Source organism: Eschscholzia californica, unplaced genomic scaffold (assembly GCF_041429995.1).
Source record: "Eschscholzia californica isolate CP2 unplaced genomic scaffold, dmEscCali1.0.p SCAF_2, whole genome shotgun sequence".
NCBI classification, from domain to species: Eukaryota; Viridiplantae; Streptophyta; class Magnoliopsida; order Ranunculales; family Papaveraceae; genus Eschscholzia; species Eschscholzia californica.
This window is the reverse complement of record NW_028238309.1, coordinates 38,521,608-38,592,813: the sequence shown is the minus strand read 5'-3', so window position 1 is coordinate 38,592,813 and position 71,206 is coordinate 38,521,608. Positions and strand designations below refer to the sequence as shown.

At 37.7% G+C, this 71,206-nt stretch overlaps 6 protein-coding genes across 8 annotated transcripts; 4 read left to right on the top strand and 2 right to left on the bottom strand.

Annotated features, from left to right (window-relative positions):
- Window positions 1-13,444: 13,444 nt before the first annotated feature.
- LOC147557759 (Major facilitator superfamily protein) lies at window positions 13,445-17,768 on the top strand. Its single transcript, XM_086659355.1, has 4 exons — window positions 13,445-13,943; window positions 14,085-14,302; window positions 14,885-15,447; window positions 16,733-17,768. Exons 1-4 carry the CDS (start codon window positions 13,814-13,816, stop codon window positions 17,625-17,627), a joined length of 1,806 nt encoding a protein of 601 aa, XP_086515481.1. The 5' UTR covers window positions 13,445-13,813; the 3' UTR covers window positions 17,628-17,768.
- Window positions 17,769-19,608: 1,840 nt separating this feature from the next.
- Window positions 19,609-21,415, top strand: LOC147557758 (peroxidase 4-like). Its single transcript, XM_086659363.1, has 4 exons — window positions 19,609-19,909; window positions 20,134-20,325; window positions 20,494-20,659; window positions 20,759-21,415. The coding sequence occupies exons 1-4, from the start codon at window positions 19,643-19,645 to the stop codon at window positions 21,151-21,153; spliced, it is 1,020 nt and encodes a 339-aa protein (XP_086515489.1). The 5' UTR covers window positions 19,609-19,642; the 3' UTR covers window positions 21,154-21,415.
- A 1,815-nt stretch (window positions 21,416-23,230) lies between these two features.
- Window positions 23,231-33,563, top strand: LOC147557757 (CBL-interacting protein kinase 18-like). Of its 2 annotated transcripts, none has more exons than XM_086659361.1 (2): window positions 23,231-24,573; window positions 31,635-33,563. In XM_086659361.1, exon 2 carries the CDS (start codon window positions 31,821-31,823, stop codon window positions 33,177-33,179), a length of 1,359 nt encoding a protein of 452 aa, XP_086515487.1. In that variant the 5' UTR covers window positions 23,231-24,573; window positions 31,635-31,820; the 3' UTR covers window positions 33,180-33,563. The 2 variants fall into 2 exon arrangements, with proteins under 2 accessions (XP_086515487.1, XP_086515488.1); XM_086659362.1 differs by having other exon boundaries at window positions 24,009-25,122; window positions 31,549-33,563.
- Window positions 33,564-40,497: 6,934 nt separating this feature from the next.
- On the bottom strand, window positions 40,498-46,642 carry LOC147557756 (TLC ATP/ADP transporter). Its single transcript, XM_086659360.1, has 13 exons — window positions 46,398-46,642; window positions 46,039-46,203; window positions 45,181-45,279; window positions 44,941-45,066; window positions 44,745-44,813; window positions 44,575-44,671; window positions 44,392-44,494; window positions 43,092-43,299; window positions 42,734-42,847; window positions 42,470-42,601; window positions 41,607-41,687; window positions 41,405-41,521; window positions 40,498-41,174 (listed from the first exon to the last, which is right to left on the bottom strand). The coding sequence occupies exons 1-13, from the start codon at window positions 46,497-46,499 to the stop codon at window positions 41,037-41,039; spliced, it is 1,551 nt and encodes a 516-aa protein (XP_086515486.1). The 5' UTR covers window positions 46,500-46,642; the 3' UTR covers window positions 40,498-41,036.
- Window positions 46,643-49,164: 2,522 nt separating this feature from the next.
- LOC147557754 (non-specific lipid-transfer protein 1-like) lies at window positions 49,165-61,945 on the bottom strand. Of its 2 annotated transcripts, none has more exons than XM_086659359.1 (2): window positions 61,526-61,945; window positions 49,165-49,455 (listed from the first exon to the last, which is right to left on the bottom strand). In XM_086659359.1, exons 1-2 carry the CDS (start codon window positions 61,882-61,884, stop codon window positions 49,446-49,448), a joined length of 369 nt encoding a protein of 122 aa, XP_086515485.1. In that variant the 5' UTR covers window positions 61,885-61,945; the 3' UTR covers window positions 49,165-49,445. The 2 variants fall into 2 exon arrangements, with proteins under 2 accessions (XP_086515485.1, XP_086515484.1); XM_086659358.1 differs by lacking the exon at window positions 49,165-49,455 and adding an exon at window positions 61,152-61,415.
- LOC147557755 (uncharacterized) lies at window positions 49,868-52,189 on the top strand. Its single transcript, XM_086659357.1, has 2 exons — window positions 49,868-49,970; window positions 51,501-52,189. Exon 2 carries the CDS (start codon window positions 51,505-51,507, stop codon window positions 52,099-52,101), a length of 597 nt encoding a protein of 198 aa, XP_086515483.1. The 5' UTR covers window positions 49,868-49,970; window positions 51,501-51,504; the 3' UTR covers window positions 52,102-52,189.
- Window positions 61,946-71,206: the final 9,261 nt, after the last annotated feature.

Sequence of the window (71,206 nt, the reverse complement as noted above, 5' to 3'; positions counted from 1 at the left end):
GCAATGTCGGTTAAAGTTCAGTACAGCGGTTCATAATACCAAAGGAACTCTGGATTACATCCATTCAGATCTTTGGGGTCCCTCTCGGGTCAGCTCACATAGTGGGGATAGATACATGTTAACCTTGATAGATGATTTTTCCAGGAAAATATGGGTCTACATACTGAAACGCAAAGATGAGGCATTCATCAAGTTCAAGCAGTGGAAGACCTTAATCGAGAAGCAGGCTGGAAAATCGATCAAACGCTTGAGGACTGACAATGGCATGGAATTTTTCGGAAACGAGTTAAATAGGTTCTGTGTAGACGAAGGGATAGTGAGACATCATACGGTCAGAAAGACCCCACAGCAGAATGGGGTGGCGGAACGTATGAACATAACTCTATTGGAACGAGCTCGTTGTATGCTTTCAAATGCAGGGCTGCCGCAGGTGTTCTGGGCTGAAGCAGTGAACATGGCAGCATATCTGGTAAATATTTCACCCTATACATCTATCGAGTGTAAAACTCCTAATGAGGTGTTGTATAGTTATCCTGCTAAGTATGAGAACTTGAGGAACTTTAATGAGGTATTTTCTCCTGTTCATGTTAAACATAGCTCTATTAGAGTGATACTTGCTATGGTTGTTTTGCATGATATAGAATCGGAGCAGCTTGATGTTAAGACTGCGTTCTTACATGGAGAGTTGAAGGAACAAATCTATATGCGTCAGCCAGAGGGGTTTGAGATTCTCGGGAAAGAAGACCAGGTATGTTTGCTGAAGAAGTCTTTGTATGGACTGAAACAGTCTCCTAGGCAGTGGTATAAGCGTTTTGACACGTTAATGGTTAAAAACGGTTATGACAAAAGCAGGTATGATAGTTGTGTGTACCACAGGAAAGTATCGGATGGTTCTTATGTGTATCTACTCATGTATGTGGATGACATGCTGATAGCTTGCAAGGATATGTCAGAAATTCACATGTTAAAGGATCAGTTAAAGGGTGAGTTTGAGATGAAAGACTTGGGTGCCTCAAGGAAGATATTGGGTATTGAGATACGGAGAGACAATCTGTTGGGAAACTGTTCTTGTCTCAGAAAACGTACATCAAAAAGGTGTTGGAACGTTTTGGTATTACTGAAGCAAAACCTGTCAGTACTCCATTGACAGCAAACTTCAAGCTTTCAGGTAAACTGTCACCAACAACTGATGAGGAGACAGAGTACATGTCTCGGGTGCCTTATGAAAATGCAATAGGTAGCATTATGTATGCTATGGTGTGCACAAGGCTTGATATTTCACATGTTGTTAGTGTAGTAAGCAGATACATGGGTAGACTTGGGAGAGGTCATTAGCAGGCTGTGAAATGGATACTACGGTATCTGGAAGGAACTGTGGAGCTTGGTTAGGTTTACGACAGAAGGGCTGACACTTCTGGTTCGGTAGTTGGATTTGTAGATTCGGATTTTTCGGGGGGTCATGATAGGAAGAGGTCGCTGACGGGCTATACGTTCACAATCTGTGCGAGTGCCATTAGTTGGAGAGCAGTGCTGCAGTCAGTGGTAGCGCTGTCTACAACGGAAGAAAAGTACATGGCAGCAACAGAGGCAGTGAAGGAGGCAATATGGCTTAGTGGTTTAGTTCGAGATTTGGGTCTGAAGCAGGAGGTGACAGAGGTCTACTGCTTGACCAAAAACAAAATGTATCACGAGATAACTAAACACATTGATGACAGGTATCACTTTATCAAGGACGTGACTGAACAAGGGAAGATCACGATGAAGAAGGTTTCTACTACAGAGAATTCAGCGGATATGCTGACCAAGGCAGTTACAACTTTCAAGTTTAAGCATTGCTTAGACTTGATTGAGATTTCCAAATGTTAGCCCTACCAGGGTTGTAGTGACAATGGCTCAGAGGCGCTGAGTTATGATGGTGGCAGATCTAAGTCAAGAGGAGCATATTCAAGTCAAGGTGGAGAATTGTTAGAAGTGACTCGAATATGGATTGGTGTCGAACCCGGTTTATGACCCGCCAACCCGTACCTAATTTTGGACCCGTTAGCGGAGCTGATTGCTGAGACAGGGCTGGTATGCGAAGCAGTGCTCCGAGGCAGAGCTGGACTCTGAGACAGAGCTGGAATGTGAAGCTAGGCTTATGTCGATTATTAGTATTAGCGTATCCGTGTATAATGTCAGTTGTAGAGAGAATCGGTTGTAGAGAGTTGGTAAGGAGGGGGGATTAGGGTTTAGTGGCTATATAAACTAAACCCTAAGGAGATATCAGTAGCACAATCTCACGAATCTCTTGTGTAAACTTGTTTGCTTATCATAGTGAAAATCATCGCGCCGTTGTTGTCGTCGTGGAGTAGGTGTCACCAACCGAACCACGTAAATCTCTGTGTTTTGTTCTTTGATTGTTCTTTACAATTTCTATTGCTTCTGCTTAATTACTCGTATTGATCACATTAAACCCTGATTGGCACAACAATATGTCTCATCTCACTAGTCATATCGTCCGATCAAATAGACATTCTTATGTGTAACCCGATGTAGGATCCGGTCGAAGTTAGCCGCGAATTACTTAGTAATTCGACGATCTTAGTTGGTTCATTGCTAAACACTACAACCCCTAAATCGCCCGGACTTGATGATGTTCTTCATCAATTGTCCTATCTGGGAAATTGTTCGCATTACATCTTTGGTCGAAGGACATCTCCTTCATTTGGGTCCAATGTGAACTTCACAGCAGATTAAACTGTGAACTTGGTCTATGTGTTTGAAATCAACTCGAATAACTTTTCACATTCAAAACTTAGCCAAATTGATGTGTAAACACTTTTAGAAATAACTATCTATCTAAACAAGCATAGATTGGTCCATAACTAAGCAAAATTAGTTACGTGCAAGAGGCTCTGACGCCACTGTTGGAGATAAGTACAAGTCAAATTAGTTCGACCATGAGAAAAGTCAAGAGAAAAGTACAGACCGAATAAGTTCGACCAAGAGCAACAAAACTATTAAGAACAGTTAATCGTGGTTCCTTGAGAAAATGAATAAAAGGTAAAGACAGATTAACTATAATTGCCTACCGCACAAAATGAATAAGATTCAAAGGAGAACTCTCAAGAAGTTGAAAGTTACTCAGAATGTAAATATCTAAAAAATTGAGAATATTACAAATTGTTGTTAATGAGCTCTTAATGTCAAAATAGCTTATCTTACAAACTCAGAAGAATAAACTCTTACTGATAAAAGATCTGTGCAGAGACAAAAACCAATCTCTAGATTTTGGCATGAAGCCAAAATATCATGGAATCTAATCTCATCAAGTTTTAGAACTTGATAATTTGTCAATGGAGTAAAACCCATTCGAACAGAAATTAGTTTTCCAAATGAGAGCAATGAGAAGGATGGAAACATTAGGGTTTCCCAAAACTAGACAAAGAGATAAAAGATTCATACCAATAGACTATGAACGAGATCTTTTCAATATAATTTTGTCCATACTAACATGATAAAGTAAAAAATGACCCTCCCTAATAAAATTATAAAAGTAAAAGGTTAACAACATCATAAGTTAGTAAACACGTATGCTTTAGAAATCCTTCGATAGATTGAAGCAGGCAAGAGTTGGGATCTTCGATTCAACGAGGTAATCAACGGATGGTTGAATCCTGAAGAATGAAAAGAATCTTGAACCTCGTGATTTCAAGAAGGTAAGTGAGAGTAACAAGCTTTCTAGGTTCGGTATGAAGAGTTCATACCAGAAATTGAGAACAACATAAAGATGTTGTAAACAGTGAAGAACTGACTCAAAAAGACCACACACAAAAGGATGAAATGCCTTTTGGGCATCAAAGATCTATAAGCATAGATCAAGAGGATGATAGGATTGAAGTTAAGGAACTTGGTACGCTAAGATACTTGAACTCCGAACTTAAAAAATTCTATGAGAGAAATTCGACCCAAAACTCATGACAGAGAGCAAAGCATGACTCAGAGTCTAATAGGCATTGATGAGCAAGCACACATGAGAAAGATATTTATGCACGGAATATAAAATCTGTCATGTAGGACATGATTAGCATTAAGACATCTCGAACACTAAAGAGTAAATGAGACGTCGAGATTCCAATTCAGATTAGATAATCTGAATTGCTACTTATAAGCATCCAAAAAGGTTGTAGGATGAATAGTACAAAAGTTGAACATGTCACACATTGGAAACTTCCAGACATGGAAGGAAAGTAGGCTGCAAAGGTTTTCGAGCCGGGAGCTGTTGCAGACTCTACATAGGAAAGAATAGAATTGAAACTTAAGAAGTTTTAAGACCAGCAAAGAAACTAGAAATTACCAAAGAAATTGAAGTGACCTTCAATTGATAATTAGCAAAGTTTAAATTTGATTACATCAGTCGTCAATTAAACTGTCACCTAAGACAAGGTATAAATGAATTCATACATAAGTCTAAGGCATGAGGTATATCCAGGGAATAACCTTGACTGGTAAATAGAGTGAGTAAAGGAGTTTATGGGAGAGACTCAAATTTACAAACTCTCGTTATCGGAAGTAAATTAGTTATTTCGTCGTCGTCTAAATTTGGTTTAGTATTTAAACGACAGACCATGGATAATAAAAAATTCCAAATAGGTTTGTCAGATACGTGATCTGATGAATGAAACCTATTAAGTGAACTTGGAATATTTCATTATCATTTCCCTGGTCCAGGTCATTGCATGAACAACAATGACTTATATCCCCATGTTTTGGATTGAGGTATCGACCCCACTTACGTGGACCCCCTAGTCTTTCTCCTAAATCCTACGCAGACTTGATTGTATTTGAGTCAGGGCAGACCTTTGCGCGCCTACGACAAGCGTACCAACCCCCCCCCCCCTTCCAATTTTGGGCTTAAGTGGCAAACTTCATTCGGATTCAACCTCCATGTTGACTTGATTCGGGTTGACTCGTTGGGCTTTTTGTCTTCTCTTGACTTATTGACCCCAATCAACTGATAATCATTTTTTGAATCATCACAACCACTTTAGACTTATCAAATAGAAAGATTTATCTTCTCTTAACTAAATAAACTTAAAATTAAATAATTTAAAATCATAAGTAAACGGTAGTCAAAGTGGTTGAGAGTGTCACCACAGAATATAGTGGTCACTGGTTTGACCGAGACAGATACAATTTTCGACGTTTCATTTATAACACAATATGTCAATTGTTTTAGTGTCTATTCAAGAGTGGATCTACCCTAGGGCCAGGGTACATATTTAGCCTTCCTTCAGCTCATTAATACTTGTTCCTGTCTCAAAGGTTGGTCAAACGGTTAAGGCGGATTTCTAATTTTGTATGAATGCAAGGTCACAAGTTCGACCCTCGCAGATAACATGTTAATCGTTTTCCCTCTAGATCCATGTATAACAGAATGAACCTATATTCAAATTTTTTTGTTATTTCTCTAAAATCTTTTTCCCTCTTGAAAAGAGTTTAACTTTTACAACTACTTAGTTTTCGTGTGTTTTTCGTTTTTTTCTTCCTCAGTTGATATGAAATCATAAAAAAATTCATTATGTTTATCTGTAAGTTAGAGTTTTTATGTACCATCTAACTAAAGTGGCTTTCATAAATTTCCGGTACTTCCACTTTCTCCGTAAGTTAGGGTTTGCTAAAAAATAATGCAATTATAGTGTGTTTGGTTGCAGGCTTCCCACTAAAAATGAGATTTGGTAGGAACCAAGATTCGTTGGTCTAGTTGGCTACCAAAACTCCTAGGACTCTTGAATCCTAAGGATTTCCTAGACCCGAAATTTGTATTGGACCAAAATACCACCATACCCCCTAAGATTTGCTATGATTTTGGATTAATAAACCAAAATTTCAAACATAAAATCCACAAAAAATTATTTCCTTTTAAATTATTTTTTTCAAAAATCGTTTTTCCAGGAAAATTGATTTTTGAAAACCATTTTTTTCCCTGAAAATTGTTTTTTTCCCCCGAAAATTGTTCCTTCCTGAAAACTGATTCCCCCCAAAACCGTTTTTGGCGAAATTTCTTTTTTCCCAAAAACTATTTTTTTCTCAAAAATCGATTTTTCCCCGAAAAATCTTTTTTTTCAAGAAAACCGTTGTTTCTCGCAAACTTTTTTCCCGAAAACCATTTCTTTCTTTTGACCGAAATTTCCTGAAAGCTAATCTTTCATGAAATTGTTTTCTACAAAAACAGTTTTTTTTTAATAATAATAGTTTTTTTGATTTTTTCATGGAGATCGTTTTTTCCGGAAACCTCTTTTTAAGGAAAACACGATTTTAGTTATCGAAAAAACAGTTTTCAAAAAGTTTCGATTATCGAAAAAAACGGTTTTCGGTAAGAAAATGTTTTCGACGAAAAAATGTTATCGAGAAAAAACGATTTTCGAAAAAACAAAACAGGTTTTGGGGACAAAAGGAACAATTTTTGAAAAAATTGGAAAACGGTTCTTGAAAAAAAATTATAAAGAATTAACTTTCGAAAAAAACTATATTTGAAAAAAAAAACAATTTTGAGAAAACGAATTCGACAAAAAGATTTCTTACAAAAAACGTTTTAAAAACTCAAATAATAATAAATCTTATTGGAAAACGGTTCTCGAAAGAAAATTATGACGAATTAACTTTCAAAAAAAACGATATTTGAAAAAAAAACAATTTGCAGAAAACGAATTCGACAAAAAAAAGTTCAAAAAAACGTTTTAAAAACTCAAATAATAATAAATCTTATTTTTCTTATTAGTTACGAAACAAACAAAAAAAATTACTTGGACTCATGAGTCCGTCATCCAAACAAACTATTAGCTTCTTGCGGTAAATAAATTGAAGTTTGTGGCATACACTTTGACGTTGTAAATGCCCTAATTTTTTTTTCAGATTTTTTAAATTGAATTTTTCGCTTTATTTCGTTACCCATATAAAAAGATTATGATTACAAAATTTTGAGTTTTTTCTTTACATTGCGCAATATTATTGTAAAATTATTTATATTCATATACTAGCGAATAATCTTCAGTTAGTTCAATGGTATAATTTTGATTTTCTTTAGATGTTCGAGTTCTGGAAATGTGATATTTTCATAACTTGGCAAATATGAATAAACGATACTATAGAAGTGGTTAACCATAACAAATTAAACATGTCGTTGAAAAATCTAAAATTTGAATGACATTCGTTTATAAATTTGTCTTAAATTTTAGCTCTGCTCAATATATATCTTGGATCTGCCACAACAAAAGGGAATAGGGTCCTATCTTCCCGGAAAAAGGGATTTTAGTCCTTTTCCCTTTTGGACCCTATTACCCTCTTATAGATAAACCAAGTTCCATCCAAATCCTAAAACAATTCCGGCCCAAATTTCGAGAGAGCCGGACGTGAATAGACTACAACACAACAAAATCGGTCATTTAGTATTCTAAATCAGGAAAAAATCTTTTCACTTTCTTTCTCTCTCTTCAAAAAATTAGAAAGTTTTTTTCACTTTGTCTCTCTTCGAAAAACTGAACGTCTGAAACCCTCAAACCCTACCAAATCGATTAGCCAGCTCGCTCTCTCCACTCGAACTATTCTCCCTCTGTTCAACCGTCTCTCCTCTTCAATCGTCAGCTTAAAAGCTTCAGGTGAAAAACCCATTAACTACATTCGCTACTACAAATACAACAATGAATTATAACGGAAACAAACTGCATTATGAGCAATTCAAAATGAGTACTGTATTAAAAAAATGTTTAGTAAAATGTGTAATATTTATGATAAATAAAATGTTTTCGAGAGTACAAAATATGTTTTGTTCATGATATGCATTATAAGGTTTATGAATACCAAAGATATAATAAAAATGTGTTTTGTATCAAACGTACAATAAAATAATACTGGTAAATAAAGGGTTATTTATAAAACAAAATGAAAATTATGGAACAAAATGTGTTTTGAAATATACAAAACGTGATATGTATAGTACATAATTATCAGAAACGGTTAGTAACTCTGACATCTAAAAAATACCACTTATATAACTAAATGTGTTTTGATGTATATAATATACGTAATGTATAATAAATATGTTGATATTTTAAATCGGTAATTGGACTTAAAATCCATCAAAAATATCTTAACAGAATAATATGCGTTTTGTTAAATACAAAACAAGTTATGCTTAATAAATATGTTGAAGTTCAGAATCTATTAGTACCGAATAGTGCGGGGAAAAAGCTTAACAGAGATAACCGATGATAAATATGACGAAGAAAATGGAGATTAATGATAGATTTTAATCATTAAAAGTTAATCAAATGTAAGAATATAAAGATAAGGGTTTGGAAGATGATGAAAACGGTTTGAAAGATGGTTTTCCGTTTTAGAGAAAGAAAACACGAATCGAAATAACTTACCCGATGAAGGAAGACGATGAAAGAAGAAAGATATTTGATGAAGATGATGAAGGAAAACGATGAAGATGATTCTCAGTCGTCTTCTCTACTCAGTTGCGGTTCGTATTAGAGATGGTTTTTGTTTTAGAGAGATAAAGTGAAATAATGGAGGGTTTTCGTTTTTGATGAAGATGAGGAAGGAACAGGTTGAAGATGATGATTCCTAGTCGTCTTCTCTATTCAGTTGTGAATCGTTAAAGAGATGGTTTTCGATTGTGGAAAGGGTTTTTCGTCTTAGAGAGATAAAGTAAGAGAGGGTTTCAGTTATCTCTGATTGGAGAGATAAAATCAAAGAAAGAAAAGAAAAGAAAAGTTTTGGATTGGTTTTCAAAAGAATGGGTTATCTTATATAGAAGGTTATAAGGGGTATTATGATAAAATATAAAGCATGGAGATTTGTGTTTTCTACGGAGATGGGAACATTTGGACTAGATTTCCATTATAATTTTTATTTTGGTTTAAATACCTATGTTAATGTTAAGGATATTTAGTGTTAGGGTCAAAGAAAAGTACCGTCATTAACATTTGGGTCAAGAGTTTGTCCGTTATAGGGTCTGGGTCACAGACTAAGCATTGACCCAGTTGACTAGAGACGGTCGTTAACAACCATTAGTCTGTGATCCAAATGCTAATGCCGGTACTTTACGTTGACCCAAACACTAAATATCTCAGAAGTAAATTGTAGTACCAAAATAAAAACATATTGATCAATCTAGCAAAACTACAATGTGATTCAAATAAATAAATGTTCATCGAATACAATATGTGATAGTAGATGGAACTTAACATGCTTTATTCTGCACATAATGCGCGCCCCCAAATCGTTGAGTCTTTCCGATGCGAAAATTGTTGTACCAATGCCTCGAAATATGAGATTATTTTCCTACAAATTCTTTAGATCACTTTAACTTTGTTCTCATGGCACTCGTCTTTCATATCGTGGAACTCTCTACACTTTCCAAACTATATTTCACAAATATCACATGGACTTAATTTTCTTCATGGGGGGTTTGATACAATTGCCCTCTGGGAATCTCATCGGACGAGTTCTTACGACTATTTACTTGATACATTGAAGGGGACTATGCTCAGCAGTAGATCCATTGGAGTGACCTATGCTAACACAACTTGTCTTTCTACCGACGGTGGTTGTCGGTGTCCATGACTCTTTGTTGGAGGGTTCGTTGGTCAGGCTTCGTGTCTTTCGTATCGCTAATGATGGTGGAAGATCTAGCTTAAGACTAGGTTATGCTCTACGTTTGACAAGTTGTCAAATCAGACAAGTTCTCCATAGAAATGTGTACACCCCTGAAACCCACACATCTTCAAAACAAATCTTCCTTAAGACACCCATGTTCCAGTGAATAAAAAATAAAGTTAGTGTTAAGGTCAATGAAAAACTACCAGCATTAGCATTTGGGTCACAAACTAACGGTTTTTAACGACCGTCTGTAGTCAACTGGGTCAACAGTTAGTGTGTGACCCAGACCCTATAACGGACAAACTCTTGCCCAAATGCTAATGTCAGTACTTTTCTTTGAGCCTAACGCTAAATATCCCTTAATATTATGGTAGACTAAATGTGGGTTTAGGTGTTGTTTTTTGGACCATAAACTAAAAAATCCTATTGTATTACTCTTGGAATCCATCGTTCATTACCATATTGAATTTTTTTTTCTTTGCTATTTATTATAGTTAAAAAGTACCCTCACAATCAGTGGCGAAGCCAGAAACTTTTATGAGTGGGGGCACCTTTTTGTTATAAGTAATGAAAGAATTCCACAGTACACGATCAAGCTAGAATCGAAAAGCAAATTCTTAACAAAGTTTTATTTATAGTTTCGATATTTCATGGTAATTTTGATGTATAACAATCAATCTCTAATTTTCTCAATATGGATCAAGGATCTTTCCTTCAACTAGATTCCCAAAATATACTGAAATAAAAAACAGGAGGGGATGAAGAGATAATGGTGAAGATTAAGAAGAACGATGCTAGATGATGAAGAGGAAGTGATTGTAATGTGTGTGTCTAATATAGCCGCAAATGTCGCATAACATTAACGAGCCACGTTAGGGTCGTGGGGGCCTGCGCCCACGGGCCCCTATGTGGGCTCGCCCCTGCTCACAATTATAACTTTCAGGGTCAGCCACTACGTGGAAGGTCTAGGTTAAAAAAGTACCAGGCGGCGGAACAATACATAAATATTAGAGAGCATGGAAGCTATAAAGAAAATTTGCTGACTTAGGTGTTGTTTGTTTTTTTAACTTTTCAGATCTATAATCTGAATTTGGATCAATTTCGATTCTTATTTACTGAAATCTGAAATGATGCTTGAATTAAGTCCATGTCAGATCCGTAATCAAACTCCGCCATCACTGTAGAACAACCAACACATGACACCGCCCCCCCCCCCTCCCCCACAGAATATTTCGAGAGAGACGGAACTCTCGCCAGATCTGGCGAGGGTTTACCTTTGTCCATCTTCGGTTAGAGCAAGAAAGAGATATAGAGACTGAAAACCGTTGTATCTTCTATTGAGAGAGAAAGACAGACAGATCTTGACGGATCTTTAGTGCGAGAAAGATGGACAGAGAAGGAGAGATTGAGAGGGACCGAGAGAGGGAGAGATAACTCACGGGGAGCCTGAAAGAGGGAGAAGGACTGCGCGAGAGAGATCTTGATGGAGAGAGAGTTCTCGTCGGAGAACATGAGAGAAGAGAGACACGGACAGAGAGGTCGCTGGAGAATCTGGGAGAAGAGAGAGACGATCTGGCATGGAGAGAGGAAAGTTTAGGGTTTTGTCAAAAAAAAATTCCACACTACAACATAGGGGTATAAAGGTCAAAATTTTAATTCAGATTTTAAAAAACAAACATCCAACTTGGATAAGAGTTCAACCAATTCAGATTCAGCTAATTCAGTTCGGCAAATTCAGATTTAAACAAAAACAAAAAACAAATAACACCTTACTATAAAACTCTTAAAACCTGATTCAATCTTTATCATAGGCATCCCAGGTCCAAGGACTCGGAGGCGGCGCCACATCATCTGTCTGGACTCGGGACTCTATATGGAGTTCAGCGGGTGGATTGAGTTTGGGTAATAATTAGAATTAAGAATCTTGAAGGAGATTCTCTTACACGTGAAAAGAAAGTATTTTCACTTTCACAAGGGCCCGCTTCTGATTAATATTAGAGTTAATTCCTATATGGCCCCCTACTTTGTGACCAGCTTCCTTTATGGCCCCCTTTTTTTCGTAAATTCAAATATGGCCCCCTATTTTCATGGAAATGTCCTAACTACCCTTCCTTTAAATTTTTTTTCAAAATAAAATAAAAAAAAACAAAAATAATTCCACCTCACTTCCCTCTCCACCACTTATCTCTCTCCACCTCACCTCTCTTTCCCAATCATCTTTCTCTCTCTCCAACTCACCTTTTTCTCTCTCCACCTCTCCTCTCTCTCACCACCTCACTCTATCTCTCTCCACCTCACTCTATCTCTCTCCACCTCACTTTATCTCTCTCCACCTCACTCTATCTTCTCAAATGAAGGTCGCCGGCCGGAAAAATTTTCCGGCCGGCGACCTTCAACCTAAAAAAAAAAAATTTTTTTTTTTTTTTTTTATCTCTCATCTCCATCTCTCTCTAAAAACTCCGGCGAAGGGGGTTCCCTTCGTCGGAGTACGGGTCTGTTGAAGAACAGACCCGATCTGGTCTGTTGAAGAACAGACCCGATCTGGTCTGTTGAAGAACAGACCGATCTGGTCTGTTCTTCAACAGACCAGATAGGGTCTGTTGAAGTCTTCAACAGACCAGATCGGGTCTGTTGAAGAACAGACCAGATCGGGTCTGTTGAAGAACAGACCAGATCGGGTCTGTTCTTCAACAGACCCGTACTCCGGCGAAGGGAACCCCCTTCGCCGGAGTTTTTAGAGAGAGAGGGAGATGAGAGATAAAAAAAAAAAAAAAAAATTTTAGGTTGAAGGTCGCCGGCCGGAAAATTTTCCGGCCGGCGACCTTCATCGGAGAAGATAGAGTGAGGTGGAGAGAGATAGAGTGAGGTGGAGAGAGAGAGAGAGGAGAGGTGGAGAGAGAAAAAGGTGAGTTGGAGAGAGAGAAAGATGATTGGGAAAGAGAGGTGAGGTGGAGAGGGAAGTGAGGTGGAATTATGTTTGTTTTTTTTTATTTTATTTTGAAAAAAGATTTAAATGAAGGGTAGTTAAGACATTTCCATGAAAATAGGGGGCCATATTTGAATTTACGAAAAAAAGGGGGCCATAAAGGAAGCTGGTCACAAAGTAGGGGGCCATATAGGAATTAACTCTTAATATTATTTACAAGTCATATTTATGTCGAATGCAGGTGGGAACAATCTCTTAATTACTTTTACAATTATTAGTCCTAGCTCATTTAGTCAGAGAATAAGCTAGATCATTGCCTTTGCGAGAAATATGTGTTAAGATTTTAGCGTGAAATTGAAGAAGCAGTTTTCTGATCGACGCAGTGTGAGCCTTAATTTGCCAGTGTAATAGATCTCTTCGGTTGTTGAGATGTTTGATAATAGCCTGATATTAATCTACTTTACTTTCAACAAAAAAAAATTAGCATATTGTTCAATGAATAGTGTACTCCAATACCAAGAAGCTGTGAATTCGTGATTTTTGGAATATCATGTTTTTCTCAAGATTTAACCACTGAATTTATATGTACGAAAAATTCAACATATTTATGGCATATGATGTAATAAATTCTTCAAAAATAAAAAAAATTATCATTTATGTTGTAAACAATCTCATATATCGATGGCGAGACGAAATGTTGTGCTCTGCTTAAACACCATTCTCATACGGAGTGTGGTCCTCCTCTTGAGAGTTTAAACATCATTCCCTATTGAGGCCTTGTCCAGAAATGTCAAAACAGACAATATCACTTGTTGTCGACATCATCCAAATAAGAACTATATATACAGTGAGCTGGATACAATAGAAACTGGTGTTTTATGATTTTACTTTCTCTTGCCTATACATATACCCCAAGGTTACAACTTCATCAACTCACTTGTAATAAACAAAAAATAAGAAAGGAAACTCAATTGAAAAAAAAAAATTCTGCTTTCTTCTCTAAATACTCTCTCTCTCTCTCTCTCTCTCTCTCTCTCTCTCTCTCTCTCTCTCTCTCTCTCTCTCTCTCTCTCTCTCTCTCTCTCTCTCTCTCTCTCATACTAGTTCTCTCCTTAATCACTTCTTAGTTTGAGTTGCTCTAAGTATCTTGTATTGGAATTGGATAAAGTTCATATAATTTTATTCATATTGAAAGAGAATCAAATATACATATAATTAGATCTATTGAGTTTGATATAAATGGATCATCATAATCATCATCTTGGTAATGGGAAGAAATGCTACACACAAGACGGGTCTGTCGATCTCCAAGGGCGCCCTGTTCTCAGCTCTTCAACTGGAAAATGGAATGCTTGTGCTTTTCTTGTTGGTATCAACACCATATATTATCTCTCAATTTTTTTTACTTATCTTAATTTATACATGAAATTAATCATCATCATATCATATGGTTAGGGAAATCTCTTTTCAAAAATTAGCACTATTAATTTGAAGGATTTGATTATTGTAGGTTATGAAGCATTTGAGAGGATGGCTTTCTATGGAATAGCATCAAATTTAGTAGTTTACTTGACTACCCAACTTCATGAAGATACTGTTTCATCAGTTAGGAATGTAAATAATTGGTCTGGCTCTGTTTGGATGACACCCATCCTCGGCGCTTATATCGCCGATTCCTACCTCGGTCGGTTTTGGACTTTCACCATCTCTTCTCTCATTTATGTCATGGTAATTAACATCTCTAAATTTATATCATTATCTTAAATTTATAAACTTCTTCAAATTTTTTTTTATTTTATATTGTTAATTGAGGAGGAACCAAACAATATGCTCAATTGTAATCCAATAACTTCATAAAAGGGGTTGGTACAAGTATCTTTAATAAGCCCTCCAAGTTGGGGAAGTCTAAATGGGATCCTCCTTGGACCATTACAATATAATGAACTTGGACATAATTAATAACTTTATCAACAATAAGTGAGACCTTTTCTAATTAATTGGTTCACCCAAAACATTAAATTTCATCACCTAGCTCTTTCATTAACCTCTATCAATTTAGTAGTACAACTTTTTAGTTTTAATGGTCCTCCTATTGGATGATCTGGAATCTTAATTGATTGATACAGGCAATTCCATGCATGTGCTTGAATAAGAATGGGTAGTACTACCTAGTTACTGTTACTAGGAATATACCCTCTCTCTCTCTCTCTCTCTCTCTCTCTCTCTCTCTCTCTCTTTCTCTTGAATTTTATTTTATGACCCTACTGGCTACTACACAAATATACAGACATGATAATGGGGTTGAAACAGGGGATGGTGCTACTTACAATGGCTGTCTCTCTCAAAGCAATGAAACCAAGTTGCAGGCCAGATGGGGTATGTAGTAAAGCTACAACATCACAAGTTGCCTTCTTCTATTCAGCTTTATACATAATAGCAATTGGGGCAGGAGGAACAAAACCAAACATTTCCACATTTGGAGCTGATCAATTTGATGATTTTAATCCTCATGAGAAAAAGCTTAAAGTTTCATTCTTCAATTGGTGGATGTTTAGTTCTTTCTTGGGTGCTCTGTTTGCTACTGTTGGACTTGTTTATATTCAAGAGAACTTGGGTTGGGGTTTAGGGTATGGTCTACCTACTATTGGTCTTCTACTGTCCCTTGTCATATTTTATTTAGGGACACCAAAATATAGACATAAGTTCAGTAGGACAACCAACCCTACAAAAGACTTGGTTTCTGTTCTCGTTACTGCGTTTGCGAATCGAAAACTACAACTCCCTACCAACCCTTTAGAGCTTTATGAGCTTGAGCCACAACATTATAATATTATCACAGGCAAACGTCGGATCCTTCACACTTCTGCTTTCAGGTATATATATCTTCCTAACTATGTATGGTCCTCAATATTTAGATATATACTCTACGCGAATATATATAGTCTCGGAGTTATAGATCGATAAGATATTTGTTACTATTTTGTTTGAGTTCCTCGGTGGTGGACGTTGCTCTTCCTTCTTGGGAAGACATAAATGTTTCCATCGAGGGCCTGTGGGTCATGGTGCATGTCCCCATGGCATTCATTTTGATAAATATATTTTCCTCCTCATTGTGAGGTTTTCTTTAAAAGAAAAGAAAAAGGCGAATGACCCACCACGACCGTCACCTTAAGTTGACTTATTTTGATGAAGCACAACTATTCACACAAAACCGTACCACCAGTTGTTCTCTCTTTTTCTATAAATTATTTTGCTTAAATTCGTCTTTTGTAAAGCCAAAGTAGCACACGAAAATCTACTTTCGATAAAATTTGTTTGAATAAATATAATCTTGCAAACCTATGCATTGGGAGATGACATTCCAACAATTTGATTTGCAAAACTTCTCCTTACCACATTCTTGTTCTCTTTTAGCAACTCTTATATCCTATTTATCTCTGAAGTTTTTTTGGCACAAATGGGTCCATGGTACTTGTACCCCAAAAGCTAGGGAACTCATTGATTAGAGAAGATAATGTTTCAAATGTTATACAACCACCAAAAGGTTAGACAAGCTCTGGGCAAAAAATGATATCAACGGCCAACATATTCTCGGGATCTAATACACAAATCTAGAGAGAGTTGACGCTCAAATCCTGGTTGTTGATCTCATTTCCGGCCTAGAGTGTATTGACTTTCAATGGCCCAATCATTTTCCATCAAGTTTTCACTAACTCGGGCAGATATTAATTGTTTTTCGATAGCGAGGGAGATGCTTACTTAAATGGTAGGTTTCTTACTATTTGATAGTCAAACTTTGTGGGGCTGTGTCCTACGAAGAATCAAATGCTTCCAACAATCTTTGTCTAATTTACAACCGTTTTTATACTGCAAATTTAGGAAAGGATGAGAATACAAAACTGACCGATAAATTAGTATTTATTAACAGGAAAATAGAAAATGTTATGTCATCAACTTCAAACCAGCTGTAGTAGGACCACACTATATAAAACAAACAAAAGAAAAACATGAAACAAACTAGAGATGGGACCAAAAAAGAAAGTTGTGATGGGGTCAGGCCCCCGACGTCAATAACTTTGGTTTGTTATAAATAGTAGTTTGTGGAAGAAAAAAATATGACTCCACTCATTAACTCCACTTTGTATTCTTCTTCTCTAGGTTCTTGGACAAGGCTTCGATAAATAATACTATGGATGGTTGTGTCACACGACAACCGTGCACCGTCACTCAAGTTGAAGGAGCTAAACTAATACTAGGGATGGCCCTTATATGGTTAGTCACTCTAGTTCCTAGCACCATATGGGCCCAAATAAACACTCTGTTTGTTAAACAAGGAACAACTTTGGACAGGCACTTGGCCCATATTCAAATTCCAGCTGCATCTTTGGGAAGTTTTGTTACTTTTGCCATGCTCCTATCAGTTCCAATGTACGACCGCTACTTTGTTCCTTTGATGCGCCGCAGAACCGGTAATCCTAGAGGAATTACACTTCTTCAGAGACTAGGAACCGGTTTCGTGATCCAAGTCTTTGCCATATTTTTTGCGTATGGGGTCGAACTTAAGAGGCTACATATAATTAAAGAAAATGGAACAACAGGGGAAAAAGACATTGTTCCCATGAGCATATATTGGCTCATGCCACAATATATACTTCTAGGAATTGCAGATGTTTTTAATGCAATTGGGTTGCTTGAATTCTTTTACGATCAATCGCCAGATGACATGAGAAGTCTAGGGACCAGTTTCTTCACTAGCGGGATCGGGGTGGGTAACTTTTTGAACAGCTTCCTGGTAACAATGGTGGATAAAATAACAGGTAGGAATGAAAGGAAGAGTTGGATAGGGAAAAACTTGAATGAATCTCACTTGGATTACTATTATGGTTTCCTTTTAGTAGTGTCTGTGGTTAACTTAGGTGCTTTCTTTTGGGCGTCAAAGAAGTACAAGTACAAAAAGGAGAGTAGTGAATTAGTTGAAGGGAAAGAGGCTTCGATCGTTGAAATGGAGGGTAGTAAAGTTCTTGAAACTGTGTCTCTTGGGTTACAAGTATAAGTATTTGGTCATTTGTACAATATCTTAGTAAGTATCGATCGAATTATATCTACTTTGTAATATAAATATGGTTATATCATTAACTCTTAACTGTACTAGGAGCTTTCTATTTAATAAAATGATTGATCCTATAATATAAAAGGAGAAGTTATAAGCATCTTTTTTCGTCTAAGGAGATCGATAAAACTTCATTTGGGCTTACAAGAAGACATATAATTAAGCTTGCTGTTAGCCTCAGCTGGGCCTAAGATATGGGTTTTTTTCCTTTCGTGGTAGGAAAGTTGTATGATCCATTAACGTCTTAGTTAATCGAGAAAGCCATAAAAACAACGACATTCAAGGATAATTTCTTAAAATTAGTAATATAACACAATGCCATATCACTCTAAAATCAAGAAAAGACACCTCTATGTCTTGTGGTTCATTAGGTAGCAAGTCTTTTCACATATTTTAAGTTATATGAACCAATGAAACTCATTGTCCAAATGTATAGTATTTTCCTCTCTTTTCCTTTTAACATAATTTGATATATTTTATAGAATTTGAGAAGGATGTTTTTTTGACCTTTCCATTTGAGGAGAAAAAGGAAGAGAGTTCTTCTTAAACTAATTTGACATGAATACTACTAGATAAATAGCAAGTTAGTTAGTAGTGAGTGAAGTTTTACCGACTATACGACCATAAGTTCCTTAAATTACTTATTTTTATTTGGCGGGACTATGTACTTACATAGTTATCTAACTAACTATAACTATTATGTATTGATTTGAAATACCTTGTTTTATATTTCTACTTAGATTTATATCCGTGCTCTACTTTCAACGAGGAAATTATTTTAGATATCCATCATTTCAGTCTTTTTTTACACCGTCTATAGTTTGTATATGATTATGTGTTCAATTGGACTTCCATAACAATCGGCTTTTTAAAGCAACTTGACTTTACACCGACAATGATCTGCGCATACATCTTCATCAATACAGATCTGTTTTCCCTCCCAAAAACTGCCAGGAAAAACCTTGGGTGGTCGACAGAATGTCAATTAGTTGAAAGATCAAATCATCCCAACATATAGGGGGCATGATCTAAAAAGGGAGCCCTAGATAACTTGACACGAAAAAAAATGTAGTACAAAATGCATTTAGTTATCTTTTCCCTTTGGAGGAAATATTCACCTTACATACAAAGGAACAACTTACTTTCAAAAATTAGGATCACATCGCCCCATGTAGAGAAATTGGCTGGGAAGTTCATGGAAGAAATCGATGCGGCCAAAAATTAGGACAAATAATTGAAACTGCCAAAATCCGAAGCTACGAATCTCGTAATTGGACGAAATCTTGAATGTTGGTGTGTATTGACATTATGCACATTTTTTGTCGCTTATGCAACAATCTAGTCCACTTAGGGAGAAGTTCCATCGTTTAGGCACTCAAAACAAACTCTTAATAGTTCTTACCGTTTTTAGTTAATTTTCTATTATCTTTAGATTCTGCAATGTAATTATTAAGAAGTTGTTACTTTAAGTTTGATTTGGCTAGAAGTTTGTTAAATCGAGTTTGGATAGATTTAGGAAACCCTAATACTATATAAAGGAGATCCAGTAGTTGTTTAATTCATTCAATTTTCAATAAAATTACAACAATTTCTTTATTGTCAGTGAGTTTCGTTTTTTCTAAGTAGTAGACATAGATTTAAAGTTTCTGTGAGTTTTTTCTCTGCATCATTAACCGATTGGTAACGTGGTTGAGAGATCAATTATTTGTGTCTACTATTTTTGGCTTTCACTATCCCATCAAGTCCTATCATCTCAAATTTTAACTCAACAATATATGATATAATTTGTATTATTATTGCTGATTATTAGGTAAGCTGCTTAATCCTTTCCACTCAAGGTTGTCTTTTACTTTTTCACTTTAAAGAATTCTTCAATTCACTTAAAACTTAATCAAAATTGATAAAGGTGTGCCTAGGAATGCTCTATAAATGCATGTCTTATTAGATCTATTGACAATATGAATATTCATCATTTTTTCCTCTTCACAACTACTTCTACACCCATTAATTCTTCTTCACTTTCTTCCATGTCTATTCTCACTCTAACTCTCCTTATGCTCCTTCTTGGAAGCTGCTCTAGTGTCCAACTCTCCACAAGTTATTACTCAAAATCATGTAAAAACGTATTCTCTACTGTAAAACCCGTTGTTGCCTCCGCAATATCCCAGGAACGACGAATGGGTGCCTCTCTCCTTCGTTTGCATTTCCATGACTGCTTTGTCAATGTAATTCTACCACGTCTCGAACTTTGTTAAAAAAATATAATCTCAATTTGAAGCATATTCTCAAGTTCAGTCCAAAAACTTGTATTATATGAGTAGGCAAACAACTACTGATATGCTAAAGCTGGCTTGGTTCACATTTCTTAGTTTGTGAAACTTAGTTAATTCGAAACTTACTTCACTCTTTTACATTGTTATAGTAACACCTTATGCACTTTTCTATATAGGGATGTGATGCTTCAATACTATTGGACGACACGGCGAATTTTACAGGGGAGAAAAATGCTGCTCCTAATCAGAATTCAGTTAGAGGGTATAGTGTTATTGATCAAATAAAATCTGCAGTAGAGAAGGTATGCCCAGGAGTAGTGTCATGTGCTGATATCGTGGCCATTGCCGCCCGAGATTCTGTTGTCATCGTATGTACACGTCCATCTTTACTACTTACTATATAAGTATATATAATACATATTTCATCAACACAATTAGTGCACTACTAGCTAGGGTAGGGCACTGAAGAATACCAATCTTAGCTGTTTCATGTTTTTTTATGGAAGCTGTTTCATGTTTGATGTATTTAATTTTAGCTTGGCGGACCTAGTTGGGATGTAAGACTTGGAAGAAGGGATTCAAGGACTGCTAGCCAGGCTGCTGCCAATAACAGCATTCCCCCTCCAACTTCCAGCCTTACCAATCTCATCTCTACTTTCAAAGCTCAAGGTCTCTCTACTAAGGATATGGTTGCTTTATCTGGTATGACTCATGACACACGCATCTCTCTCTCTTCTCTCTCTCTCTCAACCTCGCTCTCTCTATTTCTAAGATTTTTGCACGGTTGGGCACGTGTAACAGGTTCACACACAATTGGACAGGCAAGATGCACAAACTTTAGGAGTCGCATTTACAACGAGACTACTAACATAAACACCTCTTTCTCTAAGAAAAAACAAAGCAACTGCCCGAAGACTGCTGGCTCAGGAGACAACAATCTAGCCCCACTAGACCTACAAACTCCTTCTTCATTTGACAACAACTATTATAAGAACCTTGTGAACAAAAAGGGCCTCCTCCACTCTGATCAACAACTCTTCAATGGTGGTTCAACTGACTCGCAAGTAAAAAGATACATTAACAACCCGGGCCTCTTTAGTGCTGACTTTGGTGCAGCCATGATCAAGATGGGAAATATCAAACCACTCACTGGCTCTAAAGGAGAGATAAGAAAAAACTGTAGGAGGACCAACTAAGATTTGCAAGCGAGAACTCGTGTTTATAGCCTCTATTAAAAAAATTGCAATTTGATTGCAGTAATTGATTAGTGAGGGAAGATATGTGGCTGAGAATGTTCCTTGTATGCATTACAATTAAGTAAGCATATATGTTTGTGTATGAATCTTACGGTAATGTTCCTTATATGCCGCCCAGAATCCACTAAGAAACATTGTTCCGTTCTCTTATAATATGAAGGCATTGAATAATTATTAATTTTGTATTCACTGATCGATAAAATTAGCAAAAGTTACTTGATTCGAAGAATGCATGTTTTAAAGCAGTTATTATTTATGTATATACATATATTTGACTTTACGATAACTAAATAAAGGTTTTTGTAAGACAAACATAACATCAATTCAGTAGGAAAAAGTTCATTACACTGATGCATGTCATGGTTGGAAGAGGAGCAGTTAGGAGGCCCAAATTAACTATTCTGTCCATTTTTCCTTGTGCTGGCTCTAGCTTGTGAGCTTTGACATTAAAATTCCTATTTACATGAAGAAAAGGGATAGGACAAAAGATAGAGCAATTTTTTTATTTGCTTCAACACATCCATAGGTGTCCAGTGGACTGAATGATGTTCTAAAGGTTACTTATGTTGAGAGAGTTTCCTTCCAGCTGAACATGTCCTGTTGAAAGTGTCATAAGTCGATATCCAACCCAGTTTGTGACCCACGAAGCTGCTTCCAGCACGAAAATTTTGGACCAACCCATTTTGCTTATTTTTGCCCTAGTCTTATTAGGGTGGTTATTAATGTAAGGGGTGCCCATGTAATTTGAAAACTCGAAAGAGAGGTGGTGAGACAGTGGGATTAGGGTTTTGAGCGAGCTATATAAACTGAAGCCCTGGAGATATCTTTGTAACTTGTTCTTTAGTCATAGTGAAAATCTTCACGGCATTGGTCGTCGTGGAGTAGGTCTCATCAATCGAACCACGTAAATCTCTTGTTTGGATTGTTTACTTTCTCTACAGCTTTTCTTGGTTACTTGTTCTTCGCCATAACTCATAACATGTTTTAACTTTTAAGCCTCGAGTTTGCGCCCCTAAGAGACCTTTCAAAGTTGTCGCCCGTTCACCCTCATCTATTGTTGTGGTGAAGGAGAGTGTTGTTTGTCCAAGAATATTGAACTTGGGTATAGATAGAGTAATTTATGTAGGCTTTAGGTCATTTAATTCGTCGGGCTTTAGGCCAGTAGTTATTCGGCAGTTACGTGTCTATCATATCATATCGATGTATCAATGCCTCTGTATTGACCATTGTAGTCAATATTAAAAAAAAAACTTTTTCACTTTCTCCTTCTCTCTCCTTCCCTCTTTTTCTCCAAACAGTTGGCCCTCCTCTCTCATCCAAAACCACCAAGATTTTAGAAAGAGAAGGTGAGATAACAAGGTGAGAGATGATCAACAATAGAGGGGGACTGATTTTTACTAGAAGAAGACATGGCGACATAGATCGGACACTAATAGTCAGATCTGGCGATGATGTTGCCATTGATGGAGTGGTAAATGCAACTACTTTTGTTTTGTCTCTCTCTCTCTCTCTCTCTCTCTCTCTCTCTCTCTCTCTCTCTCTCTCTAGATGTTAGTCGGAGCTAGATCAATGCTGGCAAGGGTTTCGAACAAGATCACCCTCGCCAAAACCAGTTATGATTCACAAAACCTTCACGTGGTGGTGATGGTGCGTTGTGGTGTGCTTGTAATCGGTGTTGTGTGGTCTCTTTTTTGTGGTATGTGGTGGTGGCGGTAGTGTTAAGTTTGTGGCCATCCAACTCAAAACCAATTGGCAATGAGTGGAGAGGACCTTGGCCTTATATTCTTGGTTACTAGAATCCCATTGTCCAATGTGAGACTATTCTCACACGCCCCCTCACGTGTAGGGTTCTTTGACCCTAACACGTGTATTTCTTCGGGCGACGTGGAGCACGTGTGGCTTTTTACCTATCACGTGTGGGCCTAGCTCTGATACCATGTTAAGTTTGTGGCCATCCAACTCAAAACCAATTGGCAATGAGTGGAGAGGACCTTGGCCTTATATTCTTGGTTACTAGAATCCCATTGTCCAATGTGGGACTATTCTCACAGGTAGTGTGCTGGTGTTCTGGTGGCGGTGGTGTACTGGTGTGTGGTGGCGGTGGCGGTGGTGTACTGGTGTTGTGGTGGCGGTGATGTACTGGTGGTGGTCGTGTACTGGTGTTGTGGTGGTGGTTGTGGTATACTGGTGATGTGGAGTGGTAACTGCAACTACTTTTGTTATTTGTAGCAAAATAAATTTTAGTCTCCATATTTTAATCTCACATCGCTAGTGATGAAGGAAAAAGTGATTGAAGTTTCGTATGAAAGAGTTGAGAGATAGATCAATCTTGTTTGGGCTATGTTTAAGAGATTTGTTTGAGTGAAATCTTAATGAGTATCTTTTATAGACAATCAAACAAAAAAATAAACATTACGCCCGAGTCCGATACCGAGATTGCCCGGAAATTAAGGCGAGTTCGGACGGACAACGAACAACCAAACTTTGTAAGTGTTTGCCCGATTTGTCCCGATGTCCCATGGAAAAATTGAGAATTTGTAGTTTCAAAGTGAGAATTGGAAACTGCAAAGAAAGTTAACTACCCATCCCGTCCGTTTCCCACCCATAGGCCCCATAGGCCCCATCTACAACAACGAAAGTTAGTTTTGACTGGCTGCTCCTCCTCTCTACCTTTTTCTTTTTTTTTTTTGCAATCTTTCTCTTTACCTACTAACTCTATTTACAACTATAACTAAACTATATGCTAAAACATTTTCAATAGGAAATTATAGTAGTGTTTGTTTGTTCTCTCACTTAGATAAAAATCTAAATTAACTAAATGAAACTTTTTGAATGTCTATGTATTTATTCGTGATCATTGATTTGTCTAAATGACTAATTATTAATGATTGTAGTTTCGATTGAATCGGACAATTTAGATTTAGCTAATGAAAATAAAAAATAAAACATACCTCAATTAAATGAATTGAATTTGTTGTATTTATTTAGAAAATAAAATGAAACATAAAGGAACTTGATTATGATTAAAGTGAGAATGGGTGAGTATTATGATGTTGCCTGTGGGGAATTGCCAGCCAGACAGCCAGCCAGACAGCAGTATTGGCTAGTCCACTTCTTCTTCTTCATCATCATCTTCTTCTCTAGATGTGAAAGTTCCCACTTCTAATTATGTTCTTCTTTTTTGTTATTTGACTTATCCCACAGGAGTCTGTGTTCAAGAATTGGAGAATTTGTTTGTAAGCAAATAATAAGAGAGACAAAGCAACTGATATGTATACTCTCAGCTGGGAAAACAGAATCTAGGGATTTCCTTCCTTCCTTTCCTCACTGAAAGCTCCCTCATTCGAATCGTCGTAGAAGGTATGATCCATGACCTTCACTTTCTGTCGTAACAAAAGTGGTTGAAATCCGTATGCTTTTGTTGTTTTTCTTTCATTCATAACCATGAGTCCATGACCTTGATAGGTACTACATATATATATATGAATAAACTATCATAGATTATGACCACTAATTAAACATATTAGATTCAGAGTGAGGTAGGTTCCTTTTGGCTAACGTCGTACCATCATGAAAACTATACGTACATAGAATTACTAAAGAGTTCAAACTGTATTTTTAAGAAATCTTATTCCCTTAGATTTGATCTTCATCAAACTCGTAATAAAAAATTGACGGCCAGACTTATCTCCCAAGTAACTGACTTGGTTTAATATATGAGATTTTGTTTATTTTCACTGACCTGTTTTCTCTTTTGTGCTTATCATCTTCTTAATTCTGAAGAGTATGATCCCTCCCTTATCAATAATTTGCTCCTTTTGGATGTGGATGTTTTGTGTTTCATACCAACAATTCTTGTGGCAAATGTGAAGCAATTGAAAATCACTACTTAAGATTATATGTTATAGGGTTTCTGATGTAGATTGTTGCGGAAGCGTAAAAGTTGTTGGTATTTGAGTAGAATAAGCAGAGAAGAGTAGGAGATAAAAGATATTCGATTGATTTAACATTAGTTGTAACAGTTTAAATAGGAAATCAAATAACTAGAAGTAAACCCACTAAACTGACTTTATGGAGAAAACTCAGCAACTACTCCTAAAGACTAGGACAACTACTTGACTAAGTCTACATGCTTAACTGAAACTGAAATATCTAAATCTAAAGTAATCAAAATAATAGATAATTAAATGTCACTATGGACAACAAATCCTGAAGCAATACTCAACACTCCTCCTTGCTTTAGGAATTGCAAACCCCTATCTTCTTCCTTATAAGCTCGAACTTGCCAAGTGGAAGTGGCTTTGTAAACAAATCTGCCAGTTGCTCTTCAGACTTGCAGTAAATCAATGTTGCTTCTCCATTTTTCTGAACTTCTCTCAAGAAGTAAAGTTTGATGTTGAAGTGTTTAGTCTTTCCATGAAAGACTGGATTGTGAGAGATTGCGATTGCTGCTTGATTGTCAACAAAGATTTCGATGTCATCCTTTTGCTCAACATGTAAATCCGATAGAATTTTTCTTAACCATAAAACTTGGTTTACCGCAGCTGTTGCTGCAATAAACTCCGCCTCTGCAGTAGATTGTGCTACAATCTCTTGTTTCTTTGAGCACCATGAGAAAACTCCCGATCCTAGACTGAAACAGTACCCTGAAGTGCTCTTCATGTCATCTACAGATCCAGCCCAATCACTATCTGAGAATCCACATAACTTGAAATTTTGACACTTCTCAAACTTTATACCAAAATTAATAGTACCTTTGATATACCGAAGTATTCTCTTTGCTGCTCTTAAATGAATATCACTGGCGCAATGCATGAATCGAGACAAGATACTTACAGCAAAAAGAATATCAGGTCTTGTTGCAGTGAGATACATCAAACAACCAATCAGACTTCTAAACTCTACTTCATCAACTTTATCAGTACCATCTTCTTTAGTCAGCTTCTCTTTGTGATACATTGGTGTGTTTGTGGCCTTACAGTCTTCCATTTGAAATTTCTTAAGTATCTCCTTTGCATATTTCTTTTGGCAAATGAATACTTCATCTTGACTTTGCTTTACTTCCATTCCAAGAAAGTAAGTCATAAGTCCAAGATCTGTCATCTCAAAAACATGCATCATTTCTTGTTTAAACTCTTCAACCAACAATGCACTATTTCCTGTTACCAAAACATCATCAACATAAAGAGACACTATGAGAACACCACTATCCTTCTGTTTGACATAAAGAGTTGCCTCAGATAAGCTTTTTTTGAAGCCTAAGCTTTGCAAATGATCGTCTATCCTGCTGTACCAGGTTCTAGGCGCTTGCTTTAGGCCATAAAGAGCCTTTTTGAGTAGGTACACCTTATCCTCTTCACCGTGAACTACAAATCCACCTGGTTGCTCCACATATATTTCTTCTTTCAAAACACCATTTAAAAAGGCTGATTTGACATCTAACTGGAACACTTTCCAGTTCTTTTGTGCAGCTATAGATAGCAATAATCTGATTGTATCTAATCTAGCAACAGGAGAAAATGTGTCTGAATAATCAACTCCAAAGATTTGAGCATACCCCTTTACAACCAATCTGGCCTTGTATTTGTTGATCGAGTTATCAGCATTGAGTTTTGTTCTGTACACCCACTTTACTCCAATGACTTTTCTGTCTTCAGGTCTGTTAACTAATTCCCATGTTTTGTTCTTCTCTATCATTGACATTTCCTCCTCTATTGCTTTCTTCCACTTTGGGTCTTTTAGAGCTTCTTCATGTCTAACAGGTTCATATATTGCCACATTACATCTTTGATAAATATCTGAAAGTAATCGTGTGCCTCTTACTGGAGGATCATCTTCTCGCTCATTCATCCATTCATTTGTTTTATCTTCTTTAGAGAAGTTGTCTTCTAGAGTTGGTGGGATTCCACTTGGTTTTTGTAATTTCTTCCAGTCCCACTCCTCGTCTTCATTGAAGTGTACATCTCTAGTGATAGACATTTTTTCTGTTTGTGGATGATAAACTTTGTAGGCTTTAGAAAGTAAACTATAACCTACAAATATGCCTGGAGTCGCCTTTTTGTCAAGTTTGTCACGCTTAACCTGTGGAACATGAGCAAAGCAGACACACCCAAAAACCTTAAGAAAGCTTAGTGAAGGTTTATGCCCATACCAAACCTCAAATGGAGTTTTATCTTCCAAAGCTTTGGTTGGAAGTCGATTCTGAAGAAAGACTGCTGTGTTTGCTGCTTCTGCCCAAAATGTTTTAGGCAAATTCTTTTCATGTAGCATACATCTTGCCATCTCCATTATGTATCTGTTTCTTCTTTCGCTAACTCCATTTTGCTCTGGTGTATAAGGAGCCGTAAGTTGATGTTCAATGCCATTTTCTTCACAGAACAAGTTAAAAGTCGATGATGTGTACTCTTTTCCATTATCAGATCTTAACGCTTGAATGCTGCAACCACTTTGATTCTCCACCACTTTCTTAAAGTTCCAGAAAACTCCAGCCACTTCTGACTTGTATTTCAAGAAAAAAATCCAACACATTCTTGTGAAATCATCAATAAAAATAACATAGTAGACACTACCTTGTAGTGATGGTGTTCTTTGAGGTCCTGCCACATCAGTGTGAATCAATTGCAGCTTTTTAGAAGCTCTGGAAGTTGATATAGGAAATGGCATCCTACTTTGTTTACCATATTGACATGCATGACAGTTTGGTAGCTTATCAATGAGAACAGGTAAACCTCTTATCGAGTCATTTTCCTTCATTTTTAACATTCGTTGAAGATGACAATGCCCGAGCCTCTTGTGCCAAATTTCAGTGATGCTTACTTCTGTAGTATAAGCTATGTGTTCCTCCTCTGTTGGGTCGAATGAAAAGCTTTTACCTTTCATTTTAGTTCGTAAAATCTCATGGCCAGCACCATCATCAATGTAACAACAACGATCTTCGAAGGATACTTTGAATCCTTTTTCTAGTAGTTGGCCTACACTCAACAAATTTTGGTCAATGTCAGGTACATAAAGAACTTCTGAAATTGTCTTTGTACCTGAGCTGGTTGTGATTGCAATGGTTCCTTTTCCTTTTGCGGAAATAAAACCACCATTTCCTATTCGGACCTTTGTGATTTCAGTAGGCTTCAAATCTCTGAAAAGAGTTTTATCATGAGTCATGTGGTTTGTACAACCACTATCAATTAGCCAACTCTCTGATGAGATCCTAGCCGAGAAACAGGTAGCTACAAACATATGATCTTCCTCATTTGGTTCAGCAACTTGAGCATCTACTTCTTGCATAGAAGAGCTTTTCTTGCAAATCACAGCTTCATGTCCAAGCTGATTGCACTTGTTGCATTTTGCATCGGGTCTCCTCCAACACTTGAATGGTGGGTGACCTTGTTTGCCACAATGTTGACAAGGTGGATAGTTCTTTTTAAAGTTTCTACCCTTGCCCTGAGTAGGGTTCTCGCTGCTTGACTCCTGATTTTTCTTGAAAAATTTCTTCTTGTTTTTTTCAACATTATAATGTTTGGCCTGCAAGGCTCCTTCAGCCACACGTTCTTGTCTCATAAGTCTTCGTTGCTCTTGAGCCTGCAAAGCATTTATCAACTCGGCCAAGGTAATTTTGGATAGGTCCTTTGTGTTTTCCAAGGTGGTAATAGATGCTTCATATCTTTCAGGCACAGTTACAAGGATTTTTTCTACAAGTCTACTATCTGTAAACTCAGTGCCAAGTAACCTTACCTTGTTGACAATGCCGAGCAACCTATCTGAGTACTCTTTGATTGTCTCCGAATCTTTCATCTTTTGCAACTCGAACTCCCGTATTAAATTGAGTACTTGCATGCCTCGTATCCTCTCATCTCCTGCATATTCTTCCTCCAAATAATCCCAAATTTCTTGGGCTGATTTGAGAGACATAATTCTGGTGAAAATTGTTTTTGAAACTGCAGCGAAGAGGGTTGCTTTTGCCTTCGACTTCCTGATTTTTCTTTCTTTGTGACTTTTAATTTGGGCCATGGTAGGATTTGTTGGCAGCGGAGTAACTTCGTAATCCTCTTCCACAGCTTCCCAAAGATCTAAAGCCTCCAAATAGGTCTCCATTCTTACTGCCCAAAGCTGGTAGTCTTCTCCATCAAAGACAGGAGGAGCCATTTGAGAAAAACTTTCTTGAGTTTCCATTTCACAGATCCCTTAAGAATAAAGCTCTGGTACCAATTGTTGGTATTTGAGTAGAATAAGCAGAGAAGAGTAGGAGATAAAAGATATTCGATTGATTTAACATTAGTTGTAACAGTTTAAATAGGAAATCAAATAACTAGAAGTAAACCCACTAAACTGACTTTATGGAGAAAACTCAGCAACTACTCCTAAAGACTAGGACAACTACTTGACTAAGTCTACATGCTTAACTGAAACTGAAATATCTAAATCTAAAGTAATCAAAATAATAGATAATTAAATGTCACTATGGACAACAAATCCTGAAGCAATACTCAACAAAAGTAATGGAATCCACCATTATTATTGAACTAAACTAATGAAATAAAGCTGATGAAATAACGATAAAAGCGATAAAACGATAAACTTGATTAACAATAAACGATAAACTTGATTAATAATAAACTTGGTTGATAATATTCTCTGATCTGGTTAACAAAGACAGACTGGACTTCTCTTATATAGAGATTGTACTTTCCTAGATAGACTCAAATAAGGAAATAAGATAACTACTAATAATACTTTCCTTGATTGCTAAGACTCATAATTATGGAAACCCTAAATACTTAATTATAGAAACTACGCTAATGTAGCTTCTTGACCGTGAGGCCCACTATCACCATGGCCGTGAGGCCCAATAGGAAGATGGTCTCCATCATACTCCCCCGCTGCGGAACAACTTGCCCCCAAGTTGATGTTGTCATAAAGCGGATCGTCCAAGTAATGAGGATATATATCAGCGATGTTGAAGGTAACTTCGGCGACGAGTTTGAAAGCAATCCTTAGTTCCCACTTTTCACGAAAATTGCCGAAAATCCGAAGAAGAAAAATATTGACAATATCACCAATTATAATGTGAAACATATATTGCCAAGATACTCGCAAAAGCAATACCAACGTAGATACGTCTAGTAAATTGTGACATCGCCCGTCGTCTTTTAGTTTGACGAAAGAGGTCACATATACAACCTGTCTTGTTCTTGGAAAAACAATGGATGGCCATGAAGATTGGTTTGTATGATTCTTTGAAGTTGAAAGCCATGAAGAAATCAATAGAGGAGAAATTATTTTATGATTCGACACAACTAATTCGTCTCCCGGAATCATATATGGATCAAACAACTTATTCGAGCTTGTGTTAGTCAGTTGAATTTCTTCTTCTTGATTTGTCTCATCGAAATTTTCTTCCTCCATTATTGAAAAACTAGGATTTTTTTTATCAAAAACCTCTCCTTCAATAATATTAACCATGGTAGTCGAAGGAATTTCGGATAATAATTTGTTCGATTGGATTTGAGATTCTATAAAAGATAAGTATTCATGTAAAGGGAGAAAAGCATATCGAAAAATACTTTTCACTTTATTCCAATCATCTACGAACGATTTTCCTTCATTAACGAGTCTCCATTGCATCTCGTTGTATTTTTCATACACTCTTGTAGACAAGTGTTGTTCAAGAATAAAAACCTTATCTTCATCACGAACCTCTTGGTTTATAAACCAATCTTCCATCTGTTGAATCCAAAAATCTATATGATATTGATACTCAAACATAGGAATTTTGGAATCGACATTAATTTTGTTTTGATCTTTTCGATCAACATAGAGTTGTTGTGCATCTCTTAAAGGATCCCAACCTAAACGCGGAAGATTATTCCAACATTCAAGATGAGAAGTATTTAAAAAAAAATTATCTGTTCCCAGATTCTTAAAGCTCTGATACCAGCTGATGTAGATTGTTGCGGAAGCGTAAAAGTAATGGAATCCACCATTATTATTGAACTAAACCAATGAAATAAAGCTGATGAAATAACGATAAAAGCGATAAAACGATAAACTTGATTAACAATAAACGATAAACTTGATTAATAATAAACTTGGTTGATAATATTCTCTGATCTGGTTAACAAAGACAGACTGGACTTCTCTTATATAGAGATTGTACTTTCCTAGATAGACTCAAATAAGGAAATAAGATAACTACTAATAATACTTTCCTTGGTTGCTAAGACTCATAATTATGGAAACCCTAAATACTTAATTATAGAAACTACGCTAATGTAGCTTCTTGACCGTGAGGCCCACTATCACCATGGCCGTGAGGCCCAATAGGAAGATGGTCTCCATCAGTTTCAATTGAAATTTTCGTTTAGTTGGATGTATTAGTTTATGTATGAAGTTCTCTCCGCTGATACGAACATTTCTAACTTCTTCAGCTTCATAATCCACTGTGTGTTAAAGTGGGACTACAACGCCGCCAAATGATCAACTCAAAAGCTTACAGTTAAATGATAAGCCAGCCTCGGCAAAGACGGTTGAACTTTCTTAGTATCTAAAGACGAATCTATTACTATTGTGTTGTCAGGAGAAGCTTTTGAGTGTACTGTATTCAATACTTCGGAATGGATAGTAAGTCCAATATTCTGATGCAAAAGTACGAAATAGGGAGATTATTAGGCAAAGGCACCTTTGCTAAGGTTTACTATGCAAGGAACCTCATATCTGGTCAGGCAGTGGCAATAAAGATAATTGACAAAGAAAAGATCTCCAAGATTGGGCTGATTGAGCAGATCAAACGAGAGATTTCTGTAATGAAGCTCGTTAGACACCCAAACATTTTGCAGCTTTACGAGGTAATGGCTACAAAAACAAAAATTTATTTTGCCATTGAATATGCTAAAGGTGGTGAACTTTTTAATAAGGTAGCCAAAGGTAGGTTGAAGGAAGATGTCGCACGGAGATACTTTCTACAATTGACTAGCGCTGTTGATTTTTGCCATAGTAGAGGTGTTTACCACCGGGACCTAAAACCTGAAAACTTGCTATTAGATGAAAATGAAAATCTCAAGGTTTCAGATTTCGGGTTGAGTGCACTTGCAGAATCTAAGCGTCAAGATGGGTTACTCCACACTACTTGTGGGACTCCTGCATATGTTGCTCCTGAAGTGATCAGTCGAAAAGGTTATGATGGAGTTAAAGCTGACATTTGGTCATGCGGGGTGATCTTATACGTTCTCTTGGCTGGTTTTCTTCCTTTTCATGATTCAAATCTAATGGAGATGTACAGGAAGATAAGGAAAGGAGAGTTTAGATGTCCTAATTGGTTTTCGTCGGAGGTATGCAGGCTTCTCCCAAAGATCTTAGATCCGAACCCGGGTACTAGGATCTCTATTCCAAAGATCATGGAAAGTTCTTGGATCAAAAAGGGATTTAAAACCAACTTAGAAAAGACAGACCGAGAAATCGAGAAACCGACAGTTCTTGATGCAGGTGCAACATCTAGTCCTAGTGGAAGCAGTAATAGTTCCTCTGCTGAAACGGAACGAGAGATTGCAAAACCAACTGACATGAATGCATTTGATATTATATCTCTTTCGACAGGGTTTGACTTGTCTGGTATGTTTGTGAAAAATGATGACAAGAGAGAAGAAAGATTCATGTCAAGGCAGCCTGCCTCAACCATTATCTCTAAGATACAGGAAGTCGCTAGATACGCGAGGTTGAAAGTGAAGAAGAAAGATGGGGGACTACTGAAACTTGAGGGGACGAAGGAGGGGAGGAAGGGAGTTTTGTCCATTGATGCAGAGATATTTGAGGTAGCTGAGTGTTGTTATTTGGTGGAGATGAAGAAGTGCAATGGTGATACTTTAGAGTATCAAAACATTTTGAAAAAGGATATTAGACCAGCACTCAAGGACATCATTTGGGCTTCTTATGGTGATCAACAACAGCAACAAAAAGAAGAAAAAGAACAAAAATAATAGCAGCAGCAGCAAGAATAACAAGTAAAAGAAAAGAAGCAACCAACTCGTCAATTTGGCCAACAACAACAGTATTGGAAAAAGTATTTGCAGCAACAGCAACAACAAGAATACCGTGATGAAACACAACAACCGCATGAAAAAGAAACGGAGCAATGTATATGTTACGTGTCTACTTTTTTCGTGCATTATTTTACAAATTCATTAACTTAAAGTGTCCGTTTAACTTGCATTTGATATATAAATTGTCATCTGCAGCGATATAAGATTACTAACTTTAAATTTTTGATATCCACACTTTCTCCTCTTTGTAAGAAAAATGTGGTATTAATCCCTGTCAAAATACATATTTATATAATATATGTATACAATTATTTAAGGAGATGTCCTTTGATCAAGTTGACAATACAATCAAGTAGTCGGCAAGGATTCAATGATGAAGATCATCAAATTTAGTTGTTTTAGGGATAGTAGTGTTTCGATAGAAACCTACTACGATCGTCGAGCCGAATGGTTAACTCGCGACTAAAGGCAATGGGATCCAACAACAGGTTACACACAAATGGGCATACAACTAAATCACTAGACTTGAGTAGAAAGGCGAGGTGTGAGTCTCAACCAAAGTGGCTGAGAGCTCAAGTCTCAAGCTAAGGTAGCAAGAAAACCAGGTCCGCCTTGAAGTCGGAACAAACTGACGGGATAGGGATGTAGTAAGGCCCAACTAAACTACGAGGTAGTATCCATCAGTGGCCGGACCAAGGCCTGGTACATGCTTGTCCAAGGCGCGACACAAAGGAGCATCAGGCCGAGACACGACCAGCATAGTCCTTGGACACGCCCAACCTGACAAGATACAGGCCCGGTATGCAGAGAAATATTCTGCCCGGACGGGAGACCTAGTCCATGTGGGACTAGATCTCCCACAGCATCTTTTGTTTGCTGCTCTCTCCAGTCTGCTTATACCTTTGGGTCTAGGTTTTAAATATAGCCTAAAACTAAAGGTTATTCAGTGAAGAAAAAGGAGAGAAAAAGGAGAGAAAAAGAGAGAAAACCTTGGGAGTTTTAGGTTTTTCTCTTAATATCAATTGAGAACCTTAAACCTAGAGTTCTGTATGAATGAAAAGTAAGGTATTGGTGTTCATCTTTTATAAAGTCTAAAGACACCGTTAGCTCAAATAGATTTGGAGTTCTTCGTCATTCTAGCCAACATCTGGTGACGTTGGTGATGATTAAGTATTGTGTTTGTGTGTCTGAAGCAGAGGAACTACAATTGGAGCTCTAGTATCTTCATATTGAGTATCAAACTTAATAAGGTATAACAACAAACCTCTTGTAAATTCATATCAAACTTATGCATGTGATCCTAATTAGTAGAGCTAGTGCTAGACATTAGATATATGAACTTTCTCTTAGAGTACTAGGTGGGTGAAAGAACTCAATAGATACGGTAAAACAGGATGGTTGTATGTCGATTCCTTGTATTACATTTATACTAGTAGGGTTTACAACTAAACGGAAACTTTACATAATAATAGATACACATAAAGGAAAGACTTGATATACAAGAAATGCAAGAATATCTCAAAGGATATTCCCAAGATCCTTACTTGGGTGGGACTATAACCGAGTCCCACCGGTTCACTGTTATTACCCTCCTGCAAATTGAACGTCGGACTGGACCGGAGATTCAATTTAGGACAAAGATCCAAGAAACGCCAATGAGAAAGACTTTTGGTGAGAATGTCCAACCGATCCTGTGACGGAAGAAACTTGATAAGAAGAGAACCATCTGCCACCTTTTCTCTAACAAAGTGGTAATCCAGCGTAATGTGCTTACATTTGCCATGAAATACCGGGTTTGTAGTCATCTGAATCACACTCTTTTTGTCACAAAAAATTTGAGCACGTGAAGTTACTGAGATACCAAGTTTCATGAGAACAAAACCTATCCATGTCAAGTCAGCAATCGTAGCAGCAACAACTCGGTATTCAGCTTCAAAGCTCGAGCGGGAAACTATGGTTGCTTCTTCACACTCCAAGCAATTAAATTTGAGCCCAGAAAAATAGAATAACCTGTAGTGGAGCGACGAGTGTTAGGGCACCCAGCCCAATCGCCATCAAAGTACGCCAAAAGAGAAGTACTGGAAGAATCCTTATAAATCTGTAAACCGAGATGAATAGTGCCCTTGAGATAACGAAGAATTCGTTTGACCGCCTAAAAGTGGTCCTGAGTCGGGGCATGCACAAAATGACATGCCATGTTAACGGAGAATGCAAGATCTGGTCTGGTTAACGTGATATACTAAAGATAACCAACAATCTTACGGTATAAGGCGGGATCAGTGAAGGGAGCCTCACTTGCAGTAAGATAGCAGCCGGAAGACAGAGGAGTCGGTGATGGTTTGACCCCATTCATATTGAGAAACTTAAGAATATCCAGCGCATACTTAGACTGTGTAAGTAAAAGACCCTTCTCATTCGAAGTTGTCTCAATACCCAAAAAATAATACAAAGAACCCAAATTCTTCATATCAAATTCTGAGTTTAAAGCAGATATAATATCGGAGATGACAAAAGAATTCCCACCTGTAAGTGTAATGTCATCGACGTACAAAAGTAAGTAAGCCAATCCAGCAACGGTAGATAGAATAAACAGAGATGTATCGGACTTACTCCTCTTAAAACCAAGACGAGTGAGATAAGTGCTGAAATGGTCGTACCAAGCACAAGGTGCCTACTTGAGTCCATACAGAGCGCCTTAAGGTGAGAAACATACTCTGGCCAGGTCGGGTCAATGAAACCAGGCGACTGAGCAATATAAACCTCCTCATGTAATTCCCCGTGAAGAAATGCATTTTTCACATCCAACTTAAACATAGGCCAACTGTTGGAAATTGCTAGTGAAAAGATTATACGTATGGTAGTGGGCTTAACAGTAGGGCTCAAAGTTTCATCGAAGTCAAGTCCCAATTTTTTAGTAAAACCCTGTCCCACAAAACGAGCCTTATATCAATCAATAGTACTGTCAGATTTTATTTTCGTCGTATAAATCCATTTACATCCAACCACATTCATAGAGGCGTGCGAGGCACAAGTGTCCAAGTGGTTAGAAACACCACTGTCCGCATACCAGGTTAGGTCTCGAGGATCAGTGACTTGAATTGTAGTTAAGGCTGCGGTAACATCTTCAGAGGTTGTTTGCTCCGCACAGGGGCTTCACTAGAAAGCGGACGACGAGCAACATTAGCATGGCAAGAGGAGTCTCTTTGTGGGCGGCCAATTAAATCATAACATCGGTTGGCAGTATAACCATTACATCCACACCATTGGCAAAGATATGTAGGTCCTACGAGTTTGGATCGGACCCAATACTGACACGTAGACTTGTCTCGGATTTTGAGGGTGGTTAGAAGTCCGAGATGTTTGAGAGTAATAAGCACCTTCTATGACTGGTTGAGAAAATCGAAACGACACCCGAAGTGCTTCTGGTGACTGAAGCATAGGGAGAAGTTCCTTGAAGGTCGGGAGACAACTCTTAGATAATATAGATTCGGCTAGAGAGGCATAGTCGGGTCCCAACCATTTGAGAAAATAAAAAACCTTCTTCGGGTCTGATAAAGGTTCTCCTGTAGCTGTAAGAGATTCAGGATGTGTACGAAAGGTGCGAGAGAAGTTGGTAATAGAGGCATTACTTTTTCGTAGATTTTGAATTTCTTCTTGAAGCTGCAGAGAACGAGTAACACTGGGATTGGAACAAGTCTGAACCAAGTGAGACTAGACCTCGGCTACATTTGTAATGCCCATTCAGTCATGCATTTTAAATAGTTACTCGCCTTAGTCTGATGATGGTTCGTTTGAGATAAATCTTACCATTTCACAAAGGTTCAACGTTTGAAGAGAAGAGACGGGTTTTCACCTGAAGCTTTTAGGGTAACAATTGAAGAGAAGAGACGGTTAAAGAGAAACGTAACTCTTCTTGATAGAGGGTGTGACGATTCGATTTAATAGAGCGACCTGGATTGAAGAGATTTTAGGGTTTTGAGTGTTAGGAACATTCGGTTTTTAGAGAGAGAAAGTGAAATAAAGTTTCTGGTTTTTGGAAGAGAGAGAAGGTGAAAAGATATTTTCTGATTTTGAAAACAAAATTCTCTGAGTTCTTAATTTTTCACGTCCGACCTCACGAATTTTGGGTGGGACTTGAGGTAAAATTTGGATGGAAGTTGTTTCATCTATAAGAGGTAATAGGCTCCAAATGAGAAAAGGACTAAAATATCTTTTTCTAAAAAGATAAGACCCTATTCCCTTTTTGGATTTTATTTTGGGCCTAAAACCCATGGACCCTTTTTTTTATACCGTATGTAAGCTAATATTATTTCAAATATGTATAAGCTAAAGGGAGGTAGACATCTGGCTAAAGAGGAAATGAATCTGCGAGCTCAACAGAGAAAAAATTGTCCCTGCAGTTGAGAGATCTTATACTCTTCCTTTAGATACTGGCTTAGGTGCTGTTTGATTTTTTAAAATTTCAGACTTGAAATCTGAATTAGGTCTCTTTTCAGATTTAAGCTGTTTGTTTTTCTTTTGGGTTAATTCCGTTTTGGCCCCCGATTTGTGACCAACTGGCCGTTTTGGCCCCGAATTGTGTCCGGCAGTTCGTTTTGGCCCCAAAAAATTCCTAAATGGCCCCAAATTTTTTCAACCTCCCAATTTTACCCCCATGACATTTCTGTAATTATCTTTTTTTTCTTTTTCTTTGTCCACCTCATCTAACAATCACCACATCACTTTGTCCACCTCACCCTTCTTCTCCAGCGAAAGGTTGCCGGCCGGAATAAAAAATTCCGGCCGGCCACCTTTACCAAAAAAAAAAAAAAAATTTCTTCATCTTCTTCATTTCTCTCTCTTCTTCATCTCCTTCTTTCTCTCTCTTCTTCATCTCCTTCTTTATCTCTCTTCTTCTTCTTTATCTCTCTTCTTCCTCTTTCTTTACCTTTCTTTCTCTCTAACCCCTCTCTCTCTCTCTCTAGTTTCAAATCAGATCGGGATCTGGTTGTTGCAACCAGATCGGGATCTGGTTGTTGCAACCAGATCCCGGTCTGGTTTGAAACCAGATCCCGATCTAGTTTCAAATCAGATCGGGATCTGGTTGTAGCAACCAGATCCCGGTCTGGTTTGAAACCAGACCGAGTCTGGTTCTCCGGCGAAGGGGCTCCGCCCCTTCGCCGGAGTTATATTTAGAGAGAGAGAGAGGTAAAGAAAGAGGAAGAAGAGATAAAGAAGAAGAAGAGAGAGAAAGAAGGAGATGAAGAAGAGAGAGAAAGAAGGAGATGAAGAAGAGAGAGAAATGAAGAAGATGAAGAATTTTTTATTTATTTTTTTTGGTAAAGGTGGCCGGCCGGAATTTTTTTATTCCGGCCGGCAACTTTTCGTCGGAGAAGAAGGGTGAGGTGGACAGAGTGATGTATCAATTGTTAGATGAGGTGGACAAAGAAAAAGAAAAAAAAATAATTACAGAAATGCCATGGGGGTAGAATTGGGAAGTTGAAAAAATTTGGGGCCATTTAGGAATTTTTTGGGGCCAAAACGAACTGCCGGACACAATTAGGGGCCAAAATGGCCAGTTGGTCACAAATCGGGGGCTAAAACGGAATTAACCCTTTTCTTTTTTAACCAAATCTGAAAATTTGGCTGAATGACCTACAAATCTGAATAGGCTGAATAAAACCTATTTTTTTCAGACTTCAAAAGAAGTCTGAAACGGAAGGACGGTATCTAAAAATTGGTGAATGACGATTATACCCTCTAAAACAAAAGTACTCTTCATCTTCTTGCTTTTCACCACCGCCACCAGCGACAACACAGTGACACACCACCACCGACAACACTACCACCATCACCACTCTCTCACTCACTTGCCGGAAAGTCTTTCTTTGAACCCTCGCCGGATCCGGCAAGGAGTTCTCTGTCGAAACAATGCTTCAATCTGAGATATTAGAGTGATGAAATCGAAGTTCTCATGCGAAGTAGTAAATGATCACTCGACCAAGAGCTCATACTAGATACTTTCAGTCGACCAAGTGTTTGAGGTGTTCTAGGGTTTCCTTTCAAAAAAAAGAAAAGAAATTCAGAGTGCAAAAAAGTTTGGGTCTTCAAATCCCTAATCTTAACCAAAATACAGAGCTCCCACCAGATGCATTAGTTTTCCCACATGAGATTGACCAGCTTCCTTGCTATTTGGGTCTTCAAATCCCTAATCCAATCCAAAATCTCATTTCCCCCATTCAATTTTCTACATCTATCTCCATTATTAACAGTAGAATGAAACCCAGTATTTGTAGTCAGGTTTATCTCAGTTTTCTCGAATTTCTTCTTTCATGGAGTTCAATGGAGACTGATGAAATCGTTCAGTCGACAAACTGCTCGTACAGACAGACATGGGAGAGGAGGAAAGAGAGAATTAGATAGAGAGGGACCAAAAATAGACCTCATTCACTTGCAAGGGTATAAATGTCAAAATAAAAATTCAGACATAGTAATTCAGAATAAAAAAACAAACATACAACTTTTATAACAATTCAGCTAATTCAGATTCAGCAAATTCAGTTCAGCAAATTCAGATTCAGACACAAAAACAAAAAAAACAAACAACACCTTAGTCTTAAAAGTAAATATTTTATTTATTTTGTTCCTACTATTTCTAGAACCATTATTTCAATATTTATTTTGGATAGGTGAAGGTTATCATTTTATAACACAAAATAAACATTGTTCTCTCTCTCTATATATATAACATGTTTATAATAGTACTAAATTTTTTCTTTTAACTTCAATAAAAAAAAAAAACTAGTACTATGTTAATAGATGGTTATACTCTTTATGTATCTCACTCGGATAATTATGTCTTTAACATAATACCAAAGGGCAAAGATCAAATGATTCTAACCCTACATGCTTCTAGCATTGTCGTTTAGGACATATTGTCCTGAAACGCATGCGGAAGCTTCAAAATGAAGGACTTTTGTCCCCTTTGCTCATCCTTCCTTCTTCTCCTTTTTTGTTAGTGGTGGTTCTTATGTTACAATGGCTTAATTTGGAGTTCTGAGAAAGTAGTTTTCAAATACTCTATTAAATTTCATAAAGGTAAATTTTTTATCTCTCATTGTTGGTAAAGATAGTGATGGTGGTGTGCAAGGGAGGAAAAAGATAAATGGTGGCACTTCCAGCAGGCCACCTTTGCCGACGAGACAATGATACAGGTAGAAGAGAGAATGAAGAGATAAAAGAATTCAAAAAAATTATAAAAAGATAACTTTCAGTCTTCCAAAAAGTATAAATATGACTTTCCATTGCAAACAATTGAGGGTTTTAGGGGAAACTAGTCATAAAGTAATGGCCAAACAACAAATACCCCAACCGTTAAAGAAACAGGAAAGGACACATGAAGAGTATACAAACATTCCGAGGAGCCAAGGGGTTCACCGAGTTGTTTAGGATTAACCCTACTCCATTGTTGAGTTAATAATTGATGTATTATATATTAAACGAACCCAAGGAGTACGTCCTAACTCCTAAGATAAACAAAATCAATCAGCTGAGATCCTGTCTGTTGAATAGAAATTAGGCAGTAGTCAAAAACACATCCATGTTGTATTTTTGTAATTGTCTATGCCCTGAATTATATCCAATTTAGTCATTCGTTCTTGGAGATAGAAGAGTAATACAAACTCGTACCTCCATTTCTATAGTTAGGACGATATCATCAACAAATATGACATGGCTTCCTCCTACCACCTATGTGTGTGTAAATCTCTCTGCCTCCTGTTTTCTTGGACATAACCATCTTCCTTCCTTCTTTAATCATGAATCTCTAATCTCCCCAACATTTCTATCCCTTCCTCCATCTGCAGTTCCGTGTGCCACGTCCTGCTGGAGCTTGGCTAGGTGTGCTTGGCGACGCCCTAAATTGAATGCAGTGACTATCCACAACAAACATATCTACAATCCCCCACAAACAAATACATAAAATGGACTCTGTTACTAATATGTAACAGGAAAAAGTCAGGTTTATGAAATGCTAAACCACATGGAATGCAGATACTCTGTAACATATTAAAATGCAACTAGATTGATTTTAACTCCACTAGAGAAACTGGCTGGCATTGAAATCACTACTTGCTCAAATTTCATACAATAAGGAAAATCAGTGGGTGTTTATGCATACGTACCGGCAATGCGTAGAGAGGAACGGTCGAAATTTTTCTATTAAGAAAGCTGAACAACAGCTTGTACATCCCTGCAGCTGTAGCGTCTCCCAGCCTTTGAACTATTACATCGATGCACACCTAATGAAGCACAATATTTGCTTTAATAATCTAAAGATAAAACCTGTCAGCATCCTCGGTACAAGACTGACCAAAAGGGTTTTACCTTTGCTTTGTACTTTTCATTCTGTGAGACAACAGTAAACAGGAGTTCCCGTCCAGGTCTAGTTAAAACATATTGAACCACCTATAGAACAGTTAGAAAGGACAATCAACATTCATTTGATGGTGTTTCATCATTGAACCGTCACCAAGAACCCAATTCAACATTTACATACTAAAGAATTGAATGAAGGAAAGGGAAACAAAAATAGTCAAGCTTCAGGGAAGCAATATATATATATAGATGAGTGTAACCCAAGGTATTAGATTTCGACGTTATCAAGAAGAAACAGCCAAAATCTTCCAGATCCTATTTTTTTTTCCAACTATCAGCAGACTGATAAACTTCCAGATTCTGTTGCCAACGAGAGGAAATGTAACATAAGATGTTTTTGTGATTTTTGTGATGGATTTGGAAACTATTCATTTTTGACAAAGATGGTAATCCAGACAAATATTTAAAACAATCGGCAAACATAAAAGTTTCAGCTGATGTATTTCTATCTCATCAAATAGAATGAACTACTTTTGTTCATTGAATACTTGAATTTGAATCAATTCTTATGGGGCATATTGCTATTTATTTTGATAGTAAATAAATATAATGGCATGACAACCTTACATCTTTATACAAGTGTAGAACAAACATGTTGTCCATTTTCATTTATACATATGAATGCATGATGACTATTAGAGCTTGGTAACATGCTTCCTTTTATTGTTCGCTAACAATTTGACAAAAAATTTCATAACATTTCCATCATTTAACACAATTAACATGAATTTGTATTGTTTACTTTCCATACTAAAACCACCCCAAAATTAATGAACTCCGATGTCTGAACTTAATAGTTCTACTAGACAAACCTTTCGCAGTGTCTCAGAGACCGCCACAACAACCCAGGTCGGTGATACAGCAATGGCAACCATATTTGAAAAAGCAACAAATGGAGAGGCACAAATAGCAGCGGTAACCCCAGCGAACGTAAGAATACGACCCTGTTTAGTTCAAACATAGAGAGTTTAGATATAATGGGGTATTTGGTTCAAACTGAATGGTAAACCATTCTCAGGCAAGAGTTATCTAAAGAAAATTCCAAAAGAATATTATATGACAGGATATTATCTTACTGTTACAGTAAGTTGCCCAGCAAGAATAAAAATGGCAGTGAAGCTATTGATTTGAGCGAACAACTTTCTTCTGCCAACTGGGCTTGCAACAGTCATGGCAATTACTGTTACTTTCTGCCATTGAGAAAAAAGAGTAAGACTTGAAACTTAAACTTAAACTTTCACTATCACCTTAGAGAATTAAACTGATCAAATAATCTATACAAAATACAAGTGAAACAAGGCCATCAGAAATCTAAGCAACAGGTAACAAAAATTTTCATGATTTCTTCTTCCCTCGGGTAATTCGAGGATTTAAAACATCTCATGTAACAACCTGAAACCCTCTATAATGAGTTGACGGAAAAACCCACTATACCTGAAAATAAAAGAAGGAAGAGACAACTGCCCCAATCCATAAGAATAGTGACAAGTAGAGAAGATAAGTTGATGATAATATTAGTTGTATGCCCTCTAATATGACCCAAAGCTGAGGCTTTGTCACAGAGGTAGACTTTGGGGAATATCCATCATGACTGACTCTCGTTCGTTCATCGGAATCGACAAGTTCACTACGATCAGCTTCTCTGGAAATCAAAAGACAATTGATCAAGAGAAGAAAGTAAATCATACTAATTCTAATCAATTTTCATCAATTAAGATTTAAGAATAAGAAAGGCTGGAGAAGATAAATGTCACATATCACAGTTCCCAAGAGCATGAAGAATTCTACTTTAGTGCGAGCCTTACAAAATTTGATGTAAGCTTAAATTGCATTTTTCTAATGTACAACATATATGTAGATTTATGTTCTTTACTTCAAGTCATGTTTTGTTTGTAGAAAACATAACCCTTCAAACTTTACATGTAGGTTACTAGTCCTTTGCAAGAAGGCGCAACATAAGATCGACTGAAATAAGTGATTTGACGACCAATTTGCAGCTAATTAATACAAATAAAATCATCCCACTCTTGAAACTTGTGGCGGCTCAAAAGATCCAGTGATACAGGAAAAGAAGTTCCGGCCATTTATAACATCACAAATACTTAACATCAATGTTTTAGAAAACATTTTCCTGCCTCAAGGCGGTTTGCTCCGAAAAAGCGAATCGCCGCCTTGAGGTGTATACCTCGATGCGTAAAGGCGTACACTAATTTTCTCAAAAAAATAAAATGTATAAAGATAATATAATAGTCTTCTCACTTTGCCATAATAATATATACTTCACTGTTTAAGAAACAAGAAATATAAAATGTTGTTACTTCTTATGTTGCATAAACTCAAACAATGCTTGCAAGATTTTTTTTTGATGTAGCTGCACACGCCTCGAGGCGAAAACAAACCACCTCGACTTGACTCTTGAGGCGCGCATTGAGGTGTATGCATCTACTGAATTTTAAAACATTTCTTAACATTGATGCATGAAGGAAATTTATACCAATAAGTTCATACTTCAATAGTGTCTTACAGACTAAAAGTACTTGTTAACATGTCACGATGATACATTGGAGTGAACTGACCCCTCTTAGTGGATCTTCAACAAAACACATAGCATTTGAGAGAGGAATCAACTAATAAACGCGTAAATGATTAAGTGTCCAATGAATGCCTTCATCTGTTATCCCTGAGGAAGTCTCTCATATTAAATATACAGAGAAAATCAAATAATCCAACAGACCTAATGAGATGGAGCTCTTCAGAGCCCTGGGATATATCTTGATTTATGCCTTTCGATGAATGAGCAGCAAGTTCCATTAAGATAGCAGCAACGATGAGTAAAACTGAAAAGAACCATTGACGTATAATGATATGGATTTGCTATAGAACCAACTTCTAACTAGGGAGAAAAGGGAAGACGTACATGGTCCAAGGCGAGCCATTCCCGCAGCAAACAGTGAGCCGAAAAGCTGGCCGAGTGTAGCACCAGCACCAATGAAACCAAATAATCTTGAACCTGACTGAATATCAGATAAACTTAAGAGCTTTCAATTCAATAAAAATGGGTCCCTTAAAGTGGAACGGTATGCAAACCTCATTGTCCATCACATCAATCACTCTAGCCCATGTCGATGAAATTGTAATAAGATTAAGCAGTGCAACCTTCAGAAACAAAAGAAACTGTCTGATCAGCATATCAACTGTACTAAAGAGACTCATCAATGTAATTTGAAAATTAAAAAAAATGAACTCTTAAGTGCTTGATTACCAAGAATTATAGCAGTCATACCCAAAGAAAGAACCCAATTCTAACAGAAATGTACATCCACCCGTGATTACTCCATCCTGCAGAAAGAGCAGGGCCACCTTCATTAACATCAATGCTCTTATCCTCTTCCAAATGGGAAACAGGGACCTGGAAATGAGTTCCAGATCAGTACATTGAAAGAAATAGAACCCAAAATTGTCAACCAAAGAAATATAAAAACATAACTATTAACTCTGAGAAGTTCCAAGTTACTGTACTAACCTTTAAACTAGACAATGAGCTTCCAGCGGAGGAAAAATGCCATAGAATGAAGAAAACAACAAGGGACACACTGAAAAACCTGTGTATCAAAACCAAAGCCTGAAATTTCAAAAAGCACTTATCACACAACGAAACGAGCGTGAATGTCAGAATCACAAACTGCACGAGAATTGACACATTGTAGTCATCAAATTGAGATGACCCTTTTATGCATGTATGATTAACTACTGAACTAGCTAATCAATAGCCACGAAAAGAGAAGATAATCAGTTCTAACCCAACATAAGTAACTTGAGAGTTGAGAGAGACAAAGTCATGACACTCCTAAGCACATATTCGGCAAAAGTATCAAATTTCAAATCAATCTATATAACAAATGACATAGGTTTTGGTGCCATGTCATAACTTTCATTTATAAATCTGGGGCGTCCAATTCTTTTTTGTAAATCACGACCCTTCTTTTTAACGGGTTTTCAAAGGATAAAGGTGGAAAAGTGAGAATAACTACCCACTCCCTATAAACTCCCTAACTATTTTTCTCTCTTTCCTCTTTTCTCCCTTCAAACGACTACTAAATATAATCTCTCTTATTATTTTTAATATATTTTTATTACTTCAATATTTGTATAACATAATATTCGATAATTTTGTATAACATAATATAGAAATTTCCGTGCCCCACAGGCACGGGCTATACCCTAGTAAGATAACAAAATGTAAAGAAACGTATGATAATTTTCAAGGAAACTCGAGTAATGCTTTAAGCAATATCATTTTTTTTATCCTAAATGCTACTCTTTGGCATTGCTTAATCTTTCATAATGACTCAGTTAGGTCAACATTTGAAGATGGGCATACCTTTCCTTTAGAAAGATTAGGCAATGAAAAGATGAGGGTTGAAAGGGGTGCAGCAACCAAGGTGAGAAGTAAGGAACCCATGAAAAGGCCAGGAAGGTTATTTAGACCTAAAGACATAGCACCTTCGTCACGTAACGGGAGAACAACAAAGTATGCACTCAAAATCTGCAAATGGAAAACCAGTAACATAAAATTAGGTATAAAGATTAGAGATGGATTGCAGAATCATATTCCTTCTTTAGTTCCTAGACTAGCTTATATCTTCTAATCAAGGTTAAAATGCCTAACAATAATGATGCTAGAACAATCAATAAAATTCTAGAGAGAGAGAGAGAGAGAGAGAGAGAGAGAGAGCTTACGAAGAAGAAACAGCATGATGAGTGAAGCAAGGAAGAGATCTCGTGAGGATGAACTGAGACGATCGATGATACGATCGCTTCCACCCGTAACCGATCTAACATTTTGACTTTTCTTCCTTCGCCGATCTGCCACCACCAAGAAGAATTACTACCGGAGAAACTCGAATGGTCACGAAGTAGGAACAGAGCGGCTAAAGGCGTCCTCAGTTATTGCTCTCCGCGCCCACTAGCTAGAGTCAATTTCCGTTGACTCCTGACTGAAGGTGGTATAAAAAAGGGATTTTTGAGTGAGAGGCCCAAAAAATGAAGGGTAAATAAGCATTACCCCCAACCCAAACAAAAATGAGAACCCAGCCCAAATTGTCAGGATGGCTCACACTTTTCTGGTTTTTATTTTATTTATCCTTCTTTTACCCCTTCACGAAAAATTTTCGTATTTTCTGACAATCTGACGGATGACAGCGAAGCAATTAATTCCCCGTACATGACGTAATGTCAGAGACATTCAGATATTTCGAAAATTCAAAAATGACGCCATTTTTTGACGAAATTTCAGGCAATTTTTTTGGATCCCGCCCATTATATTTTGTTTCGACTCCTTCTTTCTTCTTATTTATACATCCAAAAATCTTCTTAACCATTCTTATTTTGTTTCACATTTTATCTTCTTCATCTCTTTCAAGCTCTAAGAACATAAATTTTATGTTCTTTCTCTCTCTAAAAGTTTTATGTTCTTATTTTTGGATGTTCATCATTCTTATTTTGTTTCACATTTTATCTTCTTCATCTCTTTCGATCTCTAGAAACATCAAAGTTTTGTCTTTCTCTCTCTAAAAGTTTTATGTTCTTATTTTTCTTCTTCATCATTCTTATTTGTTTCACATTTTATCTTCTTCATCTCTAAAAAGATCAAAGTACATAACCAAATGACCAGTGCACAGAACTATTCCCGGTACAGAAGAAAATTCTCAGTTCAAAAGTATCCAGTGTTGAACCAAATGGCCAGTACACGGAACAATTCCCGGTGCACAAGAAAATTCCCAGTACAAAAATGTCTAGTACACAACCAAATGACTTGTACACAGAACAATTCCCTGTACACAAGAAAATTCCCAGAACAGAACTGTCTAGTACATAACCAAATGGCCAGCACACAAAACAATTCCCGATCCACAAGAAAATTCCCAGTACAAAAATGTGTAGTACATATCCAAAAAATGGTCAGTACTCTAAATAATTCCCGGTACACAAGAAAATTTCCTTGTATAAATTTAAGAAAACTACCAAAAATGAAGAAATTTGTTGAGATTGGAAAGAGATAAGGAATAAATCTGGAAAAAAGAACGAAATTTGTTGAGATTGGAGAGAGAAATTTAAAAAGATTGGAGAGAGAAATTTGTGTGGGAGAAAATAAAAAAAGAAATAAGAAATAAATCTGGAAAAAAGAACGAAAATGGCAAGTTGGTAAATTTTGTAATGCCAATTCTGTAAATTCGTGGACAGTACAAGGTTTATTGTCAGGTGCGTCAGACTATTTTTAAAAAAATTTCGCATTTTTCGGGAATTTTTCGGTGGCAATTTTGTAAATTTATGGAAAGTGCACAGTATGATGGGAGGCGTGTCGGATTATTTCTCAGAAATTTTCGAGTTTCCCGGGAATTTTTTGATGACCGTTTCGTAAATAAAAAATAAGGGTGTTTCGAAAATTCCACCCCGCCTCCTGACCATTGGACCTGCCCCTTATTTTTTTCCTGCAGTGGACCTGCTTGTTGTTTTGGGTCAAGGATTGGGCTTTTTGCCCAACCCCTCATAAAAAAAGGTTATTTTCCAAATGGCCCCCAACTTTGTGACCAGCTTCCTGCCTAGCCCCCTACTTTAACAAATATTCCCATATGGCCCCCTTTTTCCGTTATCTTTAACTGTCCGTTACTCTCACTCGTCCACCTCATTTCCTCTCTCTGCCAAGTCACTTCAAACGCCACATCATCATCTTCTCCGGCACGGGTCGCCGGACGGCCAAATTCCGACCGGCTATCTTTAAACATAAAAAAAAAAGATTCCCTCTCTCTCTCTCTAAAAAGAAAATAATAATTTCCCTTTCTCTCTCTAGATCTGGTTCACCATGAAGCATATCTAGGTCTGATTCTAACAGACCTTCAAAGGTCTGTTAGAATGAAGGTCTAATTCGTGTCTTTTTATCTTTTTCTTCCTATATTTCTATTTTTATCCCTTATATTTCGTGTCTTTTTATCTTCGGTCCTTTATTTTTATCTTCACCATCTCCTTTCTTCTCTTTGCTCACAAATTCTTATGGTTAATCTCTACATCAATCCTCTATCTTCTCTATCTCTTCTTTGATTCTCTATTTCTCTCACTTTATTTTTTAGATGTGGTATACAGGAAAAAAAAGTTTCTTAAAGATTTTTAATGTTTAATTCATAGAAGATATATGACGAAGATGATGAATATGAAAAGGAATAAAGGTAAAGAGATAAATCATTAAGGATAAAAACAAAAGTAAAGAAGAAAAAACAAAGAAGGGCAATTTCAAAGAATGGAAGTGTAACTGATGAGTCAATACGTAGAATAACACAAAAAATGTCATCTCAGTATTTATGGAAGCTTAAGGGGCCAATAAGAAAATATATTTTTTTTAATTTCAATGATTTAAAATCAATAGTATAGATTGTGATGTCAACAAATCGGTAGAAAATAGTAACGAGTCAAATTGTAAGTCATTATAAACCTACGGAGAGGAGAATATAGGTAGGTAAGAAACAATTCTTATTTATTAAAGATGATGGATGATGATACAAGCAAAGTATCAACATAAAACACACACACCTTGTTACATAGTACTAATTAGCTAGATGAAAGACAAACACTAGAAAGACTCTGACTGCTTAAAGCTTAACTACACATAGCATCCAGCTCCTTATTTCATTTCCCATATAAATATAGTATGTATTAACCTCAAGGTCACATAATATTAATCCACTACTCCAAAATCAAGCTACTTTAGTAGGCATCCTTTCATTCATGTCAAGCCTACACCACCCTGCAACATTTTATACAACAGAAATAAGTTAATTTAGTAGAATTTCTTACTGATCTTATAGATTAATGATGATCTTAGAGAGAAAGACAGAGAGATAAATAACATACTTGGAACAGTCGGTGGAGGGGCTGATCTTGTAAGGGATGTTAACACCACATTTACCAGGGAGAGCAACAGCATTACCCAAATTGATACCAGGGATGCTTCCTGCTGCTGTCTTCAAACACCCACATGCTGCCTTACAGTCAGGTGTGGTTGATGCTGCTGCCAAAAGTCCCTTCACTCCGGCACAGCAGCCTGCTGGTACTCCCCCTCCGGACTTGAGAAAACCCACACAAGGGGCTAACTTGCTTGCCACCAATCCACAAATCACAGCACCTTCATTGGCTTGCTTTGGATCTAAGGTAGGGGAGAAAGAAGAAGGGTTTGGGGCTTGGAGCTTGGAGTTTCTTTATCTTTTGTTTATTGTTCTTGGTGTGTGGGAGTTTTCTTCATTGGCTTGCTTTGGATCTAAGGTAGATTTCTATCTCTCTAGGGCTTGAATAGCCATTTTTATAGATGAACCTAGACAAATTGGATGAAACTACAAACCCTAGATGTTAGTATTACTTGAACATAGACTAGGGTTCTTGACACAAATATATATACTAGAAGTAGTAGATTTATATTCCTACAAACTTATTTTTTTTGGGTCTCTTTGAATCTCATCTATGTGTTAGATTTTGAGATTATTTGCTATAATGACATACTTGATGAACCATACAATCTTCATTTACATTTTTATGCTAGATTCATGTATTACAATAATAATTAGGGCTAGACCTCTTTATTTGCCATGATTTTAGTATATAACTCATATAATTAGATGTCTCTCACTATTGGACAATACTCTTTTTATAGATACATGAACATGTGCTAAAACTCAACATGATATGAGAATTTTAGGCTATTATCATCATTGATTCATTACTTGCAAACATTATAAATATGAAACTCGTATGTCGTAACATACTAATGAATATGATTTTGATTTATGTATGTTGTGGTGTGATGCTATTGTATGTGTGTGATGTGATGGAGTTGGTGGAGGGTTGTGAGAGTCTTGTGGTTGGTTCGACCCTCTCTACCGGATGTGATATAGGTATGGAGCGTATGGGGTCGGCGCTAACACAATGGATGACCTTGTGGACCACACTCTCATACAACGTAGATACCAACTTGTCACATTGCTTTTGGTTGTTTATTACAAATGGTGTGATATTATGTATGTGTGACGTGATGGAGTTGGTGAAGGGTTGTAAGAGTTATGTGGTTGGTTCGACCCTCTCTACCGGATGTGATATAGGTATGGAACGTATGGGGTCGGCGCTAACACAATGGATGACCTTGTGGACCACACTCTTACATAAGGTGGACACCAACTCGTCATGTCGCTTTTGTTGTTTGTTACATATGTGGTACACTTTATTTCTAATGGTCACAACTCGGATACTATGCTTGGACATCTTTACATGATATGTGGTTGTCTATTTGTTTTGGTAGCTCTTGAAACTGTCTATTGAGGCATTAGAGGTTTCGAAATCTACTTGTTGGGGTCTGACCCAACCTTTTATTTTTCAGGACAAGGAAATCGGGAAGTGCCACCTGCTTGAGTCATAGTTAGCCTTGGAGGAGTTTCTTTAGTGGTTTTCGGTCTTTCTTTAGGTAGTTATTTGGAGTTGTATCTCCTAAACACTTGGTGTTATTTATGTTTTATCTTGTCCGACATTTGTGTCGATGATTTAGAGACATCCTGTGAGTTTTGAGAAACTTGGTAAAACTTTATTAGATGATTTATTGTTACTTTTTGAGCTTCATGTTCGATACTATTTGTCTCCTTGATGAGTATATCGTATATGTTTACTGTTCTGCGGAGAAATGCTTTAAGTTTAGGGATTGTGTCTAGGGCTATTAGACAGTTAGAAGCAGTAGTGGCACTTTAATATTTCCTTGGTTTTTGTGCGTGACATTAATTTAGTTTATCTCCTTATTCTTATCTTGATTAGATTCATGGACGGAGATGGAGTTATTGGTAGGGGACGTCGTAGTGCTCGCATCCGAGGCCGAGGTACAGGCCGAGGTGTAGGCAGGGGCACGGGCCGAGGTACAGGCAAGGCGATAGGTCGAGGAGTCCTTGCCGAGGAAAGAGGATCAACAGGAACTGTGGGTACAACGGCGCAGGCTGAGAGCAGTGCAACTCCAGTTCAAAATCCGAATGGAGGGGCAACGGTGACCATTGACGCAACTGCATTGCAAGATTTGATCAACATTGCAGCGGAGGCTAAAATGCAGGAGCGAGATCGGGTTCAGGTTCCAACACGGGAAACAGGAGGTCTTGTGGTACCGGTGGTGAATCAGAGACCACCGACTGAGATGACTTGGGTGCAACATTATCACCATTTCACGAAGATGGGGCCACCTGTATTTGATGGAACCGCGGGACCTTTAGGAGCACATGCATGGTGCCAGAAGATGGATAAGATTTTGCAGAATCTCGAGTGCTCAGATGTGTATAAGCAGAGAATGGCAGTGTTTCAGTTGGAAGGAAATGCCGCTTCTTGGTGGGATACAGAGGCTCGGTTAGTAGATCCTATGGCTATGACATAGACACAGTTTAAGGATGTATTCAAGGCAAATTACTTTCCATATTCAACACAACAGAAAGTATCAAGAGAATTTCAAAATTTGAAGCAGGGAGAGAATCAGACAGTCTTAGAGTATGAGCAGGAGTTTCATCGACTGTCATTGTTTGCAACTAACTTGATCCCTACTGAACAGTATAAGATTGAGAGGTTTGTGAATGGGTTGTTACCTAACATTGCGAGACAAATCATGGGGCAACCTAGTTTTGACACTTATCAGAAAGTGGTGACCTGTGCTAAGGCACAAGATGACTACATTCAAGAGATGAGGAAGCAGAGGAGTGGCAAGGGAGAGATGGGACATAACCAGAAATGGAGTGGTAATAACAACAAGAACGGTGGTAAGAATCGAAGTGACCGCTATCATGGACAGCGTGATGGCAAGAGGCCTCGTACAGATCGGGATGATAGAGCAGTGGTAGCAACTGGTGGACAACCAGAACCACTGAATGGCAACTGGGGAAGACAGAGAGCTTTCCAGGGAATTTGTTACACTTGTCATGGGCAGGGTCATAGAGCAGTTGATTGTCCTAAGAAGAATGAGACTCGAATTGGTAATCAAGGGCGACAACATGATCATAATCAACAAGGGAGGTTGCAGGGACGGGGTCAGCAGCTGCAGTTGAATGTCGTAGTTCCTAGGGATGTTGGAGCACCTGCTGAGGTGGTTGAAGGTACATTTCTTATTCATAGTAATCTGAGAAGAGTATTATTTGATCTTGGTGCCATGGGTACATTTATTTCTACTTCTTTTGTACGCACTTTGCCTATTGTGTTAGATCGATGTGTGAGCCCTTTTGTTGTATCGTCACCTTGGGGTGGGTCTATAGTGATAGACCACATTTGTCGGGGGTGCATTATTAAGTTAGGTGAACGAGAGTTTGCTTCAGACCTCTTTGTACTTCAGTTAGTTTACTATGATGTCATCCTAGGCATGGATTGGCTTGCTTCATATCATGCACTTGTGGACTGTTTTGCCAAGACGGTCACATTTTCTCTTCCGAGTGAAGAGGTGTTGGTTGTGTCTGGACTTACGAGACAAATGAGGGAGATGAACTTGGGTAACGTGGAACTGATAGAGCATCCGGTGATGGGTAAGACGCTAGAGATGATTGATGTGGTATGTGAGTACCATGGGGTGTTCAGCGATATACCAGGGTTGCCACCACGCAGAGAGGTTGACTTCTGCATAGAGTTGGAACCGGGTACTGCACCGATAGCTAAAACTCATTACCGAATGGCTCCAGTTGAACTACGTGAGCTCAAGGACCAGATTCAACAGTTACTTGACTTGGGTTTCATACGCCAGAGTAGCTCCCCGTGGGGTGCGCCTGTTTTTTTTGTTAAAAAGAAAGACGGGTCGATGAGGTTGTGTATTGATTATAGGGAGTTGAATAAGGTTACTGTGAGGAATAAGTACCCTTTACCGAGGATCGATGACTTATTCGATCAACTGAGAGGATCTAAGTGGTTTTCGAAGATTGACTTGAGATCAGGGTATCATCAGTTACGGGTTAGAGAAGAAGACATTCCTAAGACTGCATTTGTGACACGTTATGGTTCTTATGAGTTTTTGGTTATGCCTTTTAGTTTGACTAATGCTCTAGCAGTTTTCATGGATTTGATGAATCGGGTATTTCGAGATTTCTTAGATAAGTTTGTCATCGTATTTATTGATGATATCCTTATCTACTCTAGAACTAAGGAAGATCATGAGGATCACTTGCGACAAGTACTAGAGAGACTGATGGAACATCAGTTGTATGCTAAGTTCGAGAAGTGTGAATTTTGGCAAGAAGAAGTAAAGTTCTTGGGTCATGTTATTTCTAGCACCGGAGTATCAGTCGACCCTTCTAAGGTCGAGGCAGTGCTTAATTGGAAGCAACCCACATCTGCGACGGAGGTTCGTAGTTTTCTGGGATTGGCTGGATATTACAGGCGGTTTATCTAGGGGTTCTCGAGCATTGCAGGTCCTTTGACGAACCTAACTAAGAAGGAAGTTCTGTTTCGATGGTCTACAGAGTGTGACTTGGCATTTCAAGAACTAAAGACGAGATTGACTACTGCACCAGTTTTGACCATTCCTGAGGGTGGTGTTCGGTTAGTGATTTACACTGATGCTTCAATTCAGGGTTTGGGTTGTGTTCTTATGCAGAGTGATAAGGTGGTTGCCTATGCTTCGAGGCAGTTGAGACCGCATGAGCGAAATTATCCAACTCATGACTTAGAGTTGGCAGCTATAGTGTTTGCTTTGAAGATTTGGAGACATTATTTGTACGGAGAAAAGTTTGATCTCTTTACCGACCATAAGAGCCTTAAGTATCTATTCTCGCAAAAGGAGTTGAACATGCGCCAACGCCGATGGTTAGAGTTGATGAAAGACTATGACTTCTCGCTACAATACCACCCGGGTAAGGCTAATGTAGTAGCTTATGCATTAAGTCGACAACCAAGGGGTATCATAGCCGCATTGATGATGAATGAGTGGAAGATGTTGGAGGATGTGGCAACGTATGACATTGATATGGTTGGGTCAGGAGTTGACTCGTTATTTCTGGGTAGTATGGTTGTTAGACCATCCTTACTGAACCGTATTGTGGATGCACAAGTTAACGATGAGTGGTGCCAGAAACAGGTTTCGTTAATGCAAGAAACTGAAACTGAGTTCAGTACAGGACAGGACGGAGGATTGAGATTCCAAAGGAGGTTAATTGTACCGGCAGATCCATTCTTGAGACGGGATATATTAGACGAGGCACATCGGAGTAAGTACACTGTTCATCCTGGTGGTAACAAGATGTACAAAGACTTGAAGAGGCAATATTGGTGGTCCGGAATGAAGAAAGATGTTGCTGAACATGTGAGGAAGTGTGAGGTGTGTCAGATGGTGAAAGCAGAAAATCGACATCCATTGGGACTTTTAGAACCGTTGCCTATTCCAGAGTGGAAATGGGAGAACATATCGATGGACTTCATCACAGGTTTACCGCGTTCGAGTCGAGGCTTTGATGCCATTTGGGTGATAGTTGATAGGCTGACTAAGTCGGCTCACTTCTTACCAGTGAAGACGACAAATAGTGGAGATCGACTGACACAATTTTACATTAAGGAGATTGTCAGGCATGGAGTTCCAGTGTCTATTGTGTCAGATAGAGATTCATCCTTTACTTCTCGGTTCTGGAAGAGCTTTCAAGCTTTTATGGGAACATCATTACACTTTAGTACAACCTTTCACCCTCAGACCGATGGGCAGACAGAGAGAGTCAGCAAAGTACTCGAGGATATGTTACGGTGCTCGATACTAGATCTTGGTGGTAGTTGGCAAGATCACTTGCCCTTGGTAGAGTTCGCATATAATAATAGTTACCAATCTAGCATTGGTATGGCTCCTTTCGAGGCATTATATGGGAGGCCTTGTCGATCACCATTATGTTGGACAGAGGCAGGAGATGCTAAACTAGAAGGACCAGAGGTGATTCGGGATACTTCTGAAAAGATTGCATTAATTCGGAGCAGGCTCAAAGCAGCTCAAAGTCGTCAGAAGAGTTATGCTGACAAACGACGTAGGGATTTGGAGTTTATCGTTGGAGAAGAGGTGCTATTGAAGGTGTCACCTATGAAGGGTGTTTTGCGGTTTGGTAAGAAGGAAAAATTGGCTCCCAGATACATTGGACCTTTCAGAATAGTGGAGAAGGTAGGCAAAGTGGCTTATCGTCTTGACTTGCCTGCAAGTTTGGCAGGAGTGCACAACGTATTTCATGTATCGATGCTTCGGAAGCATGTGAGAGATGAGGATCAACATTCGGTGGTCGACTACCATGATTTTGAGCTCCAACCAAATACATCATATGAAGAGGAACCAGCTCGCATCGTGGATCGTAGAGAGCATGTGCTTCGCGGAAAGACTATTCCCATGGTCAAAGCTCAGTGGAATCATCACAACGATAGAGAAGTTACTTGGGAGCGCGAGGATGATATGCGACTTCGTTATCCTCATCTTTTCCTCTCATCAGGTTCGTTCAATTTCGAGGACGAAATTTCTTTTTAGGAGGGGAGATTGTAGTGCCCCTATTATTTTAGGAGGTGCCTATAGCATCAACCCTTTATACCCTCCCTAATAATAGCCCTACTGCCAACACTTTTACCATTTCCTTTCTTTCCCATACAGCCGTGAGTTGAGAAAGAGATGGGGTATTAGGTTTTAGTGAGAGAAAGTGTGGAGGAAGGGGAGAAAGAAGAAGGGTTTGGGGCTTGGAGCTTGGAGTTTCTTTATCTTTTGTTTATTGTTCTTGGTGTGTGGGAGTTTTCTTCATTGGCTTGCTTTGGATCTAAGGTAGATTTCTATCTCTCTAGGGCTTGAATAGCCATTTTTATAGATGAACCTAGACAAATTGGATGAAACTACAAACCCTAGATGTTAGTATTACTTGAACATAGACTAGGGTTCTTGACACAAATATATATACTAGAAGTAGTAGATTTATATTCCTACAAACTTATTTTTTTTGGGTCTCTTTGAATCTCATCTATGTGTTAGATTTTGAGATTATTTGCTATAATGACATACTTGATGAACCATACAATCTTCATTTACATTTTTATGCTAGATTCATGTATTACAATAATAATTAGGGCTAGACCTCTTTATTTGCCATGATTTTAGTATATAACTCATATAATTAGATGTCTCTCACTATTGGACAATACTCTTTTTATAGATACATGAACATGTGCTAAAACTCAACATGATATGAGAATTTTAGGCTATTATCATCATTGATTCATTACTTGCAAACATTATAAATATGAAACTCGTATGTCGTAACATACTAATGAATATGATTTTGATTTATGTATGTTGTGGTGTGATGCTATTGTATGTGTGTGATGTGATGGAGTTGGTGGAGGGTTGTGAGAGTCTTGTGGTTGGTTCGACCCTCTCTACCGGATGTGATATAGGTATGGAGCGTATGGGGTCGGCGCTAACACAATGGATGACCTTGTGGACCACACTCTCATACAACGTAGATACCAACTTGTCACATTGCTTTTGGTTGTTTATTACAAATGGTGTGATATTATGTATGTGTGACGTGATGGAGTTGGTGAAGGGTTGTAAGAGTTATGTGGTTGATTCGACCCTCTCTACCGGATGTGATATAGGTATGGAACGTATGGGGTCGGCGCTAACACAATGGATGACCTTGTGGACCACACTCTTACATAAGGTGGACACCAACTCGTCATGTCGCTTTTGTTGTTTGTTACATATGTGGTACACTTTATTTCTAATGGTCACAACTCGGATACTATGCTTGGACATCTTTACATGATATGTGGTTGTCTATTTGTTTTGGTAGCTCTTGAAACTGTCTATTGAGGCATTAGAGGTTTCGAAATCTACTTGTTGGGGTCTGACCCAACCTTTTATTTTTCAGGACAAGGAAATCGGGAAGTGCCACCTGCTTGAGTCATAGTTAGCCTTGGAGGAGTTTCTTTAGTGGTTTTCGGTCTTTCTTTAGGTAGTTATTTGGAGTTGTATCTCCTAAACACTTGGTGTTATTTATGTTTTATCTTGTCCGACATTTGTGTCGATGATTTAGAGACATCCTGTGAGTTTTGAGAAACTTGGTAAAACTTTATTAGATGATTTATTGTTACTTTTTGAGCTTCATGTTCGATACTATTTGTCTCCTTGATGAGTATATCGTATATGTTTACTGTTCTGCGGAGAAATGCTTTAAGTTTAGGTTTTCATGGCGGCCGACGTGGAAATCTGGATTTGGGGTGTTACATGCATATCTTATTAGAGTAGGACTTAAGGAAAGAGCTTACTCAAATCCACCTCCATGCTTACCTTCTTGTTATGATATTGTTCTCAGTGACTAAGAAATTCGTATCGGTTTCCTAACTATCTTTCTACTTAGAGTTGAGTTCAGGTGGCAAAGCCCTTTCAGTTCCACCTCTTTGTTAGCTCTATCCTGGGCTTGCTTGTGGGCATTTATGAGGCTTATATATGTGCGCCGCGTGTTCATTTGTACATTCTCCCTCTCAATTTTTTCTCTCAAGTCTCGTTGGGCACAACCTAATTTCTCACTCTAATAACCAACTAAAGAGTATTTTTTTTCTCTCTCTAAATTTTTGTAACTAACTGTTTTCTCTAACGACTTCCTCTCTTTTTCAGATTTATTTGCTTTTTCTTTTTATTTATTTTCACACATTTTTCTTTCTCCAATATCAACCAAATTTTTCTCTCTAAGTTTTTCTTTTCAGATTTTCTGCTTTTTTTAATCTACATCTTCTTTCTTTAAATATTTTCATTCATTTTATACTTTCTTTCACTACAAATATTTTATCTCTTTAACTACTTAATTCTCTCTAACTTTCTGTTCTTATATTTTTGGATATTTTTTTAAAGATTTCTAAGCTTCCATGTATGTAAGAGACAATCGTAAATGTAATGCGCATAAAATATCGACGCAAAAATCGTTCGGCATTTGAAAGTGTCTTAGACATAATCAAATGTCCTATACATTCCTTCAAAAATTTAAGTTTTAATAAAAATTAATATGACAAAATCTAAATATACTTTAGAGAATCAAATGTTTTATACCTTTCTTCCCAAAAGGTGTAGGACATTTGGAAAATGTATAAAACAAAATGAAATGTGTTTTTTTTTATGAAGGAAAAAATGAAATGTGTTGTATACAACAAAATGTACATAATGAAATGTATTGTATATATCATTATGTTTTTATACACTTCCAAAATTTCTTACATTTTTTGGGAAGCAAGTACATGACATTTTGTTCATGTCCTATACATTTTTCAAATTTCTTCCACTTTTTGGAGAGAAAGTATAAGACATTTTATCATTTACACTTTTTAAATTTCTTATACTTTCATAGGAGAAAGCATATGACACTTTGTTGCGTATAATACATAATCAAATGTCATATACTGTACATATGATTATTTCATATAGACTTTTCAAATTTCTTATAGCTTTTAACAAAATTAACATCAAAATTGTTAACATCAACAAATGAATTACAAAAGCAATCCCCTTTTATCATCATCATCAACATCGTAGCACCAAAAGAGAAAAAAAAAACAATTCTTTCCAATATCATCATCATCCTCGTACACACAAAAAGATAAAAAAAATATTTCATCTTCAAGTCATCAAATCTAAAATTTATTATATCATATGTCGCACAGAAAACTCTAAGTCTAACAATGAAGATCTGTAAGATAAAGAAATGTAGAAATAGAAAGAAAATAAAATTAATAAAAATAAATAAATTTGTTCATGAAAAAGATCCTTATCCGTTTAACAAAACTATTCCTCGTAATTTTGATGTTGAGACCTTCAAAATCTGTTAAAAATAATATTTTAAATCTCATAATTAGTGCTTCATCGATTTGTATAAGAAATCATGCTCGTTGTTGATGGGTACTTTGTCATGAACGGTAAAAGTTGTAACATCTTCGCAAGCAAGATTTCTCCATGAATATTTGTTTTCAGAAAATCAATTATTTATTTAGGGAGAAAAATATTGTAAAAAAGTTTTTTGAGAGAAAAACTATAAAGTTTTGAGGAATAGAATTTTTTGAAACCTTCATATTTGTTAACAAGAAAACAAAATCTATCAAGAACATTTTTCTTCTTGGATGGGACAAGATGTTAATACAGTTTGTCATTTTTCCTCTGAAAAGGGAAGGTAAATTGTGCTATGGCCAAATTTCGGTCTTCTTTTTTTACAGAAAAGACCAACACTTATTGTTTTAACTACATAGGGTCAGTCAACAGTTGGTAGCCCAAGTGGTTCCAAGGTGTTGACATAAATTCCAGAAACCTCTGGAGGTCCCAGGTTCGAATCCCAAAGAAGGTGGAATCTTTGATTATTTGAATGGAGATTATTAGGGTATAAATAATGTAGTGTAGTTGGGCTTTAAGCTTTTATCTAGTTGGACTATAGGCTATAAGAGTTTGAGTGGAATATAGGCTAGGTCATGTTAGAATTTGAGTGGTTTCACGACAATGTAATCGATTTTCAAAAAAAAACTACAGAGGGCCCGGTCGCATTATGTTTTTTTTTGTTGGATTGAAAGCCAATTTGGGGAAGTTTAATTTACTATTACTTTTTCAGAAATAAAATACATGATGAGATGGCAAAATTTGATGGAGTAGAAAGTAAGTAGTGGATTAATAGAGTTGTTGGAAGATGTGAAGTTTGGAAGAGGAGGAGAAAGAGATAGTAAATTGACAAGACAGGGGTATTGGGTCAGCCTGTATAACCCAGCACCCCACCCATTCCTCTATGTGACAGACAGTACACCTCCAATTTATTTCCCATCGCTACTTTTTTTTTTTTTTTTTTTGGTTGAACTATTTCCCATTGCTTCTTCAATCTATAATTCTATGAACACTTTTTCCCACAAGTCCATGGGTTAAGCCCTAATCCAATTTACTTGCGGACAATACTATTGGCTTGTTTTTATTATCTCGAAATGTGTATGGTTAGATCAAATGAATGCAGGTAGGTTAAGCAAGAAATTTTCTATCTCCTTTCACACTATCGTTAAAAGGGAACCATTTGTGCCCTACGCCTCTACTCCTCACCTATAACCCACCTGCATCTTCACTTCGCCCATTTAACTTATCGTTAACATTTAACTTATCGTTAACAAAAGAAAAAAAAACTCATATGAAAATGATTGAGCATGCCACATCATTTTGTTTAGTTAATGGACGTGAATGTGATGATATAGACGATAGGACTAGGAAACGTACCAAGATTTTGGTCGACCAAAACTAACTACCTCAATCTAAGTAGATTTTTGGACTAAAAAATAAACTTTGAGTCCCAAGTCAATCTCGATTGACAAAGTCTTTATTCCCCTGAGGTTTTTTGTTATGCAAATTTAAGGGCCAGTAAGAAAATAATTTTTTAAAGAAAATTTGAATGATTTAAAATCAATAGTATAAATTGTGCTAGGAAAAAGCAGTAATAGCTAAGAAGCAATTCTTATTTATTAAAGATGATGGATGATGATACAAGCAAAATATCAACATAAACACACACATCTTGTTACAAAGTACTAATTAGCTACATGAAAGACAAACACTAGAAAGACTCTGACTGCGCTTAACTACACGTAGCATCCAGCTCCTTATTATATATGTATTAACCTCAAGGTCGCATATTAATCCACTACTCCAAAATTAAGCTACTATAGTAGGCATCCTTTCATTCGTGTCAAGCCTACACCACCCTGCAACATTTTACACAACAGAAATTATAAGCTAATTTAGTCGAATTTCTTACTGATCTTATAGATTAAAGATGATCTTAGAGAGAGAGAGAGAGAGAGAGACAACATACTTGGAACAATCGGTAGAGGGGCTGATTTTGTAAGGGATGTTAACACCACATTTACCAGGGAGAGCAGCAGCATTACCCAAATTGATACCAGGGATGCTTCCTGCTGCTGTCTTCAAACACCCACAAGCTGCCTTACGGTCAGGTGTGGTTGATGCTGCTGCCAAAAGTCCCTTCACTCCGGCACAGCAACCTGCTGGTACTCCCCCTCCGGACTTGAGAAAACCCACACAAGGGGCTAGCTTGCTTGCCACCAATCCACATGTCACAGCACCTTCTGCCTCATATGGCATTGTTGCCACCAGTAACATACAAGCCAAAACCAATCCTACCATCTTAATTAAATATCCTCCTGATGCCATTGCTAGCTAGTCAAACACAAGATTAATTACTAGTATAAATTTCTCTCTGAAAGGAAATGCTACTAAAGATTGATGAGTGACTCTACTAGTTGTGATCTCTAGGGTTTATATAGAGACGGGTGGCACAAGGAACTACGTTGTTTCTCTCTCTCTCACTCACTCTTTCTAGATCCTATCTCTCTCTGTACGAGTGGTGGGATGGGTGGTAGTTGGGCACCATTAAATGATGTTCCCTCTAGCTACATGTCGATATCTATGGAGTAACTTGTTATATTATTACACTTCCAAATCAATCAGGAAATTTTGACCTGAAAAAAAGAAAGACAGAATCACACTCTTATTTTACAACAGTTATAAAATACATCCTCCTAATGCTATTAATTAATCTTCCACCCAAAATGTGTTTCTTTTCCTAGGTGTTGGATTGAAACCAATTTGGGAATTTTAATTTACCATTACTTTTTGTCTTTTTGAGTAATAAAATACATGAGATGCCAAAATTTGATGGAGTAAAAAGTAAGTAGTGGATTAATAGAGTTGTTGGAAGATGTGAAGTTTGGAAGAGGAGGAGAAAGAGAAAGTAAATTGACAAGACAGGGTATTGGGTCAGCCTGTATAACCCAGCACCCCACCCATTCCTCTATGTGACAGACACACCTCCCATTATTTCCATTGCTTCTGCAATCTATAATTCTATGAACACTTTTTCCCACAAGTCCATGGCGCTCGGTTAAACCCTAATCCAATTTACTTGTTGACAATACTATTGGCTTGTTTTTATTACCTCGAAATGTGTATGGTTAGATCAAATGAATGCAGGTAGAAGATGTACAGTACCATATTTGTCTTCTATTTCTCAAATCTACTTTAATTTTTCTCTGCAACACGTGTCCCCCCAACATTGTCCAAGTTTGAAATTTCAAAGTTGATACAGAGAGGGGAGGGCCCAGTCTGAACTGCGTCGGTGGCTCAGTATTAAATGCTATCTATGTATCAAATCAACCTCCCCAAATCTCACTCTCAAGTCTCAAGTAGGTTAAGCTAGAAATTTTCTATCTCCTTTCACACTATCGTTAAAAGGGAACCATTTGTGCCCTAAAAGCATCTCCAATGCAAAATTTAATATCAGAAACTTTTCTGAGTTTTTCTTAAAAAATCATCTCTAATGCAAAACTCATCTAAGATCTCAAAGATGATGTGTCGAGATTGGAATAGAGATATCTCAAGAAGACACTCTGAAAATAGAGTGTCCTCTAGATATATCTCTAATTGTCCAACTCATCAATATTTAAATTTCAACCGATAGAAATCAAGTCTTCGTATATTTCCAAAATAACTAATTATTTTTTACAAAAATAACCATGACACGTAAGTAAAATAAAAGAGTTTAGAGTGTTGCATTGGAGACATACAAGAATTGAGGATCTCTATTTTCGACACCTAAGAGTGAGAATCTCAATTGAAACTTGACAAATAAGACGAATAGAGATTTTTTTGAGTTTTGCATTGGAGATGCCCTCTACTCCTCACCTATAACCCACCTGCATCTTCACTTCGCCCATTTAACTTATCCTTAACAAAAGAAGAAAAAAACTCATATGAAAATGATTGAGCATGCCACATCATTTTGTTTAGTTAATGGACATGAATGTGATGATATAGACGATAGGACTAGGAAACGTACCAAGATTTTTTTTTTTTTTTTTGTTGAGAGAAAAACAAAACAAACCAAAGACACAGAACCTAACACAAAGAGATTCGTAAGGATTCTGGAAGGTCCGAAAGAGCTCGCCATATCCAGTTACCCAAATTCATGCGACTCCATTTTGCTAAGATGTCAGCTTTCTCGTTACCTTCCCGATTGATATGAGTGTACAAGACTTTGGAGAATTTTCCTTCTAGCAAGCGAATTTTGTCGATGAACTTACCTGCTTGCCAACTAAGATTCACCTGTGCTCCGTTGAGAGTCTGCACTATGTTACTGTTGTCACTTTCAATATGAAGGTATTCAACCTTCTGATATGACGACCATTGGAGGGCTTTGACAATAGCCCAACTTTCACATTCTTCTGCGTTCTGTCCTCTAAAATTACAGGCTGAAGCTGCGAGAAAATTTGCGTGATCATCGTACATGATACATCCTATCCCTGCCATCACTGTACCTTCCAGAAATGAAGCGTCAACATTGACTTTTATATAAATGGGGCTTTAGGAGGAGCCCAGAGGGAATCTCGCTCCTTAGGTTTAGATGGATTCTGGTGTTTGAGAAGATTTGGTGTTCTTTTTACTTGATCTATCACCATCATGGGAAGAGTGTTCACCTTCGAGAAGCATCTGTCACATCGTGCTTTCCAAATCTGCCAAAGAATATTTGCAAAAAGACTACTGGTCTGCCCGTCAATATTTTTCCACGATATGATCCAGCCATAAAGATTAGTGATGTTGCAAGAAAAAATACTAAAATGAAACCAAACAGCTGTGGCCAAATCACAATGTAAAAGAGCATGAGTTAAAGATTCATGAGCTCGACAGTAAACACATTCAAACATCTGGCCAATAAACTGCCCAATTTTACCTCGAACTGGCAAACTGTTTGTACAACATTTCCAGAGGAATAGTTTGATTTTTGGTTGAATAGGTAGATTCCAAATAAAGTTCCATTCCTTAGTTTCATATGCATAATGTTCAGTACGTAGGTAATAATACATGGATTTAATAGTAAATTTACCTGATTTGGTAAGCGTCCATCTTGCCGTATCTTCTAGTTGTTCCTGTAGGTTGATACTCAAAATAGAATTACATATATCACTGTTAAAGCATTGGGTTAGAATATTAGTATTCCAATGATTATCGATAATAAGTTGGGAAACCGTAGTAAGGGTACTATTAGTAGTATTACATATCGGAGGAGGATGATTAGGAACCCAATAATCGGACCAGATGTTAATATTAGTGCCCTTATTAACATCCCAGAACATTAAGTTGGTAACCTTGTCCACATGCTTGGAGAGGGATTTCCATAGCCACGAGTGATGATTCTTTGCCTTTTTGGGTTTCTGATCCTTGGTGAAGTACTTAGCTTTAAGAATATTAGCCCAAGGAGAGCCGGGATCTTTAAGGAGGCACCAAACTAACTTGCTAAGAAAAGCTTTGTTGTCAAGAATCGGAAAGCGAAATCCAAGACCCCCCAATTTCTTGGGGAGACAGATAGCCGACCAGTTAATGGTATGAATAGATTTTGATTTTCCCCACCAGAAAGTTCTCTGAAGAACTTCAATGCGATCGCTTATTCCCTTAGGGAGGGCAAAGCATTGCATTTGGTATCGGGGAACAACCGCTGCTATTGTTTGGATGACAATAGAGCGGCCAGCTGGGGAGAGGAGAGAAGCCTGCCATTTAGACAGCTTGAGTTGAATCTGACTGGTGAGGGAAGAGAACAGCTTCCTCTTATTTGCCTCTATGAACAGATGAGTACCGAGGTATTTGTCCAAATTCGAGGATCGATGGACCTTAAAATTGGGAATAAGCAGACGTTTGAATTTGGGGTGGGTATTTTTTGAAAAGAATATAGTAGACTTAGAGAAGTTTATCATTTGCCCAGAAGCCAAACAGAAAGTGTCCAGAATATGTTGCAGAGAATTAATGTTAACGAGGGAGTTCTGGCCAAAAATGATACAGTCATCTGCAAAAAGAAGATGTTTGATATTGATGTTGGTTTTGGGGATGGGGAAGCCTTGAAAAGGCTCTGAAGAACCATTGTTCTCCAGAAGACGACTGAGACCTTCCATCGCTAGAGCAAATAGGAAAGGGGAAAGAGGATCCCCTTGCCGAATTCCCCTGCTAACATTGAAGGTAGGACCGGGACGACCGTTGATCAGGATCGCCATAGACGAGGTAGAGATACAGGTATGGACAAGATCAATCCATTTAGCGTGAAAACCCATGCGTTGCATAATTCTATCTAAAAAACTCCATTCGATCCGATCGAAAGCTTTCGACATATCCAGCTTGAGCGCGAAGAAGCTTTTCGAACCTTTTATATTTTTGAATGTATGAACGATTTCTTGGCTGATGATGATGTTATCCGTAATTTGACGACCGGGGACATAGGCCGCTTGAAATGGGGAAATGATATCCGGAAGCACAAGTTTTAGACGATTTGCCATAATTTTGGTAATGATTTTGTAGGTGGTATTCATCAGACTGATGGGTCGGTAGTCCGAAGTGGTCTGAGGGGTTTTGGTTTTGGGTATGAGGCAGATATGCGTGTGGTTGACCTGCTCCGGGAGAATTGTCTGGGAAAAGAAGTCCGAGACAAGCTTGAGGATATCCATCTTCACCGTGTCCCAGTTGGCATGGTAGAACATAGGGGGGAAACCATCCGGCCCAGGAGCCGAATCCGCTTTAAGAGACTTCACAGAAGCATAGATTTCTTGTTCCGGGGGAACACTAATAAGAGTAAGATTAGAAGAGTCAGGAATCTGAGTAGGAAAAAGATCTAGAAGCTCATCAGAGATATCCGGGTCAGAAGTAGTGGAGATACTACGGAGAGTAGAAGAAAAACTGTTGGCAATATCCAAATCCTCCTGCACCCAATTACCATTAGTGTCTTTTATAGCGGTGATTCGGTTCTTACGATTTCGATTAATCGCTTTGGCATGGAAGAATTTAGTGTTCTGATCACCCAACTTGATATTGTCGTTTCTAGACTTCTCTTTCCAAAGACTCTCAAGCTGATTATAGGCTTCCTCCAGTTGGAGATGTAAATCATTGAGATCCTGACCGTTAGTCACCTGCTGAATGGCCTCAGTAAGATGGCGAATTTTAGTATCAAGGTGACCAAACACCCTCTTGTTCCACCTAGCCAGATTAATAGCTAGGTTATTGAGCTTGGGTTGAATAGACTGGAGGGTGGGAGACCAATGGTTTTTGATGAACTCTCCGCAATCCGGATGGGACATCCAGGTTCTGATGAATTTAAAAGGGCGCTTACCCAAATTAGCAGTAGCAGAAGTAGTCAGAATGATAGGAATATGATCCGAGCCCACTCCTGGCAGATGAGTGACAAGGGAAGAAGGATAGTCCATCAGCCAGAAGTGGTTAGTAAGAGCTCTGTCCAACCTCTCTTTAATGAGGTTACCATGGAATTGCCTATTGGACCAAGTAAAAGTGGTGCCCTTAAAGCCCGCATCTCTGAGACCAAGGTTGTTAATCATCTGATTAATTTTGGTGATGTGGTTGGAGACCTCATGGCGACCACCTTCTTTTTCCGAAGGGTGTAAAATGGTGTTGAGGTCGCCTATGACCACCCAAGGGGTAAAGGGATCAATCTTATGATTATTGAGGGTAAGCCAAGGGGACATTCGGTTTTTTCTATAGGGGCTACCATAGAAGCCGGTCAGGACAAAGCTATGACCATGATCATTGTGAGTGCATTTCATATGGACCATATTGTCATCAACATGTATAGTGGTAACCTCATAATCCTTGGTCCAAAAGAAGGCCAGTCCCCCGGCTTTATTCTTTGGTTCCACGACCACCAGGTTATAAGTAGCATGAAGTTTGAGAATTTGAGTAAGGTGGTTGGTTGTTCGTGGCCTTGGACTCGGAAAGGAAAATGAAGTCAGGTTTGTGGCTCCTAATAAGCCGGTGAAGGTGCTTCCTATTAAGGTACTGCCCACAACCACGAATATTCCAAGCTAACAGGGAGAGGTCTGGTTTTGGATGGTCCATCAAGACCGACTAAAGGCACTCCTAAGCTAAACAGGAAGAACAAGCAGAGAACTAGAAGGCAAGACAGAGCCGAGACAAAGGAGAGGAAGGAACAGGGCAGAGGCAGACAAAACCAAACTAAAACTGACAAAAAAACAGAAACAAAGGAAAACAAGAAAACTAAACAGCTAAACAACTAAATTACCACATATAATATATTAAGGTAGCCAGGAGAAAACAGTAACATAAGAGTCCACCACATAAGATAACAAAATAACAATCACTAAAGGCCACCCCTAGCTGGTACTTGTTGTCAGAGAACCCAAAAAAAGAGCCCCTAACCACGAGTCAAGAACAACTCAGTGGTTTGACTCCATCAAGGCCTTCGAAACCACTGAAGGCCGGCCAGTTCTATGGCTACGAGTACCAGGCAGAATGGCTAACAGAGAGATAACTACTACAAAAACAGAAATAAACTAAAAGGAAACACAACAAACAGGCTAACAGGAAGATAAACTACCAACACACAAAGAAGAAACTAGGTAGAAAAGGCTGATGGATTTACACCATCCCCTTCCTCCCCATGCACCAAAATATTCAAGCTCTGAGATAAGATCATAGACTCCTCAAGAAGAGTCTGGGTTTCCTGGTTATCAGAGAACATGGATTGAAATTGATTCTCTTCGACTGAATCATCTGAGGAACTGATGGATTGGTGGCTAACTTGGTCTCGGGTTCGTTTACCAGAGGGGTTGAACAATAGATGGGGTGGAGTTGGTTGATGAACAGGAGATGGAGGTGGGGCAATTAACATTGGCTCAACTGGTTCATGGGGTTCAAGGATTGCATCAGACATAGTATCTTCCATCGGGTCTGAGTCAAACTCTTCATCTTCTCCAGAGAAGTAGTATTGAAGGGGGCGGGGGCATCGGTTTAATGGATGTTCGATAATCCGACAATGATGACAGATTGCACCTGGAAACTTTTTGTAGCTGATTTTGATCTCCGAAACCGTATCGTCAAAGATAGGGTTAATTACTGCGAGCAAAGGGGATCTAACATCGTAAAGAAATTGAACTCGAATGATGGGGTTGTTTACACACCCTAGATTGCGAGGTCGAATCTTAATAATCTTGCCCATACATTCGAAAATCGCATCAAGATCGGTTTTATTCTGTATCGATTGAGGAATCCGATACAGAGTACACCAGAAGGGTTCATAGAAGAGATCATCCGAAGCTTCGGTTAATGGGAACTCGACTTGCTTAAGTACTAACAGCATGCCCCTAAGAATCCAGGGTCTCCCATAATTGAGAGCATTAAGGACAAATAAGCTTTTTGGCTTAATCAGAAAGGTGTTGATGGGACCATGGGTAAGGGCATAGTCACAATCTCGAAAGAAACGAGACTGAGGGTATAACAGGTTCTTGATGAAATTGAGCGAGGATTCATATGGGTTGCACCAGCGAGCAACGAATCCTTGTTGAATTGGTTGTAACTCTGGTTTAGTAGAGGGTTTTTCAAATCGAATGGATAGACGACCACGGGAAGTGAGGGTAGATTGAGAGGCCATGTTTTAAGTATTAAGGAAGATGACAGAGAAAGAGTAAGATGGATGAAGAGGTGATTCGGTACAAGGAGTTTGGGGGTTTAATAGAATGAAAAGGAGAGAACAGGACAACCCATGAAGGATGATAACCAGAAACCACCAAAATATCATGATTAATATGCATGCAAGGGGATTGGGGGGAGGTCACCACCAGCGCTGTCTACTCTCGAGCTCCGGTGGAGACTGACCACATTCTAGAGAGAGAAAGAGGGAAGAAGAAGAAAATGAAAAACGAGAAGAGGGAGAAGAGAGAGAAAACAGAGAGGAAGTAAATGAGAAGAAAATAAAGGGAAAAGATTAAGTACCTGGCGTGAAATAACGTTTGGACTTGACGGTTGAGTAACCAAGAAGTTGAGAATTGCTGGTCTGACTGCACTTCGAGGGGAAGTGTAACCAATCCTAGCTGAGTATGCTCTTGGGAAAGAGGAGTGACCGAAATCTTTGTACCAGATTCACCGACGACTGTTCGTATCTCCCTCTATCCCAAAGAAAGCCGGGAGAAGGTTTTCTCTAGGATCAATAAGCTATGCTGCTTCCCGAGAAGAAAGATGAGACAGCCGAAATGATTACTAACCAAAGACGAGTTAATGGAAGGGAAGATGAACAGTAAATGCGCCGCAGTAGAGGTTGATGAAGGAAGATGAAAAGGAGAAAGAGAAAAAACCCTAGCTGACGTCACTCGAGACCCTCTCTCTCCTCAAAAAATCTCCCCCTCTATGTCTGCTCGTCTCTCCGAAACGTACCAAGATTTTGGTCGACCAAAACTAACTACCTCAAATTATTTATGTTTATAATCAAGAAAGTATTATTATAATGGAAAGCTTCCAAAATTTTAAAATAACTATCAATAATACACATGGTACATTGGTATGTATGATGGATTCAAGATTTTGACTTAGGAGTGCAAAAGTCAAAACTATATACTCAAAATGTTTTTGTTAACGAACACATAAACTAAAAAAATACTTAAATAACGATGCCCCTGACCCTAAGGCAATTTTGATTGACTAAATTCTCAAAAAACTTTTTTGATGCCCCGAAGCCGCAACCATTATCAACTTCTCTCTGTCTAGATTCACTTTCTATAGTTGTGAATTTTTCCTTAGCATATATGTATAAGATGCCACCAAACAAATAGGATTTGAGAAGTTCGTAGATTTGATTTGGGTTATGATTAGAGCAATCACACCGCATTTTGTCAGAATATCTGCAAGTTGGAATACAGAGGGAACAAATCTAAAAGTGAAGAGATCTTTTCATGAACAACATAATAACCTAAACAATATACTTAGATAGACCACGAAATACAATATTAAAGGTCATAAGGATCACACTCATTTTTATCACACTTAGTTAGGTAAGCTAAGATAAAGTACTACTACCACACAACTTAAGAACAAAACCAATCCAAGTCGGTACGCCTGCGACACTTGAAGCTATTAGTTCGATCTCCGAGCTTGATCTATGAACCGTTGGTTGCTCTTTTGTGGTGCAAACTACTAAATTAAATCTGAAATAAATTAAAATTGCATAAGTCAACCAGATTCTTATTGAACAACTGCATATTTGTATGGAACATACATTTGTTTGTATGGAACAAATACCTTCTCGTATAGAAGAAACATATGTTCGTATCTAACTAACATTTTTTCGTACCAAACAAACACAAGTTTACTGAAATTAAAAAATAAGTAAGATAAAAATCAGACCAGGTTGGTTATCGGATGAGATAAAATCAGCAAATAAATAAGATAAATGAAGGACATGTCCATCGATTAAGATGACAATGCGAATCATATAGTCGGAAACGAGAACCGATGAAGATCATTAAGTTGTCACTTTAGGAATCGTAGTGTTTAGCTAGAAACCAACTACGATATCTGGTTTAATCGGATGATCTGCGACTACTGGCAACTAAACTCTACAATAGATTGACACTAAGAACATTGTGCTTGATCATAAAATCAACTAGAAGGGGTAGAGTGCATGACTTGAAGCCTA

Bases quoted from the DNA above. Each gene is read 5' to 3' on its own strand.
- LOC147557759 (XM_086659355.1), top strand. From the start codon at position 13,814: ATGGATCATCATAATCATCATCTTGGTAATGGGAAGAAATGCTACACA. The intron at 13,944-14,084 runs GTATCAACACCA...TGATTATTGTAG, and splicing joins TGCTTGTGCTTTTCTTGTTG to GTTATGAAGCATTTGAGAGG. The intron at 15,448-16,732 runs GTATATATATCT...CTTCTTCTCTAG, and splicing joins CTTCACACTTCTGCTTTCAG to GTTCTTGGACAAGGCTTCGA.
- LOC147557758 (XM_086659363.1), top strand. From the start codon at position 19,643: ATGAATATTCATCATTTTTTCCTCTTCACAACTACTTCTACACCCATT. The intron at 19,910-20,133 runs GTAATTCTACCA...TTTTCTATATAG, and splicing joins TCCATGACTGCTTTGTCAAT to GGATGTGATGCTTCAATACT. The intron at 20,660-20,758 runs GTATGACTCATG...CACGTGTAACAG, and splicing joins GGATATGGTTGCTTTATCTG to GTTCACACACAATTGGACAG.
- LOC147557757 (XM_086659361.1), top strand. From the start codon at position 31,821: ATGGATAGTAAGTCCAATATTCTGATGCAAAAGTACGAAATAGGGAGA.
- LOC147557756 (XM_086659360.1), bottom strand. From the start codon at position 46,499: ATGTTAGATCGGTTACGGGTGGAAGCGATCGTATCATCGATCGTCTCA. The intron at 45,067-45,180 runs GTTAGTACAGTA...ACTCATTTCCAG, and splicing joins GCTCATTGTCTAGTTTAAAG to GTCCCTGTTTCCCATTTGGA. The intron at 44,672-44,744 runs GTTTGCATACCG...TCTGATATTCAG, and splicing joins TTGATGTGATGGACAATGAG to TCAGGTTCAAGATTATTTGG.
- LOC147557755 (XM_086659357.1), top strand. From the start codon at position 51,505: ATGGACGGAGATGGAGTTATTGGTAGGGGACGTCGTAGTGCTCGCATC.
- LOC147557754 (XM_086659359.1), bottom strand. From the start codon at position 61,884: ATGGCATCAGGAGGATATTTAATTAAGATGGTAGGATTGGTTTTGGCT.